Source organism: Paramormyrops kingsleyae, chromosome 4 (assembly GCF_048594095.1).
Source record: "Paramormyrops kingsleyae isolate MSU_618 chromosome 4, PKINGS_0.4, whole genome shotgun sequence".
Taxonomy (NCBI): domain Eukaryota; kingdom Metazoa; phylum Chordata; class Actinopteri; order Osteoglossiformes; family Mormyridae; genus Paramormyrops; species Paramormyrops kingsleyae.
In genome coordinates, this window is record NC_132800.1 from 8,081,497 (window position 1) to 8,153,585 (window position 72,089).

Here is a 72,089-nt window from a genome sequence, read left to right on the forward strand (position 1 = left end):
TTGGGTTAGGAGTAAGCGGGTGATTGGCATGGTGGGCATTGTGGGTGCGTTGTTAGAGTGACTGGCACAAGTGAAATAAATGCCACCTAGCAGTTGAATCCCATTGCTTCCAGTTGCTTATTACGGTTTCCACACCTTGGCTATACGATACGCTACATTGGTGTCAGAGCTGGGGGTGATAATTGAGGAGCTTGAGAGGGAGCAAGAGGAGATCCAAGAAGCTGACACCATAAGGGGAGCAGCCAGCTTGAGCAGACCTCCAGGAACCAAGTGCTTTGCCTTCCTGGACCAACCTGATGGCCCCAGAGCCCCCCACCTGCCCAGGCGACAGTGGTGCAGCACGGGGATACAGCCGGTCGCAATCAAGACCCTCCTCAAGCTGCCCCGCTATGACAGAAAAGGCCCCTTGGAGCCCTACCTGACCCAGGTCCGGCTGGCGGCGCGGCTCAGTGGCCAGTGACCCAGCAAAACTGCGGGTCAACTGGCAATGTCACTGGAGGGGGAGGCGCTGAAGGCTCATCTAAGCCTCTCTCCAGAAGAGCAGGAGGACTGTGGGACACTAATTACCACACTGGAGCGGCGGTTTTTCCATCCATATTTCTGCTACCGTCACCAGTTCTCTCTTGTAAAACAGATTTTAATCTCAATGGGACTTTGTGGTAAAATAAAGGTAAATAAAATTTACATTATCCCTGGCCAAAGCCCTCAGTGAGCAAGCCAGAGACGGGTAAATATTCTCCACTGGGATCAGTAAAGTGTTAATTCAATTAAGACATAATGAGACATAAAGAGAATTTCCCCACAGGGATCAATTATTATGAAATAATAAATTTACAGAACACTAGAGATATTCGGGAATCATACAGGCTGCACATAAAACATGGGGACAGTAGGGAATGCAGCTAAACCATAACAAACTCAAAACAAGGGCTATTTACACACGGGGCATACTGGGACAAGCAAAAAACATCTAAAGAAGCCAGCCCAGATCCGGAACAGCATTCTGTAGACAGATGAAACTAAGATCAACCTGTACCAGACTGATGGGAAGAAGAAAGTATGGAGAAGGCTTGGAATGGCTCATGATCGAAAGAACACCACATCTTCTGTAAAACATGGTGGAGGCAGTGTGATGGCTTGGGCATGCATGGCTTCCAGTGGCACTGGGTCATTAGTGTTTTTTGATGATGTGACAGAAGACAGAAGCAGCTGGATGAATTCTGCAGTGTATAGGGATATACTTTCTGCTCAGATTCAGCCAAATGCAGCAAAGTTCATTGGATGGCGCTTCACAGTAGAGATGGAAAATGACCTAAAACATACCGCAAAAGCAAAATTTACATTTAAGGCAAAAAAGTGGAATATTCCGCAATGGCCGAGTCAATCACCAGATCTCGGCCTGACCGAGCATGAATTTCACTTAAGACAAAACTACAACCACAAACAAGCAACAACTGAAGACAGCTGCAGTAAAGGCCTGGCAAAGCATCACAAGGCAGTGTTTCCCCTACCATTATATAAGGGGGGCGCCCCACCCCCCCAACGGCACCTCCCTCCCCCCCTTGAAGGTCAAGTTAATTTTATTTAATTTTATTTTCTATATAGCACCAGATTACAACAGAAGTCATTTAAGGTTACCTTTCCTATGCGTTGTCCTTTTCTTAAATAAACTAAATAGCCTTATGTTATTTATCTTAGTTAATCAACAGCTTGTCATTTTTGTCTCTACACCACTGATCATCAACTGGCGGCCCGCGGGCCGAATCCGGCCCGCTGAGCCGTTCAATCCTGCCCGCAACTGGATTCCAAAATTGTGAGGATCAAAAAGAAAATAGTGGTCCACACTATTAAAGCAGCTAAAAATAACAACAACTGAGTCTCTTGTCAGAATAACCACCATTTATGACTATATGCCTTCAGTTTTGTAATGAAATGGAAAAAGTATAAACATTAAACATAATGTTAAGCCAAAATTAGATTTTTATTTGATTTTCTTCTTGGGGGTCCGGCCCCCAAGGAGACTGTCTGGTAAAACTCTGGCCCTCAGACAAATATCGTTGATGACCCCTGCTGTACACGGTCGCACCAGAGGTAACAGTAACAGTAGCAAGGAAAAACTCCCTAGAAGGAAGAAGCTTTGGGAGGAACCAGACTCAAAGGGGGAGCCCATCCTCCAGGGGGCGGCAGAGGAAACCCTAACCCTAACCAGACTCAAAGGGGGAGCCCATCCTCCAGGGGGCGGCAGAGGAAGCCCTAACCCTAACCAGACTCAGAGGGGGAGCCCATCCTCCAGGGGGCGCCAGAGGAAACCCTAACCCTAACCAGACTCAAAGGGGGAGCCCATCCTCCAGGGGGCGGCAGAGGAAGCCCTAACCCTAACCAGACTCAAAGGGGGAGCCCATCCTCCAGGGGGCGGCAGAGGAAGTCAAACGAGCAGGATGGCAAAGTCCCAATTCACACTGTCCATATTATAAGATATGAGAAGGTGCTGGTGGCTGCTTCTGATAGCAGGAGGATCAGTGGGACAGCAGCATGGCAGGCAGGAAAGACACCACAGGTAGTAGAGGCATCTCAGGCAACAGGGTAGGCAGACTATCTTGATATTATGGGGTGTCCAGGCAGCACACTCCAGGAAGGGTAGAGGAAATAAAAAGTGCAATTGGCCAAAGTAGGGGAGATTAGAGGCAGTGCAGACAGTTAGGTGAGTGCAGTATGTTACCTCTGGTCTATATGGTTATGGCAGCATAAGGGGGAGGGAGAGGCAAGTGGGAACACAGGCATGGGGAGTCACTGAAATGTCAGCACTCCAATTCCACAAGGGGGTGTGAAGCTAGAGTGACAGCACTGGCAGTTCAGTTCATCCAAAGCCAATGGCACCGATCCCCACCCAGCTCTACATCCCACACTATAGGTCTATCTGGGAGTGAGCAGTTAGCTAGAGCTAGAACTAGTGTCCCTATAACAAGGGTGTTTTTAGTCTAGACTTGAATATTGAGAGTGAGCCTGAATCCTGCACATCCTCTGGAAGACCACAGCTGCGGATCTCTGTAAGAGAATGTTCTGCTGCATGCCATAGTTCTTCCTACCCTAGATACTAACAGACGTCCTGCTCATCAAAACTGAAGCAAGCAGGGAGGGCTATAGGAGGCTAGTAGATCTCGAAGGTATTCTGGTGCAAGACCATTCAGTGCTTTATAAGTTAATAGCAGTATTTTGTAGTCAATCCGAGACTTAATTGGAAACCAGTGAAGGGAACACAGGACAGAGCTAATATGGTCACATTTTTTGTTTATTGTGAGAACTATAGTTACTGCATTTTGTACTAGCTGAAGTTTGGGTGAGGATCCTGATGGGCAACCACAATGCATCTTCTGGTTAAACAGATATATAAAACTGTGTATCATCAGCATGACAATGGAACCTAACACTATGATTTCTAGTTATGTTACCAAGAGGCAGCATATATAAAGGGAACAGTAGGGGGCCCAGCACTGATCCCTGTGCGACTCCATATTTGACTTTAGTGGGCTTGGAAGATTCATTGTTCATTGATGAGTTAAATAAGAGTGAAACCAGGAGAGAGCTGTCCCCTTAATGCCAACCACAGATTCTAGTTGGTCCAAGAGAATATTATGGTCCACAGTATCGAACGCTGCAGTTATAAATGGTTGAAAGCCATAAGCAAATCATTTATTACTTTTATTAAAGCTGTTTCTGGTCTTAAAATAGCTATTTTCAAAGGTTTTGTAACATATCCAAGCCTAAAATATGAATTTAACAAGTTTATTATATTATTATTATTATTATTACTATTATATAGTTAGTCCTAAATACTGCAAAAACTTTAAGTATCACTACAGTATGTGAATTTTGTCCAGTATCATTCAGCCCTAATCAAAACTCAAAATATGTTCACAAAAAATAACTAATATTGTGATGACTGGCGGACTGAGGCATCATGGCAACAATGACGAGGAGGCTTCTTGCAGGGAAAACGCAACTTTATAGCCCTTATATGGATTATAACAGGCACCCAACGAACCCAAAAACAAACCAACATACTAGGGAAACACAGGAAGGCCAGACACTGAACTGTAAGGCAGACAAACGGTGGGAGATTTATAGAAAGCTAAGGACATTTGAGGGTCGGACAGGGTTCACATAAGACACGGGCAAACATACATGCTACGACAGGAGAGTACAACAAGTATTAATAGTAACAATACTTCTTGAGCTATATACAGTTGCCCACGAGTATGCATAGAGGGGTTAGCCCATGAGCTTAGAACAGAGGCTTAGAACTTATTATCTATCAACAGAGTCTCAAATAAGTTGGTGGTGTGGCAGTGAGTTATGCCAACAGACACAGTGTTGACAGTCACTTGCTTTTGCTCAATATCATCTCTATGGAATATAAAATATTTCCATAGTCTGGAACTTTTCATGGCCAGTTTTTGCTCGCTTTTCTCCTTGTCACTCATTTTTAATTTCTCACAAACGCACCACAGGGACTATGAGTGAGTCAAACAGCAAGGACGAGAATGTTTATGATTGTCTTGCAGAGCTCGTGCAGTGGCAGTAAAGTTTAGACAGATTTTTCTTAAACAAATTCTAAAATGTAGAAAAGGAACCATCATTAAAATTGCAAAGCTTGCAAAATTTTGTTTCCTGTGATGGAGTAAAAATCATTTCAACAGACTATCGTGGTCCTTGTGATGTGACAATTGCATGTGCATGAAATGCCACAATGATACCAGCATCACACATTGTGGAATCCGAGGGCGGCACACTGGCGCAGTGGGTAGTGCTGTCACTGGCAGCACACTGCCGCTCTGTGTGTGCAGTTTGCATGTTCACCCAGTGTCTGTGTGGCTTTTCACCTCTGGTTTCCTTCCAGTGTATAAAAACATGCAACATAAGTAAACTGGAATGCCTAAACTGACCTTATGTCTGAGTGAGTATAAACCAATAGCAATGAAAATCAAATAGTTGGTGTGTCAGTGCTTTTTTGCTTAAAGCTCAAGGACTTTGATTAAAGTCCGACATGTTTTAGTTTTTTTTTTTTGAAAAATATAGTTTTCAATTTTATTTCAGTTCACAAATTATTTTCTTTTATTTAGTGTCTGTTTATGTTTCAGTTTTAGTTTACGATAATAACAATCAGCAAGCCCAATGCGCTCAAACACACACAGACACCGTCAATCCACATCGATTAAGCCAAAATTTTAGCCTAAACATTTTTTCAAACACTTATTCAATGGAGATTCTAAGGTAGCAGGCAGACAACTATAATAAGAAATTAATAATGACTGTATTTAGCAGCTAGAAGGACAGAAGATATTAAAAAGCTCTCTGTATTAATGGTAATATATGATAAACATGAACAGACAAAACACTTGCGGTGGTTTTGCTTGTTCTGCCGGTCCGGAATAGCACCTGTGTGTTTTCCCTTCAGGTGCTCGTGCATAACGCTGGTGCCCATGTAGTAAGCCATCAAACTTCACAGTGTAAAGCCACTTTCTGTTTTGTAATAACTTTAATTACTCGCATAATTACATAGTGATATTAAAGGAAAACATTTGTTATAATGGTATTTTCATTAAAATAATTTAAAGAATGATGCGTCGATTTTAAATATTGATGTCGACACATTTTCAGAGTCGACATCATTGATGACACCGACTAATTGTGGCAGCCCTAATTATATAATCTTAATCAGGCTGGGCATAGCACAAATAAATAACAGGGGTCCTCCCTCCTGCACAGCAAATGTGCCAGTATTAAATTAACACTGCATGGTGTCTATATGTGACCACACCATTCAGTGTTACCTTTAACACTTTTCAGTGTGCAATGAGTGTTGTTTTTAAAGTGTTAATATTTATTAACTCTTATAGTGTTCAATTTACAACCTAGAGTGTTGTCAAAGAGTCTCCACCTCTACATATGTGCCCCATTTTAATATGCGAACAAGACATCATGAGGATCAGAAGAGCCATCCCAGATTTACCCACCATCATCAGAAAGACGCTGACCAAACAGGACCTTACAGCTTTTTCTTGTTTTGTATTAAAGTTTTGTTGGCTTGGTTCTGACAAATCTTGAAGATTAGAGAACTGTGGTCTCATAGCATGTTGTAGTTGCATCAGAGAAAAAACTCTTGAAGATATACAGGATGTGTCTCCAGATTGGTATATATATTAATAGTGTGGTAGTATGTTTGACTGCTAGTCCTGCCCTTGGATGAACATATGTGGAAAGGTGTCAGGACAGTTGTGATACCCTTTTCTGTGCAGCTCCTGATACCACCCACTCCCCTGTAGACCAATGGTGCTGGATGTATATTTGCATAGCATGACACAGTACTGTTTTTGACTTTGATTTTTTTTTTAATCCACCACGATTGTGATGAATAAGGCAAGAGAACAGAAACCACCGAAATGGCTGTTGCATTCCAGCCAAGGACCTGGTTGGGTGGTTTAGCCTCTATGGCTTAACTAGAGAAGGCATTGGCTGGGAGGAAAATGCTATGGAAAATCAATAATTTTGTTTCTTTTCTAAGTCTGGTTTTTCCAGGAAGATTGGTTGGATCTTCTGTATCTATACAATTGAGATCACTTCAGGGATGCACATATGTAAGAACTATACTGCCCACATCAATTAACATACAACAGGCAACTCAAAAATAGCTAATGAAATGTGATAAAGACTAATATCAGTGCCATACCAGCCTCAATCGTGGTGGGTATCTAAAAATTAAGCTTAATGAAAATCTTAATATTAAATGACCAAAGTGATTTGATTTGTTCTATCGCAAGTTGTGGTCTAAAACCAATGAGGCCACCACCCATTATATCTGCTTTAGCGGAAATACACTCCTACAGCCCTTCTAAATAATTATGTGATGCAGTCTAACAGAGTCTAGCTTCATAATCTGTGTTTGGTGATTGGTGCCATACATTTCATGCACTTTTATACCAGTTCTCAGCACAGTTTTTTCATTATTATGAGCTGAACTGAAATAAAACTTGAATAAAAAGAAAAATGGCTATATTGGTCTGAGTCTTTCTTAATGTGGCGGGTTAGTAAAAAACAGAAGCTGAATGCCCAAATGAGTTCAAATGAGAGTACATTAAAATAGGGCAGATATGGGTCACCCATTTTGTACTTGTGTGCCACCCATATGGGCTTGCAATTTGGGAAGAGGTGGAGACACGTTGTCCTAACATTCTAGGTTGTAAATTGAACACTATAAGAGTTAATAAATATTAACACTGTAAAAACAACACTCACTGCACATTGAAAAGTGTTAAAGGTAACACTGAATGGTGTGGTCACATATTGACACCATGCAGTGTTAATTTAACACTGGCACATTTGCTGTGTGTGGGCCCACAACCTGCAAGGGGAGCCGTGGGGGTCAGATGCAGTGTAGACTGGGTGGCAGTTGAAAGCAGGGGCCTCAGGATGCTGATTGTTGGCGACCAAATCTGGGTCTAAGAACATGGAGTGAATCTCCCTGGTGGGAAAGGAGCCTGAGCTGGAGGCAGAGAGACACCGACTAGATATAGTCAGGCTCATCTTACTGGGCAGGTGTGGTTTTACTTATAGCGAGAGTCTTTACTTACAGCGAGAGTCTCAGAATGAGAGGCTCAGCTCACTTGGACTTTGAGTTGGGGGACAGGCTATGACTGTTGTCTTTACACACCAAACACCATTTCCGAGTATCCGGCCTTATTGGAGGCCTTGGAGGGGGTGCTGGAAGGTGTCCCTTATGGGGACTCCATTGTTCTGCTGGGTGACATTAACGTTCACGTGGGTAATGACAGTGAAACATGGAAGGGTGTGATTGAGAGGAATGGCCAGCCTGATCTGAACCTGAGCACTGCTCTGTTATTGGACCTCTGTGCTAATCACTGTTTGTCCGTAACCAACCCCATGTTCAAACATAAGGATATTCAAAAGTGCACCTGGCACCAGAACACCCCGGTACTTCGATATTCGCTCTTGTAACTGAGCCACATTACTACCCTCACCTATGGTCATGAGGTTTGGGTGGTGACCAAAAGAATGAGATGACAAATACGAGCAGCAGAAATGAGCTTCTATCACAGGGAGTCTGGGCTCAGCATTAGACGTTAGGTGAGGAGCTCGGACATTCGGGAGGAGCTCAAAGTAGAGCTGCTGCTCCTCCGCATTGAAGCCAGTTGAGGTGCTTTGGGCATCTATCTAGGGTGCCTCCCTGAAGAGGTGTTTCGGGCGTGTCCAACTGGGAGGAGACCCAAAGCAGACCTAGAGTTTGTATCTATAAAAATCTGGGGTTATATCATATGGAGAGATTATATATATATATCTATATAACTGATAGTGACAGGCCTACAATTTATGTCAAATCTTGTTGTTTTTCCACCCTCAATATGTTGTCATCAGCTTCAGTTCTGGGTCCCGCTTATAGAAACCGTTTTTCTATTTCAAGTTCGAGAAGTTTATTGTGAAATACACCGTAAAAAGAGAACGTTCAGACCATGCAGTGTAATTTTTACTTTGCCATCTGCTTTTAAACAATGACAATAAGGAATGTAAAAGTAAAGTGTTCTGTGCATTGCTACAAATAAGGTAACGGTCAATGAAAGTTATGGGTAAGTGAAGCAGTGTTGGATGCATGGTACATGAGTCTGATGGCCTATTTGTGAGTCTGGTTGTCCTTGATTTCACACTCCTGTATCATCTTCCTGACGGCAGAAGTGTGAGGAGCCCATGTTGTGGGTGTGTGATGTCCTTAATAATGCTGTGGGGCTTCCTGATGACCCTGGTGGTGTAAATGTCCTGGAGTGATGGGAAGGCTCTTCCAGAGATGAACTGTGCAGATTTTAACACACGGCTCTGGGGTGTGATTTTGCTGGTTATGATCCCCTGGCTCTTCTGCTGATGCCCTGTATGTTAAACCAGGAATCAGCAGTGGTGTAATTTCCCTCCACCTTCAGGCTCTAATGCCTCTTGGCCTGATTGATTTGTGCAGGTTGTGTCTGGCTGTTTTATAGTCCTCAGCCTCACCGGATACAAACGCAATGCAGCATGTAGCATATAGACCACACTCCCCAGTTAATCCAGGGTTTATCACTGGGATAGGAGGTCTTACAGCGTTTTGTGGGAATAATGTTCCCAGTGCATGTGCTAATATAGCCAGTTAGAGCTGCAGTGTACTGCTCTAAGTCAACCGTAGAGTCCCTCCTCATAGCAGCAGTTCTAAACACACCCCAGTTTGTACTGTCAAAGCAGTCTTGAAGTACCAGTTCTGATCCTTCAGTCCACACTTTAATAGTTTTACTTACTGGGGGAGCTGGCTTGGGGAGTTGTCTGTAGGTTGGGTAGAGGAGCACTGAGATGTGGTCTGACTGACTGAAGTGTGGCTGGGGCACAGCCTTATAGGCGTCCTTCACGTTGCTGTACAATCAGCCAAGAATGTTACTCTCCCCTGCTGGAAAGCAGACGAGTTGTTGGTACATGGGGAGGACATTCCTGAGGTTGCAGTGGTTAAGATCACCTGCCACAATGAACACAGCATCTGGATGTGCAGTCTCCCAAATGCTAATGACGTTATGTAATATCCCGAGTGTGGTCATGTGATCCACCTGTGGCAGAATGTAAACAGCCATCAGAAACAGCGGTAAACTCCCTTGGTAGGGAAATGTGTCTGCAGTTTACCATTAACAGTTCAGTGTCTGCTGAACAGCTTTTCCACACCCTGCATATCCCCACACCATCTGCTTACATACACGCAGACACCGTGTCCCCTGATGTTCTCCGCGGTGGATGGAGTGAGTATGGAGCAGGAGAGCTGAGTCTGCCACACTCTCCATAAGCCAGGTCTCCCATCTGTATTCACCTCAACCTTTAGACAATGAGGTTTGAATGGTCTTATGTGTATTAAGGATTTATACACCGAGTACATCTTTTGATAGTGTTGATAACCTGTGTAGAAAATATGGCCTCCCACATAATCATTTCTTTAAATACCTACAGATTTGTCACAAAATTTCTCTCTTTTTCTGATCTCCCACCTGCTATGGTGCTGGAAAAACACTCTTTACTTTGAGGATGTAGGACTGATCTCTGCATAATACTCTCAACTCATGTTAAAACCTAGGTAATATTAAAACTAGGTGGGAGGATGAACTCGGTATGGATCTGACTGCGGAATACTGCTCTAAAACACTGTAGCATGCTGAGATTGCAGCTCATACAGTTTAAAATACAGGGTTCAGTTTAGCAAAGCCAGGCTTGCTGACATATATCCTGGGAGGGATGCTGGCTGTGACAGGGGCTCCCTTTCTCCAGCTGGTCTAGCACATGCTTTCTGCTCCTGCTTTCTGGTTGGTTGGAGCCGCTATGTGGATCGTCTCTCATTCACCATGCTCTGCCATAACAGGGTAGCAGATGACAACTTTGACTTAAATATAAATCAATCTGCCATCACTGCATTCACGTCGCTTTTGGCCTGTAGGAGAATCTGGCTGCCCTGGGAATCTCCCACTCCTCCATCTGCTGCTGCTTGGCTGGAAGACATAACTCACTTCCTAAAGCTAGAAGAGATTAAATGTAGGCTGAGGGGTCTGTGAAAAAGCTCTACTCCAGATGGGAACCTTTCCTCTCGTACTTTGAGATTCTTAGGGAACAACCCACTGGATGAGGGTCTCTGACTGTAACTGGATATAATTGATAATGAAATTGATATGGTAAACGAGTTTAATGATTATTTTTCAAGGGTGTTCACAATAGAGAACACAAGTACCTTACCACCAATTAATACGAATACAGCATCGTCTATGACCAATATATGTATAACTGAGGTTGATGTGATACTAAGCCTAGCTAAACTCAAAATAAATAAATCGCAGGGGCCTGATGGCATCTTACCTTTAGTCTTGAAAGAGATGAGGGATATTATTAGCCAACCTTTGACTTTAATATTCCAGAAATCGTTATCTGCGGGTGTGGTACCATCAGATTGGAAGCATGCTAATATACTGTAACACCCATATTCAAAAAAGGGGATAGAAGTAATCCAGCAAACTATAGGCCAATCAGTTTAACTAGCATTACTGAAAAAATAATGGAAGCTATAATTCAAGTGAAAATGGTAGATTACCTAGATGCAAATAACATTATAAAGGATAGCCAACATGGATTTAGGAGAGGTAGATCCTGCTTAACGAATCTGCTTGAGTTCTTTGAGGAAGCTACAAGTGAAATTGATCACAAAAAGGCCTATGATGTGATTTACTTAGATTTCCAGAAAGCCTTTGATGTTGTCCCCCACAAACGGCTCTTGTTAAAGCTTAAAGCTGCAGGAATTTTAGGAACTGTGGCAGCTTGGGTCAAAAACTGGCTAACTGATAGGAAGCAGCGAGTAGTTATTAGAGGCACTATGTCACAGTGGGCCTCCGTTTATAGTGGGGTACCGCAGGGTTCAATTTTAGGACCACTATTGTTCCTAATTTACATTAATGATATTGACACGAATACATACAGTAAACTGGTTAAATTTGCAGACGACACTAAGGTGGGCGGGGTAGCAGATACTAATCTAGCAGCAGAGAGGCTTCAACGGGATCTGGATTTAATTAACGAATGGGCTGATACTTGGCAGATGAAATTTAACACAGATAAATGTAAGGTAATCCATGCAGGGAGCAGAAATATACAGTACAGGTATTTTATGGGTTCCACTGAAATAAAGGTAGCTGATTACGAGAAAGATCTCGGTATGTATGTTGATGCTTCCATGTCCCACTCTCGCCAATGTGGGGAAGCAATAAAAAAGGCGAACAGAATGTTGGGTTATATCTCTAGATGTGTGGAGTTTAAGTCAAGGGAGGTGATGTTACACTTATATAATTCCTTGGTAAGACCCCACCTAGAATACTGTGTGCAGGTTTGGTCACCATACCTCAAGAAGGACATTGCTGCCTTAGAAAAGGTGCAACGAAGAGCTACGAGAATGATTCCTGGTCTTAGAGGAATGTCTTACGAGGAGAGGTTAGCGGAACTGAATCTGTTTAGCCTTGAGCAAAGGAGACTAAGGGGGGATATGATTCAGGTCTATAAGATTCTAACGGGTCTGGATGCTGTTCAGCCAAATGACTATTTCAATATTAGTCTAAATACTAGAACTCGTGGCCATAAGAGGAAATTAGCGGGAGAACATTTTAAAACAAATTTGAGGAAGCACTTCTTTACACAGCGTGTAGTCAGAGTATGGAATAGTCTTCCTGCTATTGTAGTGGAAGCTAAAACCATGGGTTCCTTTAAATCAGAGCTACTGTAGATAAGATTTTAACAACTCTGAGCTATTAGCTAAGTTCTCCCCAAACGAGCTTGATGGGCCGAATGGCCTCCTCTCGTTTGTAAATTTCTTATGTTCTTATGTTCTTATGGAGGACCCCCCCACCCCCCCCCCATTTTTGGACATTAATTTAATACCTCACTGGATGGTCAGTACATTGTGAGTGAGTGTATTCTGGACAATCTGACATGTTAGGTATATGTGTGTCTGAGCCTTGGAAGAGTGTTGGGGTTTGGCTGTGAAAATGTACATTTGTATTTTGAACACATCAGCCCCCCCCCAGAACCGCCCCTGCTGTCAAGGTCCATTTGGGTCGGGTGAGGGGACTCTTCTAAAAATGCTGAAATGGGAATGTAATGCATTATTTTACATGTATCATATCATTCCTTAAAAAATGAAACAAAATAATATAAAAATACAACATTTACTCAAAACAAATTTTAATATTCTGCAGAGTAAAGTATTGCAGCCTACAGTAGACTGGCACTGACTTTATGAATATGTGTATAAATGGTGTAAGAGGGAGTGAGAGTTAATCAGCTGGGTAATTTTCATACTGTCCCTGCAGGTGTGTCCACAGTGAGCAGGGTGACTGTACAGAGTGGAGGATCTGTCACCATCCTGTGTTCCTATGACAACATATATAAACAGCAGGTGAAATACTGGTGCAGTGGGAGTGACTGGAGTTCATGTACTCCTATAGTACGCACTGATTCTCCAAAGAAAAGCGGTGACATGTCAATCAGGGATGATCACACAAAGCCAGTCTTCACTGTGACCATGAACAATCTGACAAGTTGGGACTCTGGTTCCTACTGGTGTGGTGTGGAGATCAGCAGAGGTTCAGCTGTGGGAACACGGGTTTACCTGTCAGTCACTGAGGGTAAGATGTCTGTACTGCAGACTGTAGCCAATGAGATGCACAGTAAGGTACATGTCATTCAGTCAGAAAGGAAGGACATTAATACAAACACAGGAGAAAATGTTTTAATGTACTGTATAACAAGGACCAAGTTTTAGTTTTGATGAACACCATAAATGAGACCAGGGAGAAGTAACAGTAAACGTGCTACTTCAGGGGGTTAGATATGATAAGCAATATGTTAAAAATGTCAGTTGCTTAGAACTTAGGTAAATATCTAATATTACAGGAAAATTATAAATAAACAGTTTGGCTGTCAGTAACTGATATTTTATATATAAATAATGATAATGTATGTGAATGAATGCTGCATTTATATATCACTATTCAAGACACACAAAGCACTTTATGGAAGCAATGGGGAGCCGCTTGAACCACCACTCTGTAGCCCCCACCTGGATGATGCAAAGGCAGCCATTCTGCACCAGTACACTCACCACACAGTAGCTAAGGTGGTGAAGGAACAGGAGAGAATTCACTAATTAGATATAGGGGGTGATTAGGAGGCCAGATTTGAAAGGGCCACAGTGGGCAATTTAGCCAGAGCATCGGGTACCACCCCTACTCTATTGAAAGATGCCCAGGAATTGCTCTCAGATACTGATTTTTGACCTAAAAATGGGAAGTTAAATGTGTAAGTCGACAAATGAGGTTTTTGCAGGCTAATTTTATACTAAATGGTTAGTTCAGTTAATCATTCATTATACTGTTTTGTTTTTTACCAATACAGTGATAGTAAATGGAACAATTAAAACAAATTTTAATATTCTGCAAATTGAAGTAGTGTAACGGACAGTAAACTGGTACTGACTTTATGAATATGTGTATAAATGGTGTAAGAGGGAGTGAGAATTAATCAGCTGGGTAATTTTCATACTGTCCCTGCAGGTGTGTCCACAGTGAACACGGTGTCTGTACAGAGAGGAAGATCTGTCACCATCCCATGTTTCTATGACAACATATATCAACATCATGAGAAATACTGGTGCAGGGGGAGTGACTGGAGTTCATGTACTCCCATAGTACACACTGACTCTCCAAATATAACTGGTGAAGTGTCAATCAGAGATTATCCTGACCAGCAAGTCTTCAATGTGACCATGAACAAGCAGACAACTGTGAACTCTGGTTACTACTGGTGTGGTGTGGAGATCAGCAGAGGTTCAGCTGTGGGAACACGGGTTTACCTGTCAGTCACTGATGGTAAGATGTCTGTACTGCAGACTGTAGCCAATGAGATGCTCAGTATGTAACATATCATTCAGTCAGAAAGGAAGGACATTAACACAAACACAGGAGAAAATGTTTTCAGTATCAGTATTTTTTAAACTTTATTTACCGTCAGTTACTGGTGTTTGATGCTATAATTTCAAGTGTCTGTATGAATGTACAGAAAGAATTAGCATTACCTCTAAGGGAGACATCCCATAATACAGGCCTGATGACCTCATCAGATACAGGTCCTGCTCTTTATCAAATACATGAGTGTTTGATCTGTATGTTACACCTGGGAGCTGTACAGAGGCCTCAGGATTCACATATTTCTAGTTTATGGTACATTTGTATAATATGGTAAATATTACAGATCTGACTATTTTTTCAATCAGACACCCAGTCAGATGTCTTTCATAAAACATCACAGGCATCAGCTTACTGGAAACAGACATACAGCCATATTCATCTTACAGCCAATTATTATGTGTACAAATCCAGTTTGGCAAATGTGAAATGTAGGTTTTTATTGTCATACACTAAAAAGTCCTTTTTTCACACATTTGTAGGGATCAATTGCTACTAAAGGTGTACAGGCTGGGTGATTGTCTGCAGGTAGTTTCTAACTGCAGCAAAGGCCAGTGTTACAGTTGCACTCTGTAATAACTGATCCAGTTCTGCCATAAATACATTATGATATATTAATAACATTATTTATCTCACCTGCCCACTATCTGTGCCCTGGGATGTGGACACTTTGGTCACAACCCTAATGTAATATTCTGCATCCAAACAGCTATTTTATTGAATATTCTTGGATATTATTATTTAGTTTTAGAAATGACCTTTCACAGTCTGTACTGACTGACAGAACAGGACAGGGGTGCCGTAAAAAGGGAGGGGGGGGGCATAAGGATGATTCCATGGACCCCTAAGTGACAGGGCCCTAAGAAATTAGGAACTTAATCGGATTGGTCTGGGCTGGGGGCCCAATCTGATTTGCTTTCATGGGGCCCAAAATCTCTAGTGGCCCCCAGGAACAGGGTTGTTTATTTTTAATTTAACAATCCTTTCTCTTGTTTCCACTGCTGTCCATTTTTGGCAGATGATGAAGAAGGAGGGAATAATGAAAAACAGAGGTAAGCATTCAGCAGCACTTACTGTACAGCAGTGTGGTGTCCAGCTATGAGCGTCTACCTGATCACACAATGATGGGAAACTTGTTATTTTATGGGAACATTGTTTTTCTTTTTTTCATTAACTATAATATCCCTGTGATGGCATCACATCCAGGGTGAGCCCCTGCTTTGTGCCCTCTGCTGCTGGGGAAAGGCTGCAGGCCAGTTGGGAAGATGGATGGATGGATGGATATAAAATGTTGTTCAATAACTATAGTAAAACTGGCAGTTAAAATTCTCTAGCTATTTTATGTTCGTTGTTAATGTCTCCTGTAAGTTAATTTAGTTATACAGTGGTACCTCAGTTCTCAAACTCATAAGAACTCGAATTTCTTATACTGTAAGTCTAACCAACCAGTTCGAAAAAAAAATTAGCTAGAACTCGATCTGAATCTCAGAAGTCAAATCATGAACACCGACCTAAGATAACTTGTACGCGCAGGGAAATGAGTCACGCAGCACGTCTCTCAGTGGAAACAAATGGTAATGCTTCAGTCTCAGCCTCGCATTCGCTGTTATAGCATCGTGCATGTTTACACTAGCTGAATACATATATTTAGACAGTAAAAATACATTTAGACAATGATAGACAGTAACAGTAATTATTATTATATGATAAAATACATTTAAAAATAAAGATTTCTTATTAATTAATTTACTTTTAATAATAAACCATTAATACATTTAATTATAATAATATGCCCAGCGGGGACAGAATGGAGATAAAGGCGCAGACGTCAGGGTATCGGGGAATACGGGGTTTAATTACAGGTAAGGCAGGCAAAACGCAGACGGACAATACAATGACCGGACTGGGGAAACAAACTGAAACGCGGACGAAATACAGAGGACTAATGACAACAAGCAGAAACAGCTGATCACACTGGGATTCCACACGGGGTTAACGAGGGGGCGTGGCACACGGAAGGAGCGGACGATCGGGGCAGGACACATTGTTTTTTTTTTTTAACTTTACACATTGTTTGGATACATTTATTTTCTTACTTTACAAATTACTGTTTTGATAAATGTGTTTATATGTGTTTAGTACAGTATATGATCTTGTTTTATCCAGTTCATTTTGTGTTTAAATATAAAAAAAAAACATATTTAGGTGTAATTTTTTGGGGCTGGGAACCAATTATTTAATTGGTTTTCCATTAAATTCGACGACAACTCGAACTTTTTAGGATTCGATCCGCAGTTCTGAACGGATTAAATTCGAGTTCTGAGGTACCACCAGGGACGGACTGGCAATCTGTGCGTTCTGGAAAAGTCCAGAACGGCCGTCTGATCCACGGCTGTCGGCCTGCCTTTTCTCTTAAATGGGAAATCAGCTAACAGCAGATGGCGCTAATACGATCATTTGTCCGGTGAAATCCATCAGTAAAAGCCAACAAAAAAGAGCGAATCATAAGTTGCAGCTGCGGGAATAATGGCAAGCCGAAAACGTAAGGAGAAAGGCGGATGGGAAAAGTTAAAAGAAAAGAAAGCCAAGTCTCTCGAAAATGATGCGTCAAAATGTAAAAAGCTCACAACAACAACAACAAATTTATTTTTGTATAGCGCATTATCACAACATTACATTGTCCCAAAGCGCTTTACAGCATCCCCACCCAAAGCCCCCAGTGAGTAAGCCATAGGCGACAGTGGCAAGGAAAAACTCCCTAGAAGGAAGAAACCTTGGGAGGGACCAGACTCAAAGGGGGAGCCCATCCTCCAGGGGCCGGCAGAGCTTTTTGGCTGCAGTTCAACTGCCAGCAGCAGCAGTAATGTAGATCAAAACACTAAATCACCCAGCAAGAGTGTTGAAGACCAGGTGAAAGTTGAACCTGTTGAGCATCCTCAGACTGGTCACGAGGGACAGAAAGCAGAGGAAATTTCATGGGAGGAAGAGGTACTGGTAAGTGGCCTCAACATAAAACAACAGGCCTATTCTACATTTATTCTTATAGTCATCCAGTCAGCATCTATTAACTGGACTTGCATGATGATGATGAAAAATATATTTTATAAATGGACGCTCTAAAAATTAATTGCGAGAGGACTGTGATGTTATCTTGTCAGTAGTAAGGTAATCTCTGCAGCTAGACAGAAAACCATGGTATTGAAAGAAACTGGAAAACAAACCATCCACTCCTAACACTTGTGACATGCTAGCAAGTGGGAAAGAGGGCTAAATAAAGCTCTATGTTAAACCAAAAATTTGGGGAGGGAAAATCTCATTGTTTTCCATTTAAGTGCAATTTGTTTCTGTCTTTCTGTGGTGGGCTATTGTGGGCTATTTTTTAGTTGGCACCCTCAGCAGAAGCCCAAAAACCTGTCTCTACAAAGAGTGTTCAATTGTAAAGATGTAACCAACCGCAAATGGCTCACATACTGTGAGGAGAATCTCACACTCTATTGTACAGTTTGTACAGATACTCTTGCAAATAGCCTAGTGTTTCATGATCTTTTGTGTCATTTCAGGTTTCTGTAGTCTTGATTATGTTTTAGATGTCATTAGGTTGGTATATTGCTGTTCTTTGTACGTATTTGTATTTGAAGACTTAGGTTACTTTAATAAATACAGCCCCAATCATCACCACTGGTTGACATGTTACTTGGCGTGAATATTTTATGTAGTATATTATTATGAGAACCCTGCTAGTGGCTGTTTGTACATGTCCAGCTGGTGGGCCTATTTGGGAGAAAGTCCAGGGCTGTTTTTTAGTCCCAGTCCGCCCCTGGGTACCACTGTATTTAGTTGTTACTTAGCCTAGTTTGCAACCTGGTATTTGTTACACCGATATTGCGTGCGTCCATGAAAACCGTAAGTTGTTGTACTTTATAGTATGTGAGTGATGTGGAGTTTATGCATTAAGTGAATGTAATTAGTAGGGGTGCACCGATCGATCGGCCTCGATCGCGTTAATTTGAGGGGATCAGAAATCGACCATATTCCCATGAGATCCACCGATCTTAGTTATATGCTTTTAACTCTTTGGGGTCGAGTATGTCGTCGACGACATCGCGTACTTTTCGCGTCTATTTCAGTTTATAAATATCTCGCTGAAATCTTAATGTATAATCATGAAAAAAACGCTGGCTAAATCCGTAATCTGTCTTCTTTTCAAAACGTCCATTGTCGGAAGTATTAAAGTTTTTTTAATTAGGTTAAATCGGCAAAAAAGTAAACCATGTCATCTTACTTTGTTTTACCTGCATCGGGGGCGTGTAGTACCGCTCTCACCCGAAGATCGCTATTCACATTCTAAATAGCCGCATTAGCGCGTATTCAAATCGCATTCGCATGGTAATTTGATTAACAGCGCAACGGTGAAACGCGATCCAGATACATCCCCTTCAGCGCCATAAAAGGGGGTTGGGGACGTGGCCAGGTGACAATGGCTCATTCATACACATGAAAGTTGCTACATATTCAATGAAAGGAGCCAGAAATAGTTACATGAGTTAGGTTTTTCTTATTTATTTATCCAAATTAATGTTGCATCTACACCATTTAGTCATCTTCATGTAGCCAAGATTTTGGTGATCAGATATCTGGGATCAAAACAAACTGCCAGCATTGCTTACTATGTACTTTTATAATGTTTCTGCAAGTGTTCCAAACTGCATTTTGCAATGTCTATACTTTGATGTCAAATTTCAAACTTAACAAAAATCTGACATATTTACAATATATATTAAAATAAAGATGAGTGTAATGGCAAAACAAATATATAAGAAATAATTTATTTGCCATGAATTAAGTGTGATGAAATGTGTGATCATGCCCCAGTCAGTGAAAGTGTGTTTCCTACCCCTAGGCCCCAGAGGGTTAAATCAGCCTTTTCTCCCATTCCCGAGAGAGGTGCAGTGCAGGCTGCCTCCCTCCCTATTTTTTGGACAAGTGTGTCATAACAGCTATATATATATATTTTTTTTTTTACAAAATTAGAGAAATTAAAGTCTGGAAGAAAAAATATGATTTTGTACTTCAAACAGCAATGCTCATTTATATGTTCATTTATATTTGAGGACACTACCTCATGTTTTGTGAGTATTCATATCAATTTACTCAATAAAAATGGAAACATTGAAGTAACTGTCTTTTAGTTATGAAAGAAACAAGATCGGCAAAAAAAAATCGAGATCGGCAGGTAAGGTTGCCTAAGGATCGGTGATCGTTGATCGGCCAGAAAACTGCAATCGGTGCACCCCTAGTAATTAGTAAGTTCGCCTGTTACGGTGGAGCTGTAAAATGGCATATGTTATCCTTCCAGATATTAATGGTTATAGCCCTCAGTTTATCTTTATGTTAGAGAACTATATATACTGTATGCATTGGTTAAATCTGTGTTCGCTGCATAAGAGCAGCGCATACTGTAATGTTTCCAGGATAATTTGCATTATCGGTACTAATTCATGTTATTCTGGATAGTGTCACCCGCCATTGTAATCGCTGTGCTAAATCTATATCATATTGTGTTGTTTATATTGTAAAGTTCCCGCTATGGGAATAAGGAGGCAAGTGGCCGAAAACTAACTTTATTTGCCTGTTGTGGGCCACAGCCACACCGTACACACTTTATATTCCTAAAAGAAACAGTCGCAGAACAGTCCTGCACTACACCCTCTCTACTTATTCTAGATCGTTCTTCTTTCTTCCCGCCAGTCTCTCAGCCCTCCCGCCTCCTCTGGCTCCTCCCACACACTCTCCCCTGGATGGGTGCATGCCCACAGAAAATATCTCTCCCAGCAACCTCTGTAACACGCTACAATATTTACAGACCACACGTACCTATACATACCATATATTCCTCTATTCCCGGCATACTACCCTATGGTAGAATTACAGTACAATCAGATAAAGGCGTCTTTTATCAGAGAAGTACTGGTGACCCGGATCCTGCTTGCACTTACATCAGAGTTCTAACCGGACTCCCCGCAGTGGTTTGAACATTCCTCCCCAGCGCATGTGCTCTCCTCCCCCACTCCCTTCCAATGTTGCTATAAAGCATGTGAGACTTTACTGTTCAAATCCACCCTCTCATTCAGCTCTCTGGTCCAGCTTGTTTCTGTATGTAGGACTGGGCTTATTGGTGCTGCTGTTGATCATCGTCATCATTGCATGGAAAGTGTGGGACAAACACAGTGAGTATCTGCTGATGCAGACGGTGTATAAGTGACCTGACTGTCTGAGCAGTGATGCTTGTCCCTCTGTACTCCTGTAAGCAGCAGCTATAACTTCATGCTTTTATCCTTTTCCAAAGACGGCTGGACAGAGACACAGACAGCAGCATTCAGACACACAGGTTATACAGTAACATTAAAACACAAAACATGGTCACAGTCCCTTTGGGAACACAGACTAAAAACAGTGCAGAGCTAAAAACCGCTGTGGAGCAAACAGGACATCAGAGCACAGCAGCCCTGAAGGATCCTTCCTCCATGATCCTGCAGACTTCCCTCTGACCCTCAGAGTCTGTGTCCACCCAGCTGAGCTTATAAAACCCTAAACAAGTTAGTTATTCCAACCAGGGCCAGCTGGGCATCATTAACTAGGTTACCTGTAAGTGTGGGTTGGTAATCAGATTTCACCTGAGATGCCAATGGCTCATAAATATTTGTGTAGTTTTATACAGTTGTTAGACTGGATAACATTTACACACATATGTACATAATAACCAAGAGGAAATGACCATGTGTTTGTTGTACAACAAATTATCAGAATCAGTTGAAAGTGAGTGATGTGATCAGAATAAATTCCTTTGACTTTATTTCTCATTTCTTTCCTTGCAGAGAAAAAAATGGCAATGAACCAAAATCCAGGAAGCACAGAATTAACAGTGAGTTCATGTTTAATATCGGGAGAAACTGTAGAAAATTCTGCAAGGTTTTGTCTTTTATAAAAGAATAAAAACAGAAATCAAACTCTGTTAACAGCCAGTAACTCATTAAGAAGTTTATCTCTGTAAATAAAGCTGATGTGAGGAGTGATTGTGTTGAATGCTGAGTTGTGACTTTGTTCTAGTTGAACCCAGACCATGAATACGCCGTCATAGACAGAACTGGCATCATCAAGGGAGACCCGGCAAAGCAGGTAAAGCACAGAAATAACATACATATGATGGTATTTATGAGTGTAGCTCCTGTCTCTAAACATGTCATGTTATTAGTGTGTGAAGAAACTGCATTTTGTGGGGCACATTTTCATAAGCCAGTTTAGTTTATTTGCAGTTAAAATTAGGGGTGCACCGATTGCAGTTTTCTGGCCGATCAACGATCACCGATCCTTAGACAACCTTACCTGCCGATCTCGATTTTTTTTTTGCCGATCTTGTTTCTTTCATAACTAAAAGATTTATAACTATAAAATTTCCAAACTGAGGACATGTTGCCTCCAACTCCCCCTCCTCCTTTTTCTTCTTCTTCCTCCTGCACGGCAGCACAGGTGTGACGTATTATGGGAGGGAGGCAGCCTGCACTGCACCTCTCTCGGGAATGGGAGAAAAGGCTGATTTAAAAGCATATAACTAAGATCGGTGGATCTCATGGGAATATGGTCGATTTCTGATCCCCTCAAATTAACGTGATCGAGGCCGATAGATCGGTGCGCCGATCGATCGGTGCACCCCTAGTTAAAATATTTTCTAAATGGCAATTAAAAAGAATTAATATTGGACAAAGCTTGTAAAAGTACAAATTATTAACTGGTATGTCAGAATATCACCAAATTCACAATGACATTTGATGGCTGTCAGTTAAAGAATGGACAGGTGGTTCTGTAGAGATACATGGTCATAATGTGTTCCTCTCTCAGGCCTCTGTGGAACCTGGTGCTGATGTCACCTACAGCTCCATTCTCCTGCCAGATCCACAGGTAAGATGGTTTTATGTAAATCAGTATCCAGCATGAGTGTCACAATGAGAGTAAAACGTATATCAGCAATGTCCTCACTGGGCAGGTACATCTACACCTCAGCTGATCTGTCAGATCCATGTGTATCAGAATCAGATATAATGTACCAAGAAGTACCATGATACCCTGATATTTCACAGTGATTCACATGGGAGGTTTGGGAGTTTATAGATTTGTGGTTTCTGCACAAAGGTTGGTCTTGTACCTCCACTGTAAGCAGCTAAATGCTCTCAGCAGGTGTCCTCTAGATGTTCTTCACACCGACCTGCTGTAACCCCAGCCAGCGATGTGGTCTACAGCTCAGTCACCCAGCAGTACAGAGAGGTGAGTTTGGACAATCTGCTCTAATATGAACTGTGATACATTTATTCTGTGATGCTTCATATGTGTCGTATGTTTCCTTTGACACCATATACAGCCATTATTACAACATGATTCAAGATGATTATTTGGCTTTAATATTTAAGTGATGAAAATGAAATGAAAAGAGAACTAAAGAGGGTTTCCAAATTAATCTATCAGTCTGATTTCCTGTAGCAGTAACATTAACACACCAAACTGCCTGAAATGCTAAGGAAAGTGTTGGTACCTCAGAAGCTGAACTGAACTGATGAATCAAGTAGCAGATGTTAATACTTATCTGTTCCTTGTCCAGTAGGGGGCAGCAACACAGAGAGGCTCCTCTACATGTGGAGAGCTGCTGCTCAGGATGAGAGCTGTGAGGGACACACAGATACTGCAGTGATGGGGAGGGATAATCACCAGGGAGGAGCATCTTACAGTGATGTCAGCTGTATTTAAATGGCATGCAGCACTGTCACGTTCCAGTGTGACAGTAAGAATCAGCTGGTGTGAAACACATTCATGGCTATTGTGTATTTGAACAGTGATCAATGTGCTGTTTACCTCACTTGTTTGTTGCTTTGAATCAAATGGAATAAATGTAAATGTGAGGTATTATCTTGGTTGTCTGTGAACTGTCACTTTTCATTCATAATTATGGAAAAATATCAGCAGTTATCCTAGTTGATTTGTATAATATAAAATGACTGTTACTGCAATATACATTATTTTGATGTATTTCCCAGTGTCTGTTTGTCTCTTGTGTATATACAGTATGTACCAGTGGGGGTTTACTGAGGTCTATGTACTCTGGCTTTAATTTTACTCTCTTCTTACTCACTTCACTGCCCCCTGCTGGAGCAGCTTCACTGTTTCACTGCCTCCCTGCTCTGCCTCTGTGCTGGAAAAACAGTCAAATACATGGTATGAAGGCAGCAAAGTTTTATTAGGTTATTTGATGGATCAAATAAGCCGAGACACTATGTCTGCATACAAGTGTCCACAATTCTTTTCTTACTTCAGTCTCATGTTTATCATTCGAAGGGATAAGAACGAAGGTTCGCAGTTACTGTCTTCTCTGTGTCCAACCAAACAGAACCGGTCCGAACCAGCTCTGTAATTACCGGTGTGACCTTCCTCCTGGTCGGCTGCTAAGTGGCCCTCGCCTTTCACACAGACAGACGGTACTTTGTGATCATAGCAAATATTCTCTAAGTAAAAATGTCCAATATGTCTAAATGTATAATTTCCACTACACCTCCCACATACATACTAGCTGAAATATATGTCTGGTTATGATGTTAAACTGCATCCAGCCCTGCAAGCAGTCCTCCAACTTGCAGGGTAAAACACCTGGGGGTTGGTGGCAGTACTGACACTCCAGCCACTGTAAAAACTCCGACCAGACAGACAAGACACTGGGTTCAGGCCTGTTGGGGATCGGAACTGGTGTGGTGCTGAGTCATCGCCCGCTGAACGGCGACACTCGGGTCCTAACCTGAGGCGGCCCAGCTGGGTAGGCGTGTGGAATGTCTCGTCTCTCTGGCAGGACGATCCTCTTCCTCTGCTTTCGGGGAGCTTCGTAAACCCCGCGTTTCAGTCCCGGCGCCCTCTGAGGTACACGGACCGGTAGGTTCACCTATTACTGGTCTGGTCGGTCTGATGGCTGCCATACTCAGGGAGCAGATGTTGCTTTGCTGGATTGACTCCTCCCAATGGTGCCTGATGTCACTCCTTTCAATGAGCGTATTATGAGACTCAGATTAAGACTCTATCTGGGCGCCTTGTCTTAGTGCCAGTCAATTTGACCTCAAATTAATATCACGATTAACTGAAAAATTTACCTCAATTTCAATTAATGAATGATTATTCTGTTTTTGGTTTTTCCCTCATATTTCACTGGCAAAGTTTGTACTGTAAACATGCTCAATTATTAAAGGGCAAATCACTCGAAATGAAAACGTCTTATGAAGAAGGTCGCATTTTAGTTTTAATGTAAAAAGCAAGTTACATGAAAAAGCATTTCTTGCAAACCAAATAAATTACACTAGAAAGCGGTTGTAGTGAAACTAGCTCATGACTATAGTCTGGGCCCGGTGCCCATGGAGGGTAATGATGAGTAAGTCTCAGAGTGGTACGGAAAGGGGGAATTAGCCACGTGTCACACACTGTGCTGCTCTGTCTACATACATGCCCTGTTGCACAAAGGCCTCTCTGCAGTCATACAAGAACGCCCAAAAGTCTCTGCAGCCACCCAGCCATGTAATTATGCTTCCCTGCTAATATTCACTGAAATCCTACGTAATAAACACAAACTGGGAGGAAGATTATGGTTTTTTATAGACCTGTGACACGAATGGGCAGTAAGATGAACAGTCTGGCATAATAATCGATTGGTAGTTAATATTACGTAAAAATGCTCATGTAAGATTTACTATTGCACTTGGAAAGAAGTTGCAAGTTTTATAGTTTTAGTCACTCAAGCCTGTATTGATTACATGGTAGGACTGAGCATGCATAGCAGGATGTAAAACACTGCTGACATTGTGGAAGAGACCTTTGCTAATCTGGTTCACTTGCCCCTGGTTCCCTGTGTAGATGTTTCTTGATTTGTTCTGTTGTTTTTAAGCCCCAGTAACTCAAATCCCGACACCGTCCTGAGACCCATGCTTCTGTGTTCTGTCGTTTCCCAGACTCACATGTCCCTGCTTATTCTGACCTTACCTGCTGAAAGCATATTTATTTTTCACTTTTACTTTGTGTTGTTTTGTCTCTGTCCCTGCTTGATCCCCATTTCCCCAAAAAAGAAAAATCCATTCTCCCAGTACACCTGTAAGCAGCTGCCCAATTCCCACACCACAATATTTGCAGATATCCCGTCCACTGACGTTTTCACAACCAGCATGTCTCCACACAGATATACAGAGGATTGTGACTCCCCTAAACATCCATCCTGTGCTGTTTTTCTTGTTCATGCTGCAGGTTAATTTTCTTTTGTCTATACATGTTACGTGGACAGAGGTGTCTTTTTAGGAATCTTTTTAGAGCACACGTAAAATGAGCATATTTGTTTCAACTGGAAAAAAAAAACCCTGACCGTAAATGTCAAGGCGACAGCTAATTTCCCCCACAGTGAATATCTACCAAATTTAGCTGCTGTAATGAAAGGTCCAGTGACGCCCATTTGTTGAATTATACACTTTAAAATGTTACTTTAGTAAGGTTTGAGTGGACAGCGCCTCAGGACCATGGACAGCAACTAAAGAAATTCAGGAACAAACACTAGGGGGTGCTAGATGGTCCATGCGAAAATTTGGGTAAAACAAATCTATAAACAAAAAATACATGACTTTGGAAATATAATCAAACACACCATCCATCCATCTTTGAACCACTTTTTTTTTTTTTGGGCTGAAACCTGTTACAGGCAGTATATTCCAACATTATTAAAGCACTAATACACTTTAGTTGTTACTTATTTTCTTCAACACAGAAAAGTTTAGCATTCAAGGAGAAATATGCAGACATAATAAAAGCCAGGGGTACAAAAAGAAATGCAAATTAGGAATAGGGACTTTTATTGTATGGATAGAAGTATCCCTCAATGTATCCTACACACTTCAAAACCACCTTTTGGGAATGTATCTAATCAGCTTTCATTTCCATTGTCGTCGCCTTAGAGTTTTTATGGGACTTGAAAAAAAGGTTAGGTGGCAGTTAGGGCGGGGCTTAAAGCCCCCCCCCCCTCCTGTATGACATCATCACCAATGATTGACAGGTCCAGCTGCATGCCCCCACCCCAACGATGATTGACAGGGCCATTAATATTGAAATATTTAAAGAATTTAACTTTTAAACAAGTATAGACATGGCCCAAACGAAAAAGAGCAAACACCGTATTTTAAGCACAAACGGCACAAGACCCAACGAGGCAGAAGTTGGCTACTTATTCGCAGTTACTTATTCGGATTTTTCCGGTCCACCGTAAATGCTTCTTTTTTTTCAGCTATTTCTACAGGCCCCTGCTCTTTCATTTCAAAACGTCCCAAAAATCTGCCATTACCATCTTATAGTAAGTATAACAGAGTGTAAGTGTACATATTTTGGTGAATGTTTACTGTAGCATTTTTTAATAATCACCTCCTAAATGTGGCACCAACACTCCATTCTATGTGGGTCTCAATGCACTTCTGAGCAATTACATCCCAGCTGTCTTTATATGCCTGAGGAAGTGCAGTCGTTGCTGTGCCTTTTTAGTGACGGCTGCTGCATGCCCAGCTGACTTGAGGCTCTGGCACTAAGGGTCACCCCATGGAACCTGAAGCTGCAGACTCTCTCCTCAGCATCTCTTCCAATGTGTGCAATGCATGGTTTGTCCATAACGAACACTGTTGTTCGAGCATAAGGGTGTCCATAAGTGGACATGGTACGAACATGCCTGGGGCTACAGGTCGATGATCGATTTCATAATCGTATCTGATCTGCAGCCTTCTGTCTTGGACACTCGGGTAAAGAGAGGGGCAGAGCTGTCAACTGATCACCACCTGGTGGTGAGTTGGCTCAGGTGGCAGGGGAGGAACCAGTCAGACCTGGTAGGCCCAAGCGCATAGTGTGGGTCTGCTGGGAACGTCTGGCAGAGGCTCCTGTTCGCCTGAGCTTTAACTCGCACCTCCGGCAGAATTCCAACTGCATACTGGGGGAGGTTGGGGACATTGAGTCTGAATGGACACTGTTCCAGACCTCCATTGTGGAAGCGGCCTTACGGAGCTGTGGCTGCAGGGTGGTCGGTGCCAGTCGTGGCGGTAACCCCCGTACCCGATGGTGGACACCAGAGGTGAGGGGGGCTGTCAAGCTGAAGAAGGAAGCCGACCAGGAATTATTAGCTTGGGGATCTCCGGAGACTGCTGACGGTTCCCGGTAGGCCAGGCGGAATGCGGCTCAGGCAGTTGCAGAAGCAAAAACCCGGGCGAGAGAGGAGCAGCAGGGATGAGGATTAGCGCCTCCAAGTCCAAGGTTCTCAGCCAGAAATGGGTGGATTACCCTCTTCAGGTCAGAGAAGAGGTACTGCCTCAAGTAGAGAAGTTCAAGTATCTCGGGGTCTTGTTCACGAGTGAGGGTAGGTGAGATCGGGAGGTGGACAGATGAATCGGAGCGACATCTACAGTTTTGCAGGCGCTTGACCGGTTCGTCATGGCTATGAAAGAACTGAGCCGGAAAGCAAAGCTCTTGAGCTATTGGTCCATCTTCGTCCCTACCCTCACCTATGGTCATGAGCTATGGGTAATGACCGAAAGAATGAGATCGCGAATACAGACGGCCGAAATGAGGTTTCTCCGCAGGGTGTCTGGGCTCTCCCTTAGGGATAGGGTGAGAAGTTTGGACATCTGGTGCGGATGCCTTCTGGGCGGCTACCCGGAGAGGTTTTCCGTGCATGTCCTACAGGGAGGAGGCCCCGGGGCAGACCCAGGACTCGCTGGAGGGATTATATCTCTTGGCTGGCCTGGGAATGCCTCGGCGTCCTCCCCGAAGAGCTGGTAGAGGTAGCTGGGGAGAGGGAGGTCTGGGTATCTCTCCTGAAGCTGCTACCCCCACGACCCGAACCCCAGACAAGCGGTACTTAATGGATGGATGGAGAATAAGTGCCTGTCTTAAAATAATTTCTGCATCATGCTAATGATTTAGCTGTTTTCTGTTCATGCATGAGTGAAAAACAAGGAAATCAGACAGTTAAGAAATAAATCTGACATATTTTCTTCAGTTGCATGTATTTTATTCTCTGAGCTGTAATGACCAACTGTCAAATCTATTACTTTGAAGGTATTTTTGTAAAAATAAATCCTGGGATATGGACCCTCCTCGGCCTGTTCACCGGCCTGTATGGTCCGCAAGACCTGAGGGCCTCAGAAAGTCAGTGAGGCCAGGGGGTGCAGAGAGATCCACAGGCCAGACCAGGAGGGGGCCGTGGGTCTTCTACTCACAGCCGCAGCAGGAGTGTCTTCAGGCCATACAACGTCAAGCAGACAAGAGTCTGGGGGCCTGCCTCTGACAGTGTGTCCCCCATCTCCCTCTGTTGGAGACGGAGACTCAGCCAGCCCCTCTGGGCCCCAGCCGATACCGCTGACTGCTCCAGGACTAGGATAGAGTCAGTGTGAATGTTAGGCTCCCACCTCAACTCCTCCGGCTGCGCATCATCAGGGTCGACCCAACCTGGCCTGGCGGCAACTGGGGAGTCAATGGGCTGACCAGCTTCATGTGGCAGAGAGACGGCGGACTGAGCGGCTTCAGGCAGCAGGAAAGTGGCAAATCAGCTCACCTTGGAGACGTGGAGCTCTGGAGGGTCAATGCAGGCATGTCCTCTTTGTACTGGAGCTGAGTCCAGTATGATCTCCACATGGATGGGTTGACCCACACTCCGAGAGACTCCTCAGGGACCTTGAGGTCGCTCACGCTCAGTGGGTCGATGAGGGGATTGTCCACGAACCATCGTTGCAAGTGAGACTCAGACACCAGAAGGAAGTCAGACGCAGGGGAAAGTGTGCAGGTGGAGATGGGAAGCAAAAGAGGCTCCCAGGGATACCTGTTATCTTGCTCATTTGATTACCCTTTTCATTCTGGTTCCTCAAAAGGTTTGGTCACTGGGGGCTTTGGGCAGGGATAATGCAAAGCACCTTGAGACACTGTAATGCGAAGATGTGATATGCAAATAGAATAGAATAGAATAGTCCAGTCCAGTGCAGACATTCTGTCACAACATATGGGACAAAATGACTTGAGGGCAGGCATTTGGTGGGACACCAAGGGGGTTGAACTAAACTAAACAAACATGGACTGGAGGGATCATAATGAGAAGGCTTGGACAAAGAGGGACACAGGCTGACAGGAGAAGTGATGTTAATCACCAGACTAGCAATGACGAGACAAACAAGTACTTGTATAAATAGACTAACGAGCATCAGCTGTGGCCCATCATGGCCACGTGAGGGAGGAGACAGGAGGGTCAGGCAGACATGGCAGGCAGGAGGTGACATCACTGTTTAATACCTCGTAGTTCATTTCAGTTTACTTGTGAAACCACAGAAAATAGCTGTGAGTCACATGTTTAACACAGGAAAGTAGGCAAGCTGAAGATTTTTATTCTTAGGCTGCAATTGCAACTAAGAGCAACTGGACTGCAGCACTGAACTGGTGGATTTTGAGGCCTTACTGTCAAGAGCCCATGTCCTCTGTTGGTGCTGTGGTTCCTCAAAGACCCTCTGTGACTTTAGTTTATCATGATAGTAGATATCTGACAAATACACCTGCTATCTCAGCACTCCTGACTGTTGGCTTTGAATGTGACCATGACTGTGTCTGTGTGCAGTTTGCAGGCTTCCTCTGATCACATGGCATTTCTCTAGGTTCCAGTGCCCTGCAATGGAATGACGTGCAGTTGATGGTTTACCTCACTTTACTCTGTGTGCTTCCAGCATTAGGACCTAGATAATTATATTACTGATAAATAACTATGATAAAACAGAGATAAATATTTGAGGCAACAGGGAGATCCAGCTAAATCGTAGGTCTTATTAGAATATTATATAAATACACAGTAACTCTAATTCATGAAGTCTTCTTTATTCATGCAGAATTTTTTGGTTAATGAAGGAGTCTATGCATTGATAGTTTATTTTATTCTCTATAGACCATTAACAATGGTCTGACTTTCTGAAGGGCTAAACATTCAGCTTTGTGGTTTTGTCACTTCCTGCTTAAAGTGTCCACTCCCCCTTCACTCTGCCTGCTGTGTGTAAGAATAGAAACGATAGAAACAGTGAAGGTACAGAGGATGAGGAAGTGATTGTCACTCTCCACAGATCTGGGCTCCGTGACACACACACGTATGGATCCTCTGATGCTCCTGTTTCTTCTCATTGCTGGGCTCACAGGTGAGTGTCACTCATTACAGTGGAACTGAGTAGAGATCTCTCTCCTGCTTCTCCACATACTGTCAGGTACAGTTTGGAGATCAGGATGGAGATCTGGTCAGGAGAAATCGCAAAATGTCAATTGTGAAAATATTTAGCTGCTTTGCGTAACGTCTCAGAAATTGTGAATACTTTTTGGATGCTTATGGTTATTTGTGTGGCCGTTGTTAGGTCAGATCAGTTGGGGCTGTAGTCCCGAGTATTTCACCCCCGATGCCAATCTTCCTTCAAAAACAAAAAAAAAAAAACTCAAGCCCCTGGTAAACTGCACTTAGTCCCTGATCTTTTCAATAGCTACAAACTCCCCTGGGTGTTTGTATCAAGATATTTGTAATTGATATGTTAATATTTTAAATATCAATGCACCATGTAACAGGTTATTGATAATATAGATTTAATATCTATATATTCAGGCTACTACTGTCATGTCTTTCTTTAGTGATCAAACAGTGCAAAGAGTGTTAGTGCAGATAAAATGCCCTTGTCTCTTGCATCCTTTGATCTTCTGTGAGGCCTACAATTGCCCAGTTCATACTTCCCTTTTCCATGTGCGCTTTCAGGCTGCAGACAGTCATGCGCGCAGCAGCTTGTGTTCATGCTACATTTATCGGTGGATGCAGATGGATGCAGTCGGTGCCTATGGCAGTGATATTCCAGCAGACCAGGAGAGAGCAGACATGTTGCAACAAACAAATACAAGTAGGGTAGTGAAATGGGTAAACCTTTTACAAATAGTTCTAAAGTTGTTAGCAGAGGCTTGGGCAGAATAGTGTTATTTTTGAAAATACCATATACCGCGGTATAATGTCTGGACAGTATAAATTCTCTGGATAGTAAAAATGTAAAAATAGACATGGAGCTACCTCCTCACCTCTTACAACAATACTACTCTGCTATTCCTTGGTTGACCTCTGCTCTGTGAAAGTCATTGCTGCTCCCTGCTGGTAACACCTTGTCCATTATCCTACACAAGCACAGTCGATGTGCATCGATATGCATGATCTCTGACAAACAAAAACCTGTGTTACATGTGCACCATTCACAGCCAGCTGGCGTAAACTCTTGATGAAATTTATATCACCTCACCCTGTGTGTTACTGAAAGTGCATGGAGAAAAGTGAAGTATGAATTGGCTTTCAGGGGTTGAGATTAAACCTGCTTGTATTTCACTTTACAGCAGTTTTGGAGAGCTAGTTAACCTCTAGCTGGTAGAGACTGGGGGCAGCGTGGGGGCTTCACACCTCCAGGCTTGTGGTTTCAGTATCTGGCCCAGCTCTCTGTGGGGAGTTTGCATGTTCTTCCTGTATCTATACTGGTTACATGTGAGGTCTTTGGTTTCCTCCCACAGTCCAAAGACACGTGGTTCAGGTGAATTAGTGACTCTATAAATGCCTATAATGACTGTGTGTGTTTGCCCTGTGACAGACTGGCATCCTGTCCTGGTTGTTCCCCTGCCTTGTGCCCTGTGACAGACTGGCATCCTGTCCTGGTTGTTCCCCTGCCTTGTGCCCTGTGACAGACTGGCATCCTGTCCTGGTTGTTCCCCTGCCTTGTGCCCTGTGACAGACTGGCATCCTGTCCTGGTTGTTCCCCTGCCTTGTGCCCTGTGACAGACTGGCATCCTGTCCTGGTTGTTCCCCTGCCTTTTGCCCTGTGACAGACTGGCATCCTGTCCTGGTTGTTCCCCTGCCTTGGGCCCTGTGACAGACTGGCATCCTGTCCTGGGTGTTACCCTGCCTTGTGCCCTGTGACAGACTGGCATCCTGTCCTGGTTGTTCCCCTGCCTTGTGCCCTGTGACAGATTGGCATCCTGTCCTGGTTGTTCCCCTGCCTTTGTGGCAGACTGGCATCCTGTCCTGGCTGCTCCCCTGCCTTGTGCCCTGTGACAGACTGGCATCCTGTCCTGGTTGTTCCCCTGCCTTGTGCCCTGTGACAGACTGGCACCCTGTCCTGGTTGTTCCCCTGCCTTGTGCCCTGTGACAGACTGGCATCCTGTCCTGGCTGTTCCCCTGCCTTGTGCCCTGTGACAGACTGGCATCCTGTCCTGGCTGTTCCCCTGCCTTGTGCCCTGTGACAGACTGGCATCCTGTCCTGGTTGTTCCCCTGCCTTGTGCCCTGTGCTGCCTCAGATCAGCTCCATGCTCCCTGTACTGTACCAGCTGTGTACTAGATAAGCATATAGAAAATGAATGAACTAAATATGTTTAATCCTTTATTAATTGCCATTTGCACAGTATGAGTTCAGGTACATTGGAATCTTCTTCTTGCCTCCCCCCATCTTGCTCTCCATAGCTCAGGGCTGATGGCACAGGGGCAGCCGATGTGTGGCTCCCTGGAGCTGGGGGTTATGGGCCTTTCTCAAGGACCCACGGACACGTGACTATTCTGCTGAAGCTGGGGCTCGACCTGGCAACCTTCTGATCGCGTTTGCAGTTTATGTATCTTGCTGCTGCATGCAAAATTTCCAACTAGGATCAATTAAGTTTATCTTATGAGATATTATTGTATGATTCCTCAGAAGATGTAGATTTACAGCAAAAGGGTCACGGGATTTGAAACTATCATGTGGTATCAGGTGCATCATGCAGGTCTCTGCAATATGGACTTTGTCAGATTTAAACAGAACTAACTTTTATAATGTAACTTTCATTAATCCACAGATTTGATTTTTACATCTTTTCTATATAATCTGGTTAAAATAGAGGGATCTAGCATCACCCCTAACAACCTCCATCCATTGCATGGATATACATTGACCACTGCTGCAGCAAAGTGCATCACAGGACCCAAACCACAGCGACCACAAGCTGGTCTCAACCCTGGAGTCTCATAGGATATTTCACAGCGTCACAATTTTGGCTTTAGATTCAAGAACAGTTTCTTTCCCCAAACCATCCTCATCATCAATAGCTAAATCCAGCTATAATACTATTTACACCTGTGCAGTTTGTGAATTGTAATGTCAGAAGTTTCACAAAGGTATTTCTCGGTAGTGCTGCATGTCTATCAGTTGTCTGTTAATATTTATTTCGGTACTGATAGTTATACTTTGTACTATGTTTGAACAAGTAAGCTTTCCTATGCAGTTGTAGAATATGGCAAAGAATACATCTAATTTTTTTTTATATATCAATTAACATTCAACAATGGATATATTATCAATTCTATAGCTCTTGGCATCAATAAACTGTAAAACCTGACTAGTTAGTTCAACTCAAACTGTTTGAGAAAACCAATTGCCTTAAATCATTTAAGTTCATGAACTCAAACAATTAAAGTTAAAATATTATTGTATTGAGTAAAAGTAACTTAAGTATTCATAATTTAAGCAACTTAGTTAAATCAAGTTAAGAGCATCAGCTGCATTCATTAGTTTGATTTAAATGACTTGAGTAACAACTTAAATACATCCTCCTTATGTAAATGCTACTATTTAAGTTCTATTTACTCAGTTTTCTTTCTTTAAGATTTATTACTACATTCTAGTTGTGACAACTTTTAACCTAGTTGTGGGTACTCAGTTCATTTAAGGAAACCTTACACAGCAAATGTGCCAGTGTTAAATTAACACTGCATGGTGTTTAAATGGGTCCACATTGAGTGCTACCTTTAAAACTTTACAGTGTGCAGTGAGTCTTGTTTTTACAGCGTTAATCTATATTAACTCTAATAGTGTTCAATTTACACCATAGGGTGTTGTCAATGAGTCTCCACCTCCACATATCTGCCCCATTTTAATATGCGCACAAGAAGTCATGAAGATCAGAAGAGCCATCCCAGATTTATCCACTGTCATGAGAAAGACTTTGACCACAAAGGACCTTACTGCTATTTTGTATTGAAGTTTTGATGGCTGAGTTCTGACTGATCTTGAAGATTAGAGAGCTGTGGTCCTGGTGGTATTTTTCTGGTGTGTGGTTTTATAGAATGGTGACATCAAGTCAAATGAAAACCTCTCGGAGACGTACAGGACTTGTTCTCCCTGAGTGGTTTATAGTTTAATTGTGTGGGGGTGTGTTTGATTGCCAGTACTGTCCTGGGATGATTACCATTTGTTTGTAAAAGTGTTAGGGCAGTTGTGATACCCTTTTCTGTGCAGCTCCTGGTACCGCTCACTCCCCTGTAGACCAATGGTGCAGGATGTATATTTGCATAGCATGGCACAGTACAGTTTTTGTTTTTTAATTCACCACGATTGTGATGAATTGGGCAAGAGAACAAAAACCACATAAGCGGCTCATGTCTGCTAGCTAGTGACTAGGTGAGATGGTTTATCTTCTATGGTTTAACTAGAAAAGGCACTGGCTGGGATGAAAATGCTAAGGAAAAACAGCCATGTTGTTCCTCTTCTCATTGTATATTCTCTAGAAAAAGCATCCAGACCATAAGTACTTCAAGGTGTTTTCTTTGGGAATATATACAAGAACTACACTACTCAGACTAACTAGTACACATAAACCCAGAAAAACAAATAGCAAAATGTGGTAAAGACTATTAGCAGTGCCATACCAGCCTCGCTCATGGTGGGTTTCAAAAATGAAGCTTAATGAAAATCTGAATATTAAATAAGCAAAGTGATTTGATTTGTTCTCCTATCCCAAGTTGTGGTCTAAAAGGCCACCACCCATTATATCTGCTTTAGCGGAAATACACTCCTTCAACCATTAAGATAGCTCTCACCTTTTTTCAGCCCTGCTAAATATGTTATGCAGTCTAACACAGTCTAGCTTCATAATCTGTGTTTGGTGACTGGTGCCATACTCTTCACTCGCTTTAATACCACAGGCGGTTCTCAGAAGAGCTTGACCAGTTCTTTCTTATTCTGATTGAAGAAACCTATTGTATTCATGCTTAAATAAATACATTTATAACAATAGTTTTTCAATGTTCTCTAACTTACATAAACACAGTTCTTTGGTTATCAAGAGTCGAACTTGAATAAAAAGAGAAAAGGCTATGTTGGTCTGAGTCTTTCTTATTATAGTGGGTTAGTAAAACACAGCAGCTGAATGCGTTCAAATGAGAGTGCATATTAAAATGGGGCGGATATGGGCCACCCATTTTGTACTTGTGTGCCACCCATATGGGCTTCCAAAGTTGGGAAGAGGTGGAGACATTGTCTTAACACTCCATGTTGTAAATTGAACACTATAAGAGTTAATAAATATTAACACTGTAAAAACAACACTCACTGCACACTGTAAAGTGTTAAAAGTAACACTGAATGGTGTGGACCCATATAAACACCATGCAGTGTTAATTTAACACTGGCACATTTGCTGTGAAGAACGTGCGCCTTATATTTAGAACGCGCCCCAGTAAAATGGGTCTGGCCACGCCGATGATCCAGCATGACTTCACATCAGACTGAAATACATAAGTGTCTGATTTTTTGCACAATTTTTCACAACATTGCAGTTTGTTTTCCCACACGCAGACCCACGTCACACAACGTCCATGCCGACTGAATGTTGATTAATTATGTGTGGGTTGACTAATCAGTTAAATGATTACAGACAAGACTATTAAGTTAATATAATTTTAAAGGAACATAATTATTTGGACTGATTCATTGCTTGTAGTGATCATGAAGTCAACTCAGAGGAAATGAAATACTGCAACAAACTGGAGTTATATCACCCCAACTTAAAGTATACTCAAAAGAACTGAGTTACTACTCAGTCTGAGTGGTTTAATTTTTGAGTTAAGTCAATTTAGTGGAAATGAGTGAATCCAACTTTTAGGCAAAATGAAGTTATATTAACTTACTTCTATTATTAAGTACTGTTAGGTTTTACAGTGTACATGTTATCACTAATAATTAGAAACATTGTGATGCCAAAAATTCAGTTGGTTATTTTCCCCACAGGTTCTGACAGCGTGTCCTCAGTGGGACGGGTGTCTGTGCAGAGTGGAGGATCTGTCACCATCCCATGTTTCTATGAAGACCAATATAAAACACATGTGAAATACTGGTGCAAAGGGAGTGACTGGAGTTCATGTACAACCATAGTATGCAGTGACTCTCCACAGAAGAAGGGTGAAGCATCAATTAGAGATGATCCTGACCAGCGAGTCTTCAATGTGACCATGAACAATCTGACAGATGGGGATTCTGGTTCTTACTGGTGTGGTGTGGAGATCGGCAGAGGTTCAGCTGTGGGAACATGGGTTTCCCTGTCAGTCACTGAGGGTAAGATGTCTGTACTGCAGACTGTAGCCAATGAGATGCTCAGTATGTAACATTTCATTCAGATAGAAAGGAAGGAAATTAATACAAACATAGGAGAAAGTGTTTTAGAAAACATTCTATTTCAATATTTTAAAACTTCATTAATATATAAGAGGGACCAAATATTACTTTTGATCAATACATCAATAGCATAAATGAGACCTGGGAGAAATAACAGTGTCAGTTTAAATGGGCTACTTCAGGGGTAAAATATGATAAGTACAGTGGTACCTTGGTTTACGAGCATAATTCGTTCCGGAAAAATGCTTGTAATCCAAAGCACTCGTATATCAAAGCGAATTTTCCCATTAGAAATAATGGAAACTCATATGATCCGTTCCACAACTCAAAAATATTCATATAAAAATTATTAATACAAAATATAAAGTAAAAATACATAAAACAAATTAACCTGCGCTTTACAGTACCTTTGAAAAGAATCGTGGATGGTGTGAGGGAGACGAGAGAGGAGAAGAGGAGGGTTATTTTGTAGGACGACTTTCACTATAATTAACGGAATCACTGCTATCTGTTGGCTCACTGGAATCTTTTTCTGTTTGTGCGACTTTAACAAGGAACCCATCCAATGACAGCCTCTTTTGCCTCCTTTTCGATTTCGCAAAAATGTGGACATTGCATTGTCGTTAAACAGATTCATCGCTCGCACTGCTACGCCCTTATTCAGGTGGTGCTTTTCTACAAAATTTTCAATAACCATTGGTTCAGTTGTGATGACGTGCGCTCGGTGTCAAAACAAGAAGCGCACGCATGCACTTCCTGTTTTGAAGCTGAGTGCACGTAAAAACAAGAAAATCAAGGAGCGCATGTGTGCCATATGATTTTTGATGATACTTGGCGCTCGTAAACCAGGACTTGCTCGGTTTCCAAGTCAAAATTTATTAAAAATCTTTTCTCGTCTTGGGGAACACTCATAAACCGTGTTACTCATAATCCGAGGTTCCACTGTAATATGTTAAGAAATGTCATTTGGTTTGTCATTTGTATAATATTAACATAACTGGCTCATATTCATCACTATTTTATTGTAATGTAGATATCACAGTGTTTGTTCCTAATCTGTGTGTTCAGGTTCCCCAGGGCTGTCTGTGGATAAACAGCAGGTGACGAGTGTGGAAGGAGACAGTGTCAGTATTCAGTGTCGCTATGGAGACCATTACAGTCTGTCATGGTGTAGGATGGGGGGCTCCTGTATAACAAGGTCTTCAGGTTTGGATGGGAGGCCTGTCCTGATCAGGGATGACAGAGTAAAGAAAGCCTTCATTGTGACAATGAGGGGACTGGAGAGGAAGGACACAGGCTGGTACTGGTGTGATAATGGATACCAGCAGATCCCAGTTCATATTAGCGTCAGTCAGAGAACTACAACCACAACCAGCACTGAACGTAAGTATCGACCTAAAATCTGGCTGTGAATTGCTTGCATTTCAATTCAATTAGACAAATGCTTAATGACCCCAAGTTTCAGTTTTTTTGGAGGGGGAGGGGGGTGCATTTCTCAGGGTATTACCAGGGTGGATCCAACAGCTGTATGGGGCATGATCTGCACAAGGGTCCCAGACAAAGTCAAGTACATATACTGTACAACTCTGGATAAAATTATGAGACCACCATCTACCTTCTTAAATCCTGGTTGCAGGTTGCATCCAAGCTCAAAGATTCTAAGACAGCAGTTCACAAGAACAAGGTGAAGCAGGCGACTCTGGCAATGACCAAAAACCAGTCTGCTAGAGCGCAGAAGCAACTTTCTAATACCGGAGATGACCACTAACTTATCCAACAGTCCCTCAATAATCAGCAGGTGACCTTCAAAAAGAATCAGAAATATTTAGGACTGCTAGAACTTCTAGAAGCACTTAAAGACCCACAAAGCAAGGAAGAAGCCCTTCATCAATGAGAAGCAGGGAAGACCCAGGCTGGAGTTTACAAAAAAAATGTATATTTTACACAGATGCATTCCCAAAAACTGAAAAATAAGTTAAACTAAATTTCGATACTGGAGATGCTGATTTATACTGGGAGACGATCTCAGCAGAGCCCTGATTAGAGCACACAGGTGGACATGTTACCCAGGAGTTTATTATCCCACTACAGCAACACAAACTAAAACCCTGAACCTACAGACCACACACACTTGTAACCTGTACTGCACCAAGTGAAAACCCATGCAGACTAACTTAAAATATAATTAACAAAGGGTGGAGGTGACCAACAACGTGACCCGATATCCTATCACATGGTGTCACAGTCCTACATACAGATACACATATGATGCACAGATACAGCATCACCATGCAGATATATATCAGAGAAAAGAATCCAGAAGAGCCGGCTATTTTAACACTAAAAATGTTGCTGTGGTCTCTTTTTTTATTCCAGAGCTGTATGTTCATATATCCATTCCATCCATCTTTTCATTCTCCATCGTTCATCTGGTTCACTGGGGCAGTAGTCAGAGCAGAGATGCTCAAACCTCTCTTTCCGCAGCCACCACCTCCAGCTCCTCTGAGGAGATACTAAGGAGTTCCCAGGTCAGCCTAGAGATATAATCTCTCCACATAATATAATCTCAGATTATTATCGATATAATTTCTCCACATGATATAATCTTTCCATTGTGACCTGGGTCTATCCGGGGTCTCCTCCCAGTTGGACATGATCGAAACACCTCCCCAGGGAGGCATCCAAAAGGTATCCTAGATAAATGCCCAAACCACCAGAACTGGCTCCTTTCGATGCGGAGGAGCAGCAGCTCTACCTTGAGCTCCTCCCGAATGTCTGAGCTCCTCACCCAATCTCTAAGGCTGAGCCCAGACACCCTGTGAAAGAAGCTCATTTCCGCTACTTTTATCCAAGATTTCATTGCTGTGGTCAACATCCAAAGCTGGTGACCATGGGTGAGGGTTGTAATGTAGATATAACTGGAAAATAGAAATCGTTGCCTTTTGACTCAGCTCTGTTTTTACCATGAGAGATCGGAACAACATATAACTGCTGACGCCGCACCGATCCGACTGCCGCTCCATTCTTGTTCTCCAGCCATATGTTATGCATATATCCATATAAATCCACAGGTTTGCAAAATGTAAAATGTAGGTTTTATTGTCATACATTAAGGACTATTTCAGGCATTTTTCTTCCATGCAGGGATTGTTACTAAAGGTGTGCGGACTGAGTGAATGTCAGTGGTTAATAATTACAGCAAAGGCCAGTGTTACAGTTGTATTCTGTATTAGCTGATCCAGTTCCATTATAAAATCATTATGGTATATTAATAATAATAATAATAATAATAATAATAAATAGTCTCAGCTTGTCTGTGGGTGCCCTGGCATATGAACTTATTAATCATAACACTTATTTCCATCCAGCCAGCTACTCTATTAAATATTTTCATTGTTCTTATTTCAGTTTTATAAAGGACTTTGACAGGGAGGAGACGGGCATTTGAAATATGGACATTTAACGTAAAAACATAGTAAATCAAAATGTCAGCCCTCAGGTGGTCAAACATTGTAAACTACTTCTGCAGTTAGTCTATGAAAATGGAAAGTACTGAAGATCACTGGATTTGTACGCTACGGAACGCAAAATAAAATCGTGACAAGAGATTATTCTTAATGACTGGTGCTAGGGCTGGGCCATATCATATCGATATGATATCGCTCAGCCCTAACTGGTGCCCTGACCAGGATAGGCTGCTGAAGGATGGATGGATGAATGTTTATCCTATTGTAAAATCAAATACTCACAGTATTCCGTAATCATGAATAAGCCGAACAAGTAAATGTTTATTAAATGATGTTTTTTTCATTACATGCAAAACAATGGATGACATGTTATGGTTTTGTCACTTCTTGTTTGTAATGTGCGGAGACTAAATGTGGACTAACAATGATTAGGCAGCGTGTGGCTCAGTGGGCTAAGCCGTGTGCCTGTAATCACACGGTCCCTGGCTCAAGCCCAGCCTCAGCACGTCTGCGGTGGGCGCCGCTACGGGTGGCTGCCCTTCGCGGACAACTTGCTTCTACAAAGAGCAAGTTGAGGGAGGCATAAAAAGAATTTCCCCATGGGGATTAATAAAGTATAAATTATTATTATTATACAAATGACTGCAGTCTTCTTTGTGTCCACTATGTGGCAGCAGTATACAGGAATGGTCTTATTCTGTCTTGTGGCTGGTGTGTGTATAAATTCATATACGCTGATAGCATGGAATTCTACATACAAATTTATGTCAGGGATTTAGGCAGGAGTGAATTTCATACTGACAACAGTATGACAAAATTATATTATATATGTTTTGACCAGGAAATTAATCATAAAAAATAAGATTTGTGGATGTAAGTATACATAATTAATTAAAGTAACAGGGAATCCAAGTGTAATGTGTTCCTAAGAGAATTTCAGCAAAACCTGCCATACGACTGTAAGAATGACACTGATCCACCACCAGCACAGACCCCCCCACCTTCTGACAGGAAGTCACCCCAGACCAAGTAGGACAGTAGGCTGCCGGAGCAGTTCAGCTAGACAGCACTGTGTGATCTGGGTGTTGGGGAGGGCAGCATGGTCACAACAGAGGGGGAAGTACCACCTCAGAGAAGTTTTCCTCTCAGACACTAAAACAGGGCTGCACAAATGGCAAATTCTGCACTAAAACATAATCACCCCCCATCCCTGGTCAGTAAATGATGTGGACCTTGGCTCTGTGCCCCTGATGGGAATGATAGCTGAGTGCCCCTCCCCTAGAACACACCTGCTTTTCCTGTGTCTTTCCCTTGTTCTTATGGCAAAATGCTATTTTATCTACTCTGTCCTCTTAAACCCATCTCTCTGTGTAACAAGTGTTACACCCCACACGGAAATAACCTATATAAACATATATGTTTTAATATAGGTTTTGATATAGGTTTTTAATATATGTGACATATATAAAATTGGCCGTTTTCCTATATTATATGTACATATATGCACATATATGCGTACATATATGTACCTATATAGGTACATATTTGCATATATATATATGTGTGCATATATGCACCTATATGTTCACCTATATATTACTAAAATTATTAAAATTCATAGCTGCTAGACAACATAAATAAAAGCCCAAAATGTAGAAATTCAAATTTTTAATTTACATTTAGCAAGTGTCTTGTCACACAATGACAATCTGCACCTGCAAGAGCCGGGATTCAAACCCCTGACTTTCCGATCATAGGACGACCCGCTCTCCCATCTGTGCCACTGTCACCATTAAATTGGTTTTTCTTTTTCCTCTGTTTCTCCCTCTCCCTCCGAAGGTTGGCGTGAAAAAGAAATGTTCTTCTAAATACAACTGCATAGTAAATGTTTCATGGGACTGCATAGTAAATGTTTCAGGAAAACGTGTAGACATCATAGCTTTCCATCTCCTCTCACTTATTTGCCATAGTTAGATTCCATAACATGCCAATTACATGTGATACCAATTTTTTAGTTAGTTCTTAGTTATTGCCTTGATAATAGAAAATATGAGCTAGGCATCATGTATGACAGTTGCCAAAGTGAGATATGAGCTAAAATGACCAGATCCTGCCATGAGCTATATAGGAGACATATCTTGTATGTACATATAGGGCTTATATGTGGATATAAAGAAGCAATACAGGAGACCTATATGGCCTGTATATGCACATATATGCACCTCAATTTTGCCTATATGTGGCATATATACGCATATATGCAGCATATATATTATCATATATATGCATATATACTGCATATAGGTTTCATATATGCGCATATATCCTCATATAGGTTCTTTCCATGTGGGACAAACTGATAAACTAGAATAATAATTAGAGATACTGAGATGCCAAAAATTCAGTTGGTTGTTTTCCCCACAGGTGCTGACAGTGTGTCCTCAGTGGGACGGGTGTCTGTACAGAGTGGAAGATCTGTCACCATCCCATGTTCCTATGAAGACAGTTATAAAACACATGTGAAATACTGGTGCAGAGAAAATTATTCTTCGGATCTATGTTCTCCCATAGTACGCAGTGACTCTCCACAGAAGAAGGATGAAGTGTCAATCAAAGATGATCCTGACCAGTCAGTCTTCACTGTGACCATGAACAATCTGAAAACTGGGGACTCTGGTTGCTACTGGTGTGGTGTGGAGATCAGCAGAGGTTCAGCTGTGGGAACATGGATTTACCTGTCAGTTAATGATGGTAAGATGTCTGAACTCCACAGTATGTAACATTAACACAAACACAGAACAAAAAATTTGCTGGCTTAGGTTTTTGAGTGGGAAATAATAGAGCGGGAATTATTGTAAATACTGTTTACACTGTATATATTTTTCTTTTACATATTATCATTTATGTACTGTAGTAAAGTTCTTAAATTTAGCAGCAAAAGTATTTAGGGTGGGCATGTTAGCCTGGGTTAGTTTTGAAGGGAGCATATAGCCTACAGACAGACGCCATAGTGAACTCAGGGCCCCCGTCTAGTGTTTGTTAACTTGGGCCCAGCAAAGGCCTGAAGGGGGCGCAACACCTGTGCTCTCTCATGCTGAGGTCGGTGCACGGAGCCGTCGGGTCGGGCAGTACGGGGTAGAGAAGATGCTGAGGAAGCTGTGGCAGCGCTTCACCTGGCTGGGCTGCCAGCAGGACACTGAGATGTTCCTGCATTGCAGTGATGCTCGACTCAGAGGGCTCCTAGCTGGCAGTCCCAGTCTGCCCTCCAGCTGTACCTAGTGGAGCACGTGGGGGTAGATGTCCTGGGAATCACTACATACTGGTCATGAACTACTTCAAGTGGGTTCAATCACAGGTCAGCTGGCTGCTAGGGTAGTGTGAAGACCCCCCCCCCCCCCCATCAGCAGAGTGACAGGCTGGTGAAGAGGCTGAATCGCATCCCAGCTCCCCAGCAGGCAACCCTCATTGGTGAGCACCAGCATGATTGGGACACCGACCTTCTCCTGGTTCTATGGATTTATCATGCAGCCGTGCAGGAGGCCACTGGCTGCACCCCTGCTTCCCTCATGTATAGCTGTAGGCTGTGGACCCCGGTAGAGCTGGTGTTTGGCTCACCCCCTGGGCCAGAGCTGCCGGCCACACCTGGACTGGATTATCTCCAAGACCATGTGCAGACAATGCATGAGCTGGCCAGGTAACATCAGGACGTGGTCAGAGCCAGACAGAGGTGAGCCTATGACGTCCGCTGCTGGGGACAGGTCTTCCAACCTGGGGACTCTGGATGTCCTGCCTCATCAGGAAAAAGGGGGGGTTGCCCAAGCTGGACAGCCACTGGAGAGACCCCCAGGAGGTCCTGAAGTGAATCTCCGAAGCAGGGCTGTCATGTTACATTGAGACCAGCTGGCTCCATACCAACCCTTGGCCCACTTGGAGAAACCATCAGCAGGACCTGGGATGAGTTTCCCAGCAGCTGGAACTGAGGAGGACGGTGGGAAAACTGGGGTCCTGTGGCCACAGAGGGCTCAGCGCTATCTGGAGCGCTACCAGGACTTTGTGGGGGTACCAGGTTGGGTCACCCTCCCAGAAGGGGGGCAGTGTAGCACTGGGGATTCCTGTCGGGCAGTGCAGTGGCCTGCTGGACCGGTGCCAGCTGTGTAAATAGCATGAATAATGTAAATAGCTCTGTGTATTTATCATTGTGTTGTTATTGTACCGTATGTTAATGTCATGTGTAGCGTTAATGTTAATTGTTGTAAATATCATTGTGTGTGCCACCATGTGTAGTGAGAGTAGATGTGACGTTCAGCACGTTGGGCAGTGTCTGTGTGCTGTGAGTATGACATATCGACTTGGGTCTCTCTTCATCCCATATAAATCTTTCGCCTTTTACTAAAAATTTCCATGGAGAGGGATAGTGATGACTTCACAGTATTTTTGGAGGCTCTGTCCAAGTAGAGTTGTGTTTGTGGGCAGTGGTGGTTTAATGGTTAAGGAAGTGCACTTGTAATTGGAAGATTGCTGGTTTGAATACCCAACCAAAAAGGCACCACTGAAGTACCCTGAGCAAGGTGCCGCCCCCAAGCACTGCTCCCCGGGCACTGAATTAGCTGCCCCCTGCTATGTCACAATGTCACATATCAGTTAAATGCCACAGACACATTTTGTTGTTGTGCACTGTGTGCTGTGGTGTGTCAACAATGATCATTCAATTCAATAAATCAGCAACCATTTGTGACTCTTTATTATTGCTGCAATCACCATGTCTGGTGTCCGTGCCACAAATTTTTTATATATTTAATGAAGTACTGTAACCTACAGCTGACTGGTACTGACGTTTTATTAATGTGTATAAATGGTGCAAGAGGGAGTGAGAATTAATCAGCTTGGTAATTTTCATACTGTCCTTGCAGGAGTGTTCGAAGTGAACCCACTGACTGTACAGAGAGGAGGATCTGTCACCATCCCATATTTCTATGAAGACAGTTATAAAACAGATGTGAAATACTGGTGCAGAGGAAGTCGCATGAGTTCATGTACTTCTATAGTACGCACTGACTCTCCAAAGATAAGTGGTGAAGTGTCAATCAGAGATGATCCTGACCAGCGAGTCTTCACTGTGACCATCAATAATGTGAAAACTGTGGATTCTGGTGATTACTGGTGTGGTGTGGAGATCAGCAGAGGAGGAATGACGGGAAGACAGGTTTACCTGTCAGTCATTTATGGTAAGATGTCTGTATTGCAGACAGTAGCCGATGAGATGCGCAGTATGTCATATAGGTAGAAAGGAAGGACATTAATGCAAACACAGGAGAAAATACTTTAGAAAATATGCTATTTCAATATTTTAAATCATCATTGGGGACTTTGAGGTTGAACAGCAGTGAGTATATACCCTAAAGTTGGAAATGATATGAAACATATGAGCATATGAATTTCAAAGAAGGGAGTTATCCAGTTCTACTCAGCAGTCATCGAGTCCGTCCTTTGCTCCTCCATCACGGTCTGGTTTGGAGCAGCAACCAAACAGGACAGGAACAGACTTCAGCAGACAGTTAGGACAGAAGAACGAATCACTGGTGCCTCCCTGACCACCATCCAGGACTTCAAGAACCAGGAAAAGGGCAGGGAAAATCATCACTGACCCATCACATCCTGGACACTGTCTCTTTGAACTCCTCTAGGTTTTGGGGGTTAAATGTTCTTTACTGATCTGAACTGTGCTGTTGACCCTCTGCTTGATGGGTCCAGTTCTAATGGAACATCTTCTGCAGAGATCCAGACATTTTCCAGACGTTTTCCACTAGTAGAACTGGGGCTCCTTACTGAAAATTTTAGTAGCACCAGCACAAAATTTAGGCGCACCACCTAAATCAGTGCAACCTATTCATATTTTTTCCATCTTAACTGTATTACTGATAAATGTTTTGATAATATACAATTTACAGAAATAACAATGGGCCTCATTCACCAACCATTCTTACGAACAAATTTGTTCTTAAACCTCACGTACGCACTTTTTTTTACGAAGATTCTGACATTCACCAATGTTTTCTTATCTGAATTTGTTCTTAGCTAAGAACAGAATCTATGCACACTAAAGACCATTCGTACGCACATTTGAGTAATGATAGTTTGTTCAAAATAATCAGTTATAGCAGTTTTGTTCATTCTACAGTTCATAAAATTATAGTATTTGAATAACTTATAAAAGTAAAATATAAAAAATAATTTAAAGTGTAAAAATTATTTTCATGGTAGTAACGGCGATCATGCGGATTATAAATAGGTCTGTTTCTGCGCATTGGCCTTGCTATCAAAATGACATTTCTGTTACTTCTTGAAGAGCTTGCCAATTGTGCTCTGAGAAGGGGACGCATGTATGAAGATCATTTAGATTTATTTGCCACACAGTGCTCACAGAGAAGGTGATATCTCTCCATGGATCAGCTTTCTTGGGGGCTTTATATCCACTGGTCACGCTACTAAATAACTTGTGTCTATTTGCAATTACCTCCTGTACAGTAAGATCCAGTTATAACGGACTTCAAGGGACCTGGCAAAACAGTCCGTTATATCCAAAGTCCGTTATATCCACAGTTGCTGTATGCCCAGAACACAACTACAGGACACCATTTACTCATGCCACACACCAGCAGACACACTTGAGGTATAAATTATTATATTGTACATGTAGTACTCCAACTTTACCTGAGCAGATGCGTGACTGTTAATAATCCCGACTACGTATCTGCGCTGGATATCACCGGCACGCCACGCGCCATGTCGGCGGAGCTGCATGTCCGGATATTTGTAACGCGATACAAAGCCTTTTAGCGGCATCTGCAGATTATAATAACATCATCATGACATATGTCAGCACAAGTATGTCGGCGCTACTTCGCTGATACGTGTTTTGAAGATTTTAGTAGCACTTCCCACATAGCAAAATTGGTACAGAATGGCCCGGATCTGGCCCACACTATGCGCTTACACCCGGCCCACATACCGCAATGAATGACGGCCCCTTGATGGCCCAGATCTGGTTTGCCAGAGGTGGCCCACACATGGGCCAGCACAAAGCCAGATGCAGACATGTTGGTGGCCCTGTTCTGGCCCAGAACAGTTTCAGCTCGGGCACCAAATGTCAGCCTATGTGTACCTTAATCAAGTCATGTAATACCTACTTAATATTAATTCAATATTTATTGAAATATTAAGTTACCTCATCATTCAAATAAAGTTGCTCTACCTTATTTTTTTTGTTTTCTACTCAGTAATGTCCATGCAAATAGTTAACACACTTTCTTTAGTATTAGTACCTTGTTTTACTTAAGTCAGGGGAAATAAAAAACAAGAACCGCATTTCACAATTCAACATTTTAATAAATGTTAAATAATAATAATCATCATCACTTCATTAATCCCCATGGGGAAATTGTCTTTTACGTCTCCCTCAACTTGCTCTTTGTAAGTAAGTTGTCCACGAAGGGCAGCCACTCATGGCAACCATCACACCTCACAACCCCACTACCATCCCCCTCAGGTCCCAGGAATTCAGGCCCCACTCAGAATATGCGAAGAGGATGTGAGCTGGCTCTTCCAGAGACAGAAAACCAGGAAGGCACCAGGCCCTATCATTTCCCAAGATCTGAAGTGGCAGAGCAACATCTCCTCCATCCTCAAAAAGGCACAGCAGAGCATGTACTTTCTGTGACAACTGAGGAAGTATGATCTGCCACAGGAACTGCTGATCCAGTTCTACTCAGCAGTCATCGAGTCCGTCCTTTGCTCCTCCATCACGGTCTGGTTTGGAGCAGCAACCAAACAGGACAGGAACAGACTTCAGCAGACAGTTAGGACAGCAGAACGAATCACTGGTGCCTCCCTGACCACCATCCAGGACTTCAAGAACCAGGAAAAGGGCAGGGAAAATCATCACTGACCCATCACACCCTGGACACTGTCTCTTTGAACTCCTCCCCTCTGGCAGACGATTCAGAAGTCTGCAGACCAGCACCAGTCGCCACAGGAACAGTTTCTTCCCTCAAGCCATCAGCCTTACAAACATCTGACCTGCAACACCAGCAAATTCGTTGTGTGTGCCACACACACACACACTTGATCAATAAACCTGATTGTGATTCTGCTTCTGAACTGATGTATTCAGGAGATTTAAACCAAGATACAATTAAAACTAGGTGGAAGGATGAACTCGGAATGGATCGGACTGTAGAATGCCAGTGAAAAGCACTGAAGAGGGTTCATTCCACTTCATCATGTGCTAGATTGGGGCTCATACAGTTTAAAGTTTTGCACAGGGTTCAGTTTAGCAAAGCCAGGCTTACTGACATATATCCTGGGAGGGATGCTGGCTGTGACAGGGGCTCCCTTTCTCCAGCTGGTCTAGCACATGCTTTCTGCTCTTGCCCTCATCCTGACAGCTACTGGACAGTGGCTCTTGGGATGACATTGAGACCGTGTTTGGTTATAGCTGTATTTGGTGTAGCAGATGACAACTTTGACTTAAATGTAAACCAATCTGCCATCATTGAATTCACGTCGCTTTTGGCCTGTAGGAGAATCTGGCTGCCCTGGGAATCTCTCACTCCTCCATCTACTGCTGCTTGGCTGGTAAGACATAACTCACTTCCTAAAGCTAGAAAAGATTAAATGTAGGCTGAGGGGTCTGTGAAAAAGCTCTACTCCAGATGGGAACCTTTCCTGTCGTACTTTGAGGATCTTAGGGAACAACCCACTGGGTGAGGGTATCTGACTGTATAAGGAGATCCCCCCCCCCTTTTTAATAATTTGATTAGCTCAGAGGACGGTCAGTACATTGTGAGTGAGTGTATTCTGAACCATCTAACATGTTGAGCATATGCAAGCTTGTGCCTTGGAATTTGGCAGTGAAAATGTAGATTTGTGGTTTTAAACACATCAGCTCCTGAGCAGTGGTGGTTCTAGACCATTTCAACTGGGGCGGGGGGGGGGGGGGGGGGGGGGGGGGCAGACAGGCCAGTTGTTCTGTTGGGGTGGGGGGCAGATATATTTGACCTTAATGTGCTCCAAGCATTACATATAATAGATTGTCAGCATTAAGAAGCAAAATACAATTTTGAAAAACTGATCAGCCATTTATGTAATGCTTTGCAGTTACATTTTACACTTTTTACCAGTAATAGTACATTTATTTCAGACCCAAGTAGCATATGTATTTAGGGGGGGCACAGGGGTGGCCATGCATTTTGTCATGATGGGGGCACTTGCCCCCCCATGCCTAGAACCGCCCCTGCTGCCAAGATCCATTTGCTTTGGGTTGTTACAAATGCTGAAATGGGAATTTGATGCAATATTTTACATGCATCATATCATTCCTTCTAAATCAAAACGAAAAAAAGAAAACTTAAGATATGACAGTGGCCAAATTTTAGTTTTGACCTGGGAGAAATAACATTGTCAGTTTAAATGTGCTACTCCATGGGGTTAAACATGATAAGTAGTATGTTAAGAAATGTCCTTTGGTATAAGTGAAAATTAAGCAAATAAATTATATGTAACCCCTGTGGAAAAAATGGGGTACTAGACTGAGGTGTAGTGGTACGCTGGCGCCAACAGAGGGCGCCCCAAACAATTCATTATAGTAGAGCGATAGGTGCATAAGTTACGTTCTTGCGCAAATTTTTTCTCTTCCTTTACCGAGAGACGCACCCAGGAAGACATGCTGTTGGAAAGAGGGCCGCATTAGTGAAGACAGATAATTATGACAATCCCTAGAACTCTGATTTATTCATTTTAGAGTTGCTAGACAGAGATTAAGTTTATTAAATCTACATGCAAGCATAAAAAATGGCAGTCCAGCTGGAATTAGGACAATTAGAGCTCTGACTGGTTTTTATTGTGGAACCACTTGCTGGAAGCTGAAAGTTCTAGATGGCGAGCCAAGCCCAGCGAGATTGAGGACTACCGCAGGATCCATCCTGAAGAGTTTGATCTGCTCGATTTCTTCACCCATGCAGACTGCAGATAAGATTGATTTTCTGACATTTAAGGAATATAATTGTTTACAGCCAGTACACACCCAGACTGGGACAGGGGCTACATTGGCTCACCTGCCTAAGTAAAGGACTGAACCAGGGAGAGGGATATTTTCTTTTAATTTCTTTTATCATTTTTTCTAAGAGCTCTTCCTTTTCATATGCACAAAGTTACAAACTGCTGTTAAATGCAAGGCAAAAAAAGTGGCCACTGTTCAACCCGTCAGCTCCCTTCTTGAGTTGAGTTGTAGCACACGTCTCTTCGAACCTAGATACATGTGGTGACGCCTCCATCCATATAGGTGTGGGATCAGGGCTGCTACACAAAGCATCTGTTTGGTTCTCAGTTAATGATTTTTGACCTAAATATGTAAACTTAAATGTGTAAGCAGGCAAAAAAGGTTTTTGCAAGCTAATCTTACACAAAATAATCAGTTAATTTATTCCACTATTTAACTTTCGTTAATACGTTGACAATAAATACATTTATTTAAAACAAAATGTAATATTCTGCAGAGTACAGTAACCTACAGTTGACTGGTACTGATTCGTTATTAATATTTGTAAAAATGGTGTAAATGGGAATGAGAGTTAATCAGCTTGGTAAGTTTCATACTGTCCCTGCAGGTGTGTCCACACTGAACACTGTGACTGTACAGAGTGGAGGATCTGTCACCATCCCATGTTTCTATACCAACATATATGAAGAACATGAGAAATACTGGTGCAGAGGGAGTGACTGGAGTTCATGTTCTCCCAAAGTACACCCTAATTCTCCAAAGATAAGTGGTGAAGTGTCAATCAGAGATGATCCTGACCAGCAACTCTTCACTGTGACCATGAACAATCTGACAGCTGGGGACTCTGGTTACTACTGGTGTGGTGTGGAGATCAGCGGAGGTTCAGCTGTGGGAACACGGGTTTCCCTGTCAGTCACTGAGGGTAAGATGCTGCAGACTGTAGCCAATGAGATGCTCAGTATGTAACATGTCATTCAGTCAGAAAGGAAGGACATTAACACAAACACAGGAGAAAATGTTTTAATGTATAAGAGGGATGTTTTCAATATCAATATTTTGAAACTTGATTTACTGTCAGTTACGTATGTTTGATGTCTGGGGGGGGGGGGCAGTTAGTATGATTTATTTAACAATCCTTTCTCTTGTTTCCATTTTTGGCAGATGATGAAGAAGGAGGGATTCATGAAAAACAGAGGTAAGCATTCAGCAGCACTTACAGCAGTGTGGTGTCCAGCTATGAGCGTCTATCTGATCACACAGAGATGGGAAACTTCTGTTATTTTATTGAACTTTGTTTCATTAATTATAATTTCCCTGTGATGGCATCACATCCAGGGTGAGCCCCTGCTTTGTGCCCTAGGGCAGTTGTGCCTAACTGGCGGTTAAAATTCTCTAGTTATTTTTATATTCTTTGTTAATGTCTCCTGTTCCTCACATGCAACCTGTGTAATAGTACAGATGTGGCTGAACCATGTTACTATAAAGCATGTGAGACTTTACTGTTCATATCCACCCTCTTATTCAGCTCCTTGGTCCAGCTGGCTCTGTATGTAGGACTGGGCTTATTGGTGCTGCTGTTGATGGTTATAATTCTGTCAGAGCAGATTCACTGCATTGTTCTTCAGGTTTAAATGTGATACGTGTGACTGACAGACACACTGATGTATTATATGTCTGACAGGTGGGAGCAGGTTCTGGATGCTGTACTGAAAGCTGGGACTGGTGTGTTGTATCTGATTTGCACCATCATCGCCATTCAGCTGCACTGGAGCTCCTGTAGAAAGAGGGGATCCAATCAGAGAGAAGCAGAGCGGGTGGTCAATACATACCATGAATCTTAAGAAATTTGTATTAAATATACAAGCTTGTTTACCCTGTTAAAATAATTATGACCTTTGTGGAGCAAAATTAATCAGAAGAGCAGGAAAATAAATGGTCATGCTAACTGCAGTGAGGCCTCTCTCACACGGCTCTGCTCAGTCTGCCCAGTCATACCATGAGAGTCAGTTAAACACAGAGAGGTTGGTCTGCAGTGTTGGATTATCTGATGGGAACCAGTAGAATCAGGGCTTTCTATGACTGGTGGCCTCTGCTTCACAAGCGCTTTGCTGCCACCTGCTGGTATAACTGTAAGTTGTTGTTGCTGCTGCCGCTGCTGTGATTCCAGAACCTGGCCCCAAAGGCGCCGCCACTCACTCCGAATCCAGAGCCCAAAAGGTCTCGCTCCTGCTCCATCCAAGCCTCCCAAGTTCGGCCCACAGAGACCCACTCACCCTGACTTTGCCCCTGTAGCTCCGCCCAAGGTTGTCCTGGTCCATATAGCCCCGCTTGAGGTCACTCTGGCCCCTGCAGCTTGGCCTGAGGGCACCCCTCTGCCTAGTGGGATGTAATGTTTATTTCAAATGAAGTGCAAAAACATTACATTTACAAAAAATGTCCTTTATTCTTTTACATAAAAACAATGTTATTTTACAGTTTTTCTTAATACAGTGGCACCTCGATTCTCGACCTCACTAGAACTCAAATTTCTCTAAAGTCGAACAAACCAATTTGGCCTGGAACTCGATTTGAATATCAGAAGTCGAACCGTGAACGCTGACCTAATATAAATTGTACGCGCCAGTAAATGAGTCATACTACAATGCAATTCTTACTTGAATGCCTTCGTCACAGACTGGACGATTAACCAAATAAAGCAGCGCAACATTACAGTAATAACCCCCTAACTTACATAAGAACATAAGAACATAAGAACTATACAAACGAGAGGAGGCCATTCGGCCCATCGAGCTTGCTTGGGGAGAACTTAACTAATAGCTCAGAGTTGTTAAAATCTTATCTAGCTCTGATTTAAAGGAACCCAAGGATTCAGCTTGCACTACGTTATCAGGAAGACTATTCCATACTCTGACTACACGCTGTGTAAAGAAGTGCTTCCTTAAATCCAGTTTGAAATGTTCTCCCGCTAATTTCCACCTATGGCCACGAGTTCTTGTATTTGAACTAATGCTGAAGTAACTATTCGGTTGAACAGCATCCAAACCTGTTAGAATCTTATAGACCTGGATCATGTCCCCCCTCAGTCTCCTTTGCTTGAGGCTGAACAGATTTAGCTCAAATAACCTTTCCTCGTATGACATTCCTCTAAGACCAGGAATCATTCTTGTGGCCCTACGCTGCACCTTTTCTAAGGCCGCTATGTCCTTTTTAAGATATGGTGACCAAACCTGTACACAATATTCTAAGTGAGGTCTCACCAAGGAATTGTATAATCTTAGCATTACCTCCCTTGACTTAAACTCCACACACCTGGAGATGTACCCCAACATCCTATTGGCCTTTTTTATTGCTTCCCCACACTGACGAGAATGAGACATGGAAGCATCAACATACACACCAAGGTCTTTCTCATAATCAGCTACCTTTATTTCAGTAGGTCCCATAAAATACCTGTACTTTATATTTCTGCTCCCTACATGGAGTACCTTACATTTGTCTATGTTAAATTTCATCTGCCAGGTGTCAGCCCAGTCACTAATTAAATTAAGATCCCGCTGTAGCTGCTGAGCCGCTAGTTCAGTATCTGCTACACCACCCACCTTGGTGTCATCTGCAAATTTCACCAGTTTACTGTATATATTGGTGTCTATATCATTTATGTAAATTAGGAACAAAAGTGGTCCTAAAATTGAACCCTGCGGTACCCCACTATGAACGCAGGCCCACTGTGACATCGAGCCTCTTATAACTACTCGCTGCTTCCTATCCGTTAACCAGTTATCAATCCAAGTCGCTACAGTTCCTAAAATACCTGTCGCTTTGAGTTTAAGTGAGAGCCTCTTGTGGGGAACAACATCAAAAGCCTTTTGGAAATCTAAATAGATGACATCATAGGCCTTCTTATCATCAACTTCCTGAGTAGCTTCCTCAAAAAACTCCAACAGATTTGTTAAACAGGATCTACCTCTCCTAAATCCATGCTGGCTATCCCTCAAAATGTTATTTGAGTCCAGGTAATCTACCATTTTCTCTTTGATTATAGCCTCCATAACTTTACCAGTTATACAAGTTAGACTGATTGGCCTATAGTTTGACAAATTACTTCTATCCCCTTTTTTGAAAATGGGCGTTATGTTGGCATGCTTCCAATCAGAAGATACCACACCTTCAGATAAGGATTTTTGAAACAGTAATGTTAAGGGTCGGCAAATAATATCCCTCATCTCTTTTAACACTATAGGTAAGATGCCATCAGGGCCCTGTGATTTATTTATTTTGAGCTTAGCTAGGCTTTGCAAAACATCAGCTTCAGTTATATATATATTAGTTATAGACGATGTTGAATTAGTAATAAGAACTGGTAAGTTACTAGTGTCCTCGACAGTGAATACCCGTGCAAAACTATCATTGAACTCATTTACTATGTCAATGTCGTTTTCAATTATAAGACCCTTACTATCCTGCAGATTAGTAATTTCAGCTTTTAGAGTTAAAATACTGGAAGAAACTTTTAACGTCATCCTTAGCCTCCAATGCGATCTTCCTTTCGACATTCCTTTTAGCTCGTCTAATGTCATTTTTTAATTCAGCCTGTAGATTTAGATACTCTTGCTTTATTATGTCATCATCAGTTATTTTCCATCTCTGGAACAAAGCCCTTTTCCTCCTTACTTTATACTTTATGTCCCTATTAAACCACCTAGGTTGCAATTTCCTAGATTTATTCTTGCTAGAAACAGGTATGAAGTCCTCTTGTACTTGCAATAATGTGCTTTTAAAAAATTCCCATGCCTCTTCAACAGTTTTGTTATTTAACTCCATCCAGTTCACGGTTTCTAGTTTTAATCTCATACAATTGAAGTTAGCCTTCCTAACATTATATATTTTTGATTTGGACTTTGCTCTTCGGGCACTAAACTTAACCTCAAATTTAACCATGTTATGATCGCTACTGTCAAGTGGTTCTAAAACATCTAATTTACCAATCCTGTCCTGGTTATTAGACAAAACAAGATCAAGAATGGCATCTCCCCTGGTAGGGGTGTTAACAAACTGAGTAAAAAAACAATCCTGTACTAATTCCACCATCTCAAGTTCATTTTCAGAAGAGCCAGCAACAATGTCCCACTGTATCCCCGGTAGATTAAAATCACCCATAACTACCACATCATTTTTATTGCTCATAATCCTAATATCACTGTATAACAATCTGCTTTCCTCAGCAGCTACATTGGGTGCTCTGTAACAAACACCGACAATTAGGCTATTTGAGTTTGTAGCATCTAATTTTACCCATATAGCTTCCGTACTTTTACTTATATCAGTAAGCTCCCTTGCCTGCAAGATTTCCTTTACATATACTGCAACACCACCTCCCTTCTTACCTATACGGTCTTTACGGAACAATGTGTAACCATCCATATTATATTCTTGTTCATCCTTATCACTCAACCACGTTTCAGTTATTGCTATAATATCATAAGAGTCCGATGAGATAAGAGCCTCTAAATCATGAATTTTATTCCTAATACTCCTGGCGTTTAAATACAGACAACAAAGGGTAGGCTTATTACAGTGCCTACTTATAATATGATTTTTTTGGGCTTTCCGTTTCCCCCCAGTTACATACTTAACTAACCTCCCTGCCCCCCCAGTCCCTAGTTTAAACATTCCTCAACTACTCTACAAATACGCCTTCCCAGTACACTGGTTCCCCTCCGGTTCAGATGCAACCCATCCGGCTTGAACAGGTCCCACCTGTTCCAGAAGGTCCTCCAGTGCCCCATAAACCTAAACCCCTCTTTCCTACACCATCCTTTTAGCCACGCATTTAATCTCCTTATCTCAGCTAACTTAGCCTCACTTGCGCGTGGCACGGGGAGTATTTCGGAAAATACCACCATGGACGTTCTGCTTCTAAGCTTATTGGCGACTTCTATAAATTTATCCTGCAGAACAGCCCTTCTACCCTTGCCTATGTCGTTGGTGCCAACATGCACCACGACAACTGGATCCACCCCAGCTGGGGCCAAAAGCTTGTCCACACGATCTGGAAGGTCTCCTACCTGGGCACCAGGCAGGCAAGACACCGTACGGGACCCTCTATCACGCGTGCACACATAACTGTCTACTCCCCTAATAATTGAATCCCCCACTACCACAACCTCCCTCTTTCTGGGAGGAGGGGGCTCCTCAGTGCCCAAGGGCCCACCTGCTTCCCCAGTCCCTTCCGGCTCTAAAGCTGGAAGCACCTGAAACCTGTTAGACACAGACACCTCAGGTGATGCCGCCTCTGTAACGTGTGTACGCCTTTTCCTGCGTCTACGACCTACGGTCACCCAGCTCTCTCGACCTCTCTGCTCTTCATTCTCCCTCCCCCCCGTTAGTGGCGTACACACCGTCTCCCTAAACGGCGTATCAACTAGCTCATCTAACTCACTGTTGCATTGGATGCGAGCCAGTTGCTCCTCAAGGTCGCGAACCTTGACCATGAGTGAGTCCACTAGCTTACATCGCTCGCAGATGAAGTCCGACTGGACACTAACGTCCAGAAGGGCAAACATCTTGCAAACGCAACACTGAGCTGGCCCCATAATTAACTAACTCACTATGACCCCGTACTCCCAGCCCAGTAAATTTATATAGTGTATTTAACTATAAAGATTAATTTGCGTAACAATAAATGCAGTAACGTGCGGAGTACACTAAAATAAGTTATTACTTGTGTTAAAACGGAACTTAATTATTATTTTATTAAAAATTTTAAACCTGATAAACTTACTACTACTTACCAGAAGAACTTCTGCCTGAACCAAGTATGAACTAAAAACAAGGCGAAATCGAAGTTGCTCTTGGGAGGTCGAAAAACCACAAAAACCCCCTCACAGCAGGCTACTGCCGGAGCGGGAAAAAAGTGGAAAATGTCCTCCCGGCCCCGACTGGCGACCGAGCAAAGCTCAGGAGCAACTGTCCTTTTCCGACGCTTGGTAGCGATACCGACGTTAGATGTTATTAGTTATAATCGCCCCGCGGGTGTTTGTTACGGAGTTTAAACGCGGACAGAAAAACGCCGCGCACGCGACACCCGCAGCTCTCTGTCGGTAATAATCGCGCTGTTGATTAACAGACAGGACAGACAAGCACTCACGCTGACCGAAATAAGAACAATAAATAGAAATAAACAGCCACCCACGTAAACAGGTAAAGCACACAAACACTCAAAACACTCCAAAAAAACAATCCCAAACAATCGCTGCAGCTCAACACCACTCTCTCGCAGCAAACGTGTACTATTAGAGCATTTATGTCATTTATTTAAACTTCATTTTACCAGGTAAATTAACTGAAATTAACTGCTTTACGTGATATTCGGGAGAAATAGCAGATTATGCATCGGAACTGCCCGGGATACAAACTCTTCAGCCAATAAGGGCAAAGGTGTGTCGTCACGGAGGCGGTTCCAGTTTGTGCAGCCGGGTGAGAGGTCGCAATGCATCTAACCGTAATGCATTGCGTCAGGATCAGAATGCGTTTCTTTAAGCCAGCGCTGTAAGCAAGTCGAACGCACCCAATGACTGGACTGGGGAAACAAACTGAAACGTGGACTTAATGCAGAGCACTAATGACAACAACCAGAAACAGCTGTATGGGCTGATATTTGTGCCACTAGAAACTGAATATGAATTTTGTATATTTGAATCTGTTATCCGCATTACAAAACTGAATCTGAATTTAGTAGCTTAAATCTGAATTCCAGTAACTCGAAATAGCATTTATCCTACCTCGAAAAATTCAGTTCGCAAATTCAATTTCAATCTAGTGTGACACACATCCGGGTCCTTGAGAAAAAGTAATCGACCGCAGATTCACAACGCAACTCATTTCCACGTTTACGACAGTTCTGCAGGTCCGGGTAAAGAGGAGGCGTGTGCCGGGATGTCAGAAACACAAATGCTGGATTTACAGGTTTGTCATTACCTTATGATACATATGAGAATAAGCTTTATATACACAAGCTATAGCATAAACATTAACCATACGTCTGGTTAGTATATGGTGGTTAAATTAACGATTTCTGGCACTGCTAGTTTATGTTAATATGGTAGACTAACGCAAAACTAGCTAGGGATATAAATTTTACTAAAAGTTTAGTTTAAGTTATGGCTCGCCTGTTCATCTTATGTGGCTTTCTAGCACTGTTTATGCTAAATATTTTTTTAAATATTCATCTCGCCGATATGAGGCGGAAATCAGTATTAATTTTATGTGAGTATGCAATATTATTTAGCACTTCATAATGCATAATGTAAATATGACCAATAAAGTTATGTCCATGCAATGCCATTTTTGTGGTGTTCTTGACTTTCCTTTCTTAAACTCCTGCATTACTAGCGTGTTTTGGTAATGAAAATTGCCTATAACTGATTACAAAAAACATAAAAAAAATTTGTGGAGAAAAAAAACACTGAATATGAAATATTAAGCAAATGTGTTTACATCCGCGATACACTCAAAATGGCGAATGGGGACGTGTTAGACAGTGCAGACACGTGACTGACAAAGACCGATGCAAGGTTTGCTACTGAAGGAAGGGATTTGCAAAAATTCACTGCTGGGTATTTAAAAAAACACAACTAGACATGGTCATGCCACCATTATGTTCAGCCGAGGGACCAAATAGTAAAAGAGATGATCGACAAACATCATCTAGGGGTGTTGATCAAGGGAGAAAACAACGATGGTGAATGGTTGAAGAAATTATGATGCTTAAGTGACGAGATATTGTTACACGATAAGAAAATGTATAAAAATTAGTGTATAAGTATTGGACACACTCCTGCAGGGTGTCCAGCCTTGGCTGTAACCTCACTGTGGCAATAAAGGCTGAATATGATGATCCACTGTGAAGAAGTTTTTCTGTCAGTATTGGTGACTGTGCATCCTCTTGTGCATCTGTTCACTGTGGAGTCCGTTGACTCCGTACTTGGCCCTGTGTTGTTTTCTTTATACATCCTTCCGCTGGGAGCCATTTTAAGAAAATATGGCATCTCATTTCATTTTTATGCCGACGATGCACGAATCTACTTGCCTTTAAAATGGACTGACACTAGTTTTTTAAAATCATTATTTGACTGCCTTGAAGACATTAAAGAATGGATGGCTCTTAATTTCTTAAATTTCAATGAAAACAAAACAGAGGTTCTTATTTTTAAGCCCAATACCAGTAGTACCTGCCCCAAATTGGACCTTGGTTCCTTAGAACCTTATGTTAAGTCTTCGGTACGGAACTTGGGTGTAATTATGGATGGCGACTTTAAAATGGACAAGCAAATAAGCTCTGTGGTCAAGTCTAGCTTTTATCAATTAAGACTTTTAGCCAAAGTTAAGCCCTTTTTAAATCTTAATGATTTCGAGTAGGCCGTACATGCTTTTATTACATCACGGCTTGACTACTGCAATGCTCTTTATTTTGGTCTTCCACAGTGACTTCTATCACGGCTACAGTTGGTCCAGAATGCAGCAGCACGACTGCTGACTGTTACTAAAAAGAAAGAACACATTACACCAGTTCTAGCTTCACTGCACTGGCTCCCAGTTCATTTTAGAATACATTTTAAGATTATTGATGGTTTTTAAGGCTCTTAATGGACAGACCCCATCATACATAGCAGATCTTGTTCATCCTCAGCCAGCCCCTAGATCCTTGAGATCTAATGGTAACGCCCTCCTAGTTACTGTAATGTTGCGCTGCTTTATTTGGTTAATCGTCCAGTCTGTGAAGAAGGCATTCAAGTAAGAATTGCATTGTAGTATGACTCATTTCCTGGCGTGTACAATTTATATTAGGTCAGCGTTCACAGTTTGACTTCTGATATTCAGATCGAGTTCTAGGTCAAACTGGTTTGTTCGACTTTCAAGAAATTCGAGTTCTAGTGAGTTCGAGAACCGCGGTACCACTGTACTTGATATGTATAAAAAAAACAGCTTAAAAAACATAAGCATGATAAGTATCATGCTAATAAAATTACTTGCTATGGTTCTATGTTTATGCCATTGTTCAGTCCCTGTGCAGCTTTGTATGGGGGGAACAGCAGTGATCCTCAGCTGTGAGTAATGTGCTGTCTGGTACAGAAGTGCTGCCACATGATTGCAGAAAGCTGTGCCTGCCACACAGGTACAGTGGCAGCTCTGTAGCTGCACAGAATGGGAATCCCGCAACACAATCTGTCAAAAAATATATACAATATAGTATATATTGTAAGTGTCACACAAGGACAGTTAAATATAACCAAATTACTTTTAATCTTATTTTTAGTACACAATCAGTAAAGTAAGTAAATGGAAGAACTCAACTCCATTAAGAAATCATCAAGTTTCAGTGAATCTCAGTGAATTTTACACATTTGAAACTGTAATGTTACATACTATTGTTGGGGACTGCTGGAATTTTCAAGCAATACTCATTAAAATTAAGTATTTGTTGATTCACAGAAACTTGACTTAATGAACAGGGACCTGGCTCATGCATGCTCAGGTCTGTTGATATGTCTCACAAAGCTGGAACCAGCCTGCACTGAACCTGCAGGTTAACTAGACAGAAATAGCTTTTATAATATAACTTTGATTAATCCATAGATTTGATTTTTACATATTTTCTGCATAATCTGCTTAAAATTGAGGGATCTAGCATCACCCCTAACAACTTCCATCCACAAAAAACCTAGTTTTTTTTTTCCATGTTTTATGTTTGTTTTTTTTTTTAACTACACTTTCGAAGACTGTCAAATGGTGCTGAATGTGCAAATTGACTTTTAACATAAATTAAATTACAGGTCTAGTCACCCACAGGGATTATTTGGCACCAAAAATGTAAAATCAACATTTTAATGTGATGGGTGTGCCTGCTTTCTTGCCACTAACTGGTGGAAACGAGGACGGCACGCTGACACAGCCACTCAGAGCGTGTTTTCTGAATTCAGCCTGTTTCTGTCCTTTGTTTACATGGCTGTCAGTTGAGAAAAAGCGGTCTCGCACAGATACGTGGAGTAGAAGGGCAAAATTGTTTTAACTGCCATCTCACTCGGCTGGGGATATTCCTCATAGCCTGACAGCCAGAACTCGGACAGGGACAGCCGGCTGAATCTCGACTGTAACCCAGCATCACACGAGAGCTCCAGAAGTTTGTTCTGGACCACAGGTGGCAGATCGCTCATCTCTGGATTGGCGAACGGGTCTCGTACCCATTGCTTTTCCATGAGATGGTATTTTGAAGGGAAGTACGAATGGAAATGATGCAGTGTTTCTGTAAGGTGTTGCGCGATCACTGCGGGCACTTCCCCCAGATCCACACCCTCATCAGCCAGAGATGACAGACAGCCGAACATGTCAAACACACCTCTGTTGACTCTGTTGGTCCAGACCGAGAGCTTCTTTTTGAAGGCCATGATTTTATCGTTGGCCTGAAAAATGTCACACGCTCTGCCCTGGATTGACAGGTTCATCGTGTTGAAATGGTCCAGGATGTCAGAGAGATAGGCTACCTTAATAATCCAAGACTGATCTTGCAGGTGATCGGCAAGACTGGATTGTTTATTTGTCAAAAAAACCTCAATCTCACGTCTTAACTCATATACTCTGCTCACCACTTTACCCCGTGACAGGCAACGAACCTCTGAGTGCAAAAGCAGATGAACATTATCTGCACCCATATCCTCACACAGAGCAGTGAATAGACGTGAATTTGTCAGGTTGGCTTAATGAAGTTCACGATCCAGACCACTTGATTTATAACTTCATGCAGTTCTGTAGACAAGCGTTTAGAGGCAAACACCTCTCGACAGATAATGCAGTGCGTTGCTTGGACTGACGGAGAAACCGCTTTCACCCGAGCTACAACTCCATTGTGCCTACCGGTCATAGCCGCTGCCCCATCTGTACAGACACACTGACACAACGACTCCACAGCAACCCATGCCCAGTGATATACCCATCCAGCACACAAAATATTTCTCCAGCAGTTGTGGTCCCTGGCAACTCCTTACAGAACAAGAAATCCTCATGAACATATCTGAAGTACACCAGAAGCATGGCTAGGTTTGTCTTGTCTAACTGAATGGCAAACCAGTCAGATGCTTTTGGCTATGTAATGGGACAGAATGTATGACGCCTTTGTAAGTTTTTCATTATCTGTTAAATTACTTTTCAGCACTTTGGTTTGCGTGGCCAATTCATCGCGTTTTCTTTTGAAGAAGTCATCTGAGTTATCTTTTAGAGGTGCATGTTTTGTTTCCAAATGCCGGCGTAATTTTGATGGTTTCATAGCATTGTTACTTAGCATAGCTCGGCAGATGACACAGATTGGTTTCGGGGGGGAACTATCACTAGAAATAAAACCGAATTTAATGTATGAAATGTCGTAATTTGGAGTAAATGGGCGATGCTTTTTTGCCTCTGGCTCATCCTGTAAGTCGGCATCATTTGATGGACGCTTCCGAAAGAAAGAATCCAGACCCGCTTGCTTTGAACACGCCATGATTTATTGACAGCTCTCATAATGTGTGTGTGTCTGTGAAAAGTCTGGAGTGAATAAGACAAGGCGGGAACGCTGAATATTCTAGAATGCTGAAACAAGGGGCGGGCCGTGAAGTCGAGGGGCGGGGAGGGACATGCAGTGACAGCAGTGCTGAGATCAGACCTGATCTGACTGAATTTTGATTGGTGCAGAAGCGAGGCTCCGCGGACTGGTGCCGATCTATGAGAGGGTTCCTGCAGGCCCATAGTTTGAGAAACGCTGCTGTAGATCATTGTATTTGTGCACTGGGGAACGTAAATCTTTACAAGAGACTTGTAGCCACTCTCATTCACAATAGCATAGTTATAATGAAGAGACAGACAACAGAAACATTTCATTACATTATGTTGGTCCCCAGTTCTATCACTGATGTTCTGCATTCCTGTTGTCCATGCCTTAGGCTTCCTTTTTGTTCCTGTGTGATCCTGTTTTGTTTCCTGTTCGGTTTGTTTAAATAAACTTCCTTGATTTGCCCTGACTCCTGCTCCTGCATCCTCCGTTCCAACCATCTAACCATGAAAACTGGAGCCCTGACCAAAATAAGCAGCTGGAGGATGGATGTTTGTAAAAATCAATTACTCTCAGTATTCTGTAATCACAAATAAGCTAAACATTTATTGAATGATTTTTTTTTCACTACATGCAAAACAATTATACTTATTGTGGTTTTGTCACTTCCTGTTTGTAGTGCACAGTGTTAAATTGTAGACTGACAGTGATTTTACAGTTGACTGCAGTTTTCTTTATGTCCACTTAGGGGCAGCAGTGTACAGGCTGGCATTGGTATAAATCCATATACCCTGATAGCATGAAATTCTGCTTCCAAATTGTGTCAGGGATTTAGGCAGGAGTGCATTTCATACATAAAACAACAATGACAGCATTATAAACAATGTTTTGACCAGGAAATTAATCAAAAGATATTCAGATTTCCGGATGTAGGTTTGCATAGTTAAAGTAACAGAATATCCAACAGGAATGGGATCCTAAGAGAACTTTGCCAAAAGCTGCAGCATGACTGTAAGAATGACAGTGATCCACCACCAGCACTGGTCCAACTAGCCAGCACTGGGTGATCTGGGGGGGGGGGGGGGGAGGAGAGACAGCATGTTCACAACAAAGGAGGAAGTCCCCCCCCAGGAAGTAGAAGTGGAGGGTGAGGACAGCTCACTTAACTATCAGTCACTGTATCTCAGTGCTGCTATACTTTGTCTCTCTTGCAATGCAAGTTTATTGTCTTGCAGACAGTTTCCTGCTGATGTAGAGCCCCGGTCACACAGGCCACAGTCAGCCATTACTGTAAGTGATGATGTTGGTCAGGTGGGCTGTGCAAAGGCAGCATGACGATAAAGTTTGTGGTCAGTTGGTGAGAAGGGGCCGACACCCCATGCAAACCGAACAGGAGACTGCAGAACCCGTATAAACTAAGCCAGTGGTTCTCAAATTCGGTTCTCAGGCCCCACTGCCCTGCTTGTTTTCATCACCTGCCTTAACCCCCCCCCCCCCCCCCCCACACACCGGACGTCCCCCCACCCCTGTCTTACAAAGACACCTTCCTGATAGGCCTCTTGTTTCCTACTGATACAGAGGCAGCTACAGAGATTAAAAGGACCTACTGCAGTGGTACTTAAACTGTATACAACATAATAAAGGCTGAACCAAAGGCCTGAGGACAGACCCTCTGTATGCAGCACACAGTGTTTCTGCAGAGTCTCACCCTCATATACTGCATGACGACATTTCTGCTTTTTAGAATAAGTGCCTGTCTGAGAATATTTTCTGCATCATGATAATGATTTAGGTGCTTTACGCTTGTGCAGAAGAGAATAATGCAGAAGCTATGAACTGTTAGTGCAGATAAAATGCCCTTGTCTTTTGCATGCTTTGATTTTCTGTGAGGTGTAGGATTATCTTCCTGGGGTCATTTCAGCAGCACAGGTGGTTCTGTGAGCAGACAGCCGGGATGCCATCAGTCATTTCTGTGTGTACAGACAGAGGGGTCTAAACACCCAGCTTCATGTGCTACTGGAGCAGGTTTCTGTTTATCAGGGGTCAAGATCAGCCTCAAGCCCAGTTTATACTTCACTTTTCCGTGTGCGGTTTTGGGCTGTGGTTGGTTGAAACAAAATCCTGGTCTGGATTTGTACTCTCTGGACCTGAAATTTCCACCTCTGTAAAACAAATTGCCATCGCTGCAACAGCAATTCATTGAACTAATGTTGAAATCATCCAGACCTACAAATGCTTGCATACTGTGTTTGAAAACTGACTGAGATTTTACGTAAATACAGAGGTAATTGTGAAAAAGTCCCTGCGGCAACTATATTGCTTACGTAAATTAAACTCCTTTGTACTGTAGTAGATCAAAGACTACAGACAATGTTTTATTCTTTCATTGAAAGTACTTTAAAGTTTTCATTTATTTTATGGTTTAAATCGCTTTGTCAAAAGGACAAGAATCGACTGCAAAGTGCTGTTAACCTCAGCTTGGAAATTATTGGACAAACACAAAGATCTCTAGTGCAGTTTAATTCTGAACAAGTCCTTAAAATGTGTCACGTTGCGAGGTAGGCGGACGAGCAGGAAGTCGAGTGGAGCCGGGGATACGGACAAAGGGAGTTTATTCCGGGGCAGACTGGCAACAAACATCGAACATGACACCACAATGACTGATCTGGGGAAGACTGACTGAGACTCGGACTAAATACACAGGACAGGTTGGAATTAACTAGACATAGGTGGGAACAATCAAGAAGTAACATGAGGTAATGAGGGGGCATGGCACACATGAGGATCGTTCGGAGCGGATCGTGACAAAAGGCATATAAGGTTATCAATGACCCACACATGTCCTCTGTGATGACTGTCAGATGTTGCCATCAGGAATGTGATTCAGACGCCATGTATGTAAAACAAATAGGAGGAAGTTTGGGTTTGTTCCAGAAGCCATCAGACTGGTGAACAGTGACAGTAAGAGATGGTCAGTGAACCTTGACGAAGGCACTTGCACTTTAAGTTGCACTTTAACTAACCTTAATGTCACATGCCTGCCTACATAAAAATACTAAATACATGCATAAATAGTTATTTTAGTGAGGCTGCTTTTGAAATGAATTTTGCAAACAATTTTAAAGTTCTTAGTTGAGGCTTGTGCAGAGTAGTGTTGTTTTTGAAAATACCATATACCGTGGTATAATGTTTCGACAGTATAAATGATCTAAACATTAAAAATGTAAAAACTAAATATGCAGATATCTCCACACCTCCTGCAACAATTTTTCTTCCTCTGCTATTTCTTGGTTGATCTCTGCTCTGTGAAAGTCAGTGCTGCCACCTATTGGAAACACCTAGTCAATCTGGGCTACACGTGCCTGATGATGAAATTTATGTCACCTCACCCTGTGCATGACCGAAAGCACATGCAGAAACGGAAAGTATGGATTAGGCTTCAGGGACTGAGATTAGACCTGGTTGTCTTTCACTCTGAAGCAGGTTTGGAGAGCTACTGTAGTTACCCTCTAGCTGGTAGAGACTGGGGGCAGCGTGGGGGCCTCACACCTCCAGGCTTGTGGTTTCAGTATCTGGCCCAGCTCTCTGTGGGGAGTTTGCATGTTCTTCCTGTATCTATACTGGTTTACTATGAGCTCTCTGGTTTTACATCTAAAGATACATGGTCCAGGTGAATTGCTGCCTCTAAAAGTGCCCATAGTGACTGTGTGTGAGTGTTTGCTCTGTGACAGACTGGCATCCTGTCCTGGTTGTTCCCCTGCCTTGTGCCCTGTGAGACACTGGCATCCTGTCCTGGCTGATCCCCTGCCTTGTGCCCTGTGGCAAACTGGCATCCTGTCCTGGCTGATCCCCTGCCTTGTGCCCTGTGACAGAATGGCATCCTGTCCTGGCTGTTCCCCTGCCTTGTGGCCTGTGACAGACTGGCATCCTGTCCTGGTTGTTCCCCTGCCTTGTGCCCTGTGACAGACTGGCATCCTGTCCTGGTTTTTCCCCTGCCTTGTGCCCTGTGACAGACTGGCATCCTGTCCTGGTTGTTCCCCTGCCTTGTGCCCTGTTACAGACTGGCATCCTGTCCTGGTTGTTCCCCTGCCTTGTGCCCTGTTACAGACTGACATCCTGTCCTGGTTGTTCCCCTGCCTTGTGCCCTGTTACAGACTGGCATCCTGTCCTGGTTGTTCCCCTGCCTTGTGCCCTGTTACAGACTGGCATCCTGTCTTGGTTGTTCCCCTGCCTTGTGCCCTGTTACAGACTGGCATCCTGTCCTGGCTGTTCCCCTGCCTTGTGCCCTGTGACAGACTGGCATCCTGTCCTGGCTGTTCCCCTGCCTTGTGCCCTGTTACAAACTGGCATCCTGTCCTGGCTGTTCCCCTGCCTTGTGCCCTGTGACAGACTGGCATCCTGTCCTGGCTGTTCCCCTGCCTTGTGCCCTGTTACAAACTGGCATCCTGTCCTGGTTGTTCCCCTGCCTTGTGCCCTGTGGCAGACTGGCATCCTGTCCTGGCTGTTCCCCTGCCTTGTTCCCTGTGACAGACTGGCATCCTGTCCTGGCTGTTCCCCTGCCTTGTGCCCTGTTACAAACTGGCATCCTGTCCTGGTTGTTCCCCTGCCTTGTGCCCTGTGGCAGACTGGCATCCTGTCCTGGCTGTTCCCCTGCCTTGTTCCCTGTGACAGACTGGCATCCTGTCCTGGTTGTTCCCCTGCCTTGTGCCCTGTGATAGACTGGCATCCTGTCCTGGTTGTTCCCCTGCCTTGTGCCCTGTGACAGACTGGCATCCTGTCCTGGCTGTTCCCCTGCCTTGTGCCCTGTGACAGACTGGCATCCTGTCCTGGCTGTTCCCCTGCCTTGTGCCCTGTGACAGACTGGCATCCTGTCCTGGCTGTTCCCCTGCCTTGTGCCCATGTGCCTTAGATCAGCTCCATGCTCCCTGTACTGTACTGACTCTGTACTAGATAAGCATGTGGAAGAAAAGACCTGGTTTCCTCTCAGACCCTAAAACAGTGCTGCCCAAATGGCAAACTCTGGACTGAAACCCAATTAAATCCAGTCCCCCCCATCCCTGGTCAGTAAATGATGTGGACCTTGGCTCTGTTCCCCTGATGGGAATGATAGCTGAGTGCCCCTCCCCTACAACACACCTGCTTTGTTTTTCTGTGTCTTTCCCTTGTTCTTATGGTAAAATGACAGTCTTGCTGTTTTACCTCCTCACTGTCCTCTTAAACCCATCTCTCTGTGCCATGACTCCTGGTACAAGTGTTACACAAACTGATAATATATAATATTAACCAGAGATACTGTGATGCTGTACATGTGAATTCAGTTGGTTGTTTTCCCCACAGGTGCTGACAGTGTGTCCTCAGTGGGACGGGTGTCTGTACAGAGAGGAGGATCTGTCACCATCCCATGTTTCTATGAAGACAGTTATAAAACACATGTGAAATACTGGTGCAGAGAAAATTATTCTTTGGATCCATGTACTCCCATAGTACGCAGTGACTCTCCACAAATAAATGGTTATGTGTCAATCAGAGATGATCCTGACCAGCAAGTCTTCAATGTAACCATGAATAATTTGACATCTGGGGACTCTGGTTACTACTGGTGTGGTGTGGAGATCAGCAGAGGTTCACCTGTGGGAACACAGGTTTACCTGTCAGTCACTGAGGGTAAGATGTCTGTACTGCAGACTGTAGCCAATGAGATGCTCAGTATGTAACGTCATTCAGACAGAAAGGAAGGACATTAACACAAACACAGAAGAAAATATTTTAATATATAAGAGGGACCATAAATGACACCTGGGAGAAATTACAGTTAATGTGCTACTTCAGGGGGTTAGATATGAAAAGTAACATCCTTTGGTTTACTTTTCAGTGAATGTTAAATAACTTCTTAAAAGCATAAATATAAAAATAAGCATAATGTAATAGAGCCTCAGTTGGGCTGTCGTATGTAAATAGAAATAACTGTAAGCCAGCAAAGCAGGTTATTACAGGCTAATTCTATACTAAATAATCAGTTAATCATTCATTACACAATTTTATTTTTGCAAATACAGTGATAGTAAGACAACATTTAATCAAAACAAATTGTAGCACTGGGGGGCCCATCGGACAGCGAGGCAGCATGTTGGGCTGGTGCCAGCAGTGTAAATAGTGTAAATAGCTCTGTGTATTTACCATGTATTGTGTTGTGTGTCTGTTGTGAATATGACTGGCATACTTCAGGAAACCCCGTCTTTGTACCTATTCACCGCGCTGGAGCGGCGCTTCGGCCCGGAACAGTCTGAGGGGAAGATGAGGGAGCAGCTTGGGGACCGACAGCAGCACACTGCCGACAATCTGGGGGATTCACAGCCGACCTGGAAGACTGTGCACTGGGGCTACCCTCACTTCCCCAGGGTGGTGCAGGACGAGCTGGTCCTCCATGCTTTCCTGTAGGTGCTCTCCCCAGAGTGGCTGCACCAGTGTGTGCCTGCTGAAGCCAGCCGTACTGGGAACAGGCAGAGCAGGCTGATGAAGTCCTGGGCACAACACCGTGTCCAACTCAGAGCTGGGCCTGTACTGCAGAGAGCATCAAGAAAGAGTGGAGCTAAGATCTGCACATCGCTGTTTCCGCACCTCGCCAGCAATCTCGCCCCCGGTGCCGCACTCTCTCTCCCTGCTACCTGAAGCCCACACAAATCGACTGAAACTGCCACACTCCAGCGCCGCACCCTCACCCTGAAGAACAACCAGGAAACACCAGATGGGTGGTGCCACCCCCAGCGTATGCCAGCCCAACCCCTACAGCTCAGCTGCACCCATCGTGTGCATGACCATGTGGGGGGGGGGGGGGGGGAGCTAAAAGTCATGCTGACAGGACAATCGATGGTAGAAGAGGTCTGACTAGCCAGCATTGCTGACCCCTGTGTCATCAGACTGGACTTACTAGTACAGCAGCTAGGGGCCGCCATTGATCTGCTGGGGGCAGCCCTCTGCTTTGGGTACAGATGTGGTGCATCTGGTCCTCCAGCATGAGAGCGGCGACCAGCGGCAGCCAGCGCTAGCGATGGGGGAAGAGAGGAGGTGAGTCATCCACCCAGTGGGGGAAAAGAGCTGCCCACAGCTCCTGAGGGAAAGTCTCCACCAGCGATATGACGATAACTCCAGCCCAGACTGTGCTGAACGGCAGCACTGCAGCAGGACCGTCTCCCTAGACAGTGCAGGCTGTCCAGCAACTGTGACTGTTCAGCAATCAGCTCTGTCCATCCATCTGCATCTGCTCCAACTGCTTCTGGTGAAGCAACAAGTGGCAGAGCAGCAGATCCAAGAAGAGGCAGAGACAGGAGTCATCAAGCCTTCCCAGGGTCCATAGGCGGCACAGACAGACCTTGTCACCAAATAGGACGAGTCATGTTGCTTTTGCTTCAACTAGCAACCATTGAATGCAGTGACAAGGAAGGACTGCTATTTGCTTCCATGCATCACTTGGTCAACATGGTTCAGCTCCTTAGACCTCTGGAGTGGCTACTGGCAGGTCGAACTGTCCCCAGAAACCCACCCCAAGACCACCATCAGTCACAGGCTATGACACTTCTGGTCAATTTCATTCAGCCTGTGTAACAGCCTGGCCACCTTCGAGAGGCTAAGGGAGCATGTCCCAGCTCACCTGGACCTAGTGCGTCATCAGTATGGATGATCTGCTGCTCTACACCGCTGATTTTCCCGGGACATTGTGGAACTTAAAGACAGTGTTTGCAGGGATCCTCTGGGAGGGATGTGGCTGAACCCCTGGAAGTCCTCCCTCCTCCAATGCATGATGCACTTCCAGGGCCACGTCATCAGGGGGAGGGTGTGGCCACCGACCCGCAGAAGAGGCAGCTGTGTGAGACTGGCCCCCTGGACAGACTGTAGCAGAGCTGCACAGCTTCCTGGGGATAGTGTCATATTACCAACACTCTGGGACCTGGACCCTAATCTCCTTTTCATTCTGAACCGGGATGCTAGCAATGAGGGGCTGGGTGCTGTGCTATCACAGGCAGGACCTGAAGGGGAGCACGTAGTTGCATATTTCAGCAAAATGCTAAATAGGTAGGAGTGCAAGTTTCAGATAACCTGACAGGAGCTGCTATCTGTGATGCAGGCCTGCAAGAACTCAGAAGGACAGCTGGTCCACTGGTTGGAGGTAATGACAGAGTTTGACTTTGAGATCCAACATCACCCTGGGAAGCTGCATGGAAACGTGGACACTCTGTCTCACCGACCCTGCAGCAGCTCACAGTGCAGGACAACCAGGCCACCACCAAGACTTCATTTGCCAGCAGATCGTCACAGAGCAGCACAGCAGCCCCATGCTGGCCAGGGTGAGGGAGTAGCTGGATGAAGGAGGGTGACTGGGTTGGGAGGCGATCTCAGCCTCCAGCCCAGAGACCAAGGCCTACCACACCCAGTGGGGCACCCTGGAGGAACACGAGGGTCTGCTGTTAAGCCGCAGGTTTAATGTTCTTTTCATTGTTTGTTAAATATAATTTAATGAGTTACTCATTTGATATCTGCCAATGAGAGCAATCCCATGAATTCCCGTAACGGGGGAAAGAAACGTAGGAGAAGAGACAAAAGAGAGTTGGACGTGGGAGAAGAAAGACGACCAAACGTCTTCCTTCCACACCCTCGGCAAGCTTACTAGCAAAGCTACTAAATTTCAGAGTACATCTGCTAGTAGAGAGAGAGCTATTCGATTCATGGTGGCAAAGGACAGAGTGCCCCGACTCCAGGACGAGTGAGAAAGCGGCAGATCAGCCCTGCTATGATTTTTCTTTGCTTTAATTATTTGCTGGCTTAGGTTTTTGAGTGGGAAATAACAGAGTGGGAGCTATTGTAAATAC

The 72,089-nt window shown here is 43.2% G+C and overlaps 1 protein-coding gene and 1 non-coding gene across 2 annotated transcripts; both read left to right on the forward strand.

Moving 5' to 3' along the window:
- Positions 1-30,763: 30,763 nt before the first annotated feature.
- Positions 30,764-44,450, forward strand: LOC140588974 (polymeric immunoglobulin receptor-like). The gene is made up of 6 exons (XM_072711631.1): positions 30,764-30,829; positions 36,738-37,061; positions 38,190-38,504; positions 43,160-43,297; positions 44,117-44,282; positions 44,387-44,450. Exons 1-6 carry the CDS (start codon positions 30,784-30,786, stop codon positions 44,448-44,450), a joined length of 1,053 nt encoding a protein of 350 aa, XP_072567732.1. The 5' UTR covers positions 30,764-30,783.
- Positions 44,451-44,933: 483 nt separating this feature from the next.
- Positions 44,934-45,047, forward strand: LOC140590442 (U5 spliceosomal RNA). Its single transcript, XR_011991276.1, has one exon. It is a non-coding gene; the product is annotated as a U5 spliceosomal RNA (small nuclear RNA).
- The last annotated feature ends 27,042 nt before the right edge of the window (positions 45,048-72,089 follow it).

What these genes read in the sequence shown, in the direction of transcription:
- LOC140588974 (XM_072711631.1), top strand. Translation starts at nt 30,784, where the DNA reads ATGGATCCTCTGATGCTCCTGTTTCTTCTCATTGCTGGGCTCACAG. An exon ending in TGGTGTGGAGATCAGCAGAG is followed by an intron (nt 43,298 to 44,116) that starts GTTCAGCTGTGG and finishes TTTATCATGCAG; the next exon opens with CCGTGCAGGAGGCCACTGGC. An exon ending in ACAATGCATGAGCTGGCCAG is followed by an intron (nt 44,283 to 44,386) that starts GTAACATCAGGA and finishes CTGCCTCATCAG; the next exon opens with GAAAAAGGGGGGGTTGCCCA.